This window comes from Megalobrama amblycephala, linkage group LG10, assembly GCF_018812025.1.
Source record: "Megalobrama amblycephala isolate DHTTF-2021 linkage group LG10, ASM1881202v1, whole genome shotgun sequence".
Lineage (NCBI taxonomy): Eukaryota > Metazoa > Chordata > Actinopteri > Cypriniformes > Xenocyprididae > Megalobrama > Megalobrama amblycephala.
The window spans coordinates 33,178,745-33,250,833 of record NC_063053.1 but is presented as its reverse complement, the minus strand read 5'-3'; the positions used below and the strand labels follow the sequence as shown (position 1 = coordinate 33,250,833).

Genomic DNA, 72,089 nt, shown 5'->3' with positions numbered 1-72,089 from the left:
AAATGTATCGGGTACAAAATGTGTACTCTCACATGTAAGCTATATCTGCTTCTCCAGAAGCTCTCATTGTAGCAGCTTTTGAAACATTGTTTCCTGACAGGCTGTTAAAAGCTTGTTCACCTCGACGCCCAGAAATTGCATAGATGCCAGTTCAATCAGATTGGATCAGATGATTTATGCTGGCTCTTGCCATTTTTATGCGCAGAATGCATCAGACGGTTCATGAGCTGTCTGTTTTGTGTGAATCTGACACTTCTCTTTGTTTGTTTTGGTAAAGCTAAATACTGTTGTTTTTGTCTAATGCCCCTGCCACCTTTCCACATTTATTTAGTCGCAATAATGAAAGCACACATCACCCTCTGTAGAGGGTCTGGCTTGTTATCTCTTTATTACTAATTAATGACAGTCCTCGTCTGAAATTTGCACTTAAGCAGCTGTCACAGAACTGCAGTGACCTCCAGTCTCTCTTTTCCCCCTCAGGCTCGACCCTTTCACTCATTAAACTCCTTCACACCTCTGTGCTGTCTCTCTGCAGTGTCATTTGACATGTCAGATCTTCTCTCATCATTGTGTGTCTGATTGGCACAGGCATTGTATTTGGACATCTTGTGGCGTTTTATCGACACGTGACAATCAAACACTGTGTTTGCGATGACAGTTAAGGCTTTAGATCAGGTGGAACAATGACTTCCCACTGCAGCAGTAAACACTCCAAATGGACCTTCATCAGTTGCATGGTACCTCAGTGCCACTTTAGCGTCCATGCATGTGAATCTTTAATTAAATCAATACAAATCAATATTTTTCCCACATTTCAAACAAACCAGTTTGAATTCTAATAAATTAGCCTTCATTTGGTGGTCCATTGGTATTGCCTCATTAAGAATTAATACAGCCAAACAGCTTTAAACTGTGGGAGTTTTGTTGTTGTTGTTGTTGTTGTTTTCGTTTTAAATCTTTTAGTCACACAGTTTAGATAGAGTTTTTAATACATTGACCTGTAAAAAAAATCAGACAGATTAAAAACTTTAGCTTTGAAACTTGTCTTAGTCATGTTTCCTGGTTCCTTGCCATCTGTTTCCCTTGCCCTCATGTCACATGCTTGCCTTGGTTCATGTGTTATATTGTCATTGGTTTGCCTTGTCATGTGATGGTCTGCTCTGTTTGCCATTGGCTCTCTGTTTGATTGCGTCCAAGCCCTCGCGTTTGCCTTGTTACTTTGGCCCCGTTTCCACCTGGTATTATGATGCGTTTTGGACGATCGGATCACTTTCAACCACTTCCAGAGGTAGTCGAAATTGCATTTGACCAGATTGCTTTCATAGTGTAAACGCTCATGTGGTCAAATGTGTTCAAACAGCGCAAAAGACTGCCTACTCTCCACCTACTGACCTAATGCGTAAACATTATGGGAATCATGCTAGCCAGATAGGATTTAAACTTTGTCGACTGAGACCCAAGTTTGGTTTGAAGATGAAAAATGTACCTTGCACAATGTTCTCTCACCATTCCTGATTTCTTACACGCACTCACCCCGTTTGGCATGGTCTTGCGGCTGTCAGAGCAGAAATGAAAACTGATGCGCTCCGTATGTTTTCCGTCATCTCTGGGCGCGTTCATATGTATCATATGTTCATATGTATTGCGCAAGCTTATTTTGTTCAGTAGATCAAAAGATCTGAAAAAACCCACACATTTACCTGCCCATAGACCCTCCCTTCGAAGAAATCAGGACAGAAGTAGTTTAAAGTGGACAAAAGAGACAGATTAAAATATCAGGTGTAAACAGGAATGTGTCTCCCTCGTCCACTTGTGATCGGATCGACCAAAATGCATCTTAACACCAGGTGGAAACAGGGCCTTTGTTGGGTTTTGAAGTATTTTGCTGTCTGAAGTTTCATGTGTCAGGTCATAGTCTATAGTTCATGTTTATGGTTTATAATGACTCTCTTCTGCAGAAGAAATTCTGGACACTATTTTTCATGCACTTCGGATTTCGAGTTTCAAGTCAGACAAGAAAACTCTAAAGTGTCATTTTAGTCTACATGACTTGTGGCTTCAGAAGACTTGGAATATAGCAAATAACAAAGAGATTGAAAACTGTAAGGGTTGTTACTCACTAGTCTTCTGGTTCTTGACTGTTAACAGCATCATTAGGTCATAAAATCTGTCCAGAAGCGCCATTAAGACAGATTTTGGATCAAACATCAGTTCATTTGAAAAGATCTCAAGAGTAATTTCTTCACTAAATCTCTACTTCTTTGATAAACACTCATGAATGTGCCCAGGAGAGCTGAGGTGGGAGCTGATGTGAAGATTTTCAGTGAGTAACGACTTTAAATTATGGTCTGTGAACAGACAAAGCTATCTTTTGGCTTTAGACTCAGGATATGGTGTTGTATATATGGTGTTGGACTACTTTTTGATCATGCATCATGCATTTGATAATGCATTTCCAATTCACTTCCTTTGTACTGAAAAGAGTGGCCTGGGTATTTATTTATTTATTTATTTATTTATTTTATAAATTCATCTTTTGTGTTCCACAGAAGAAAAAGAAATTCATGCAGGTTCAGAAAAATGTGAGGAAGAGTAAATAATGCCAATATCTTCATTGTGAAAGAACTTTCTTTTGAACTTGTGGTTTGGAACATGATTAACTAAAGAGTTGTTCACCATATCATCTGTTAGTCCAGCTGATCATCCTCTTAAACCAGCTTGGACTTTCATACTTGCCCTTGAAATTTCAGGGATGTTTGAATATTGTTTGTGTGTATGTAGATACACCAACTGACAGCTGGGATACAGTGCAGTCACTAGTCCACCTGGATGTTGGGTAGGGTTGCACCAGCTGTTCATAAGTTCTTACATAAATTGAAACGTAAAGTTCACACTATAGGCTTAGTAACTGCTTGCTAGTTTGTAACAAACTCGGTTGCACCATTAGTTCTTAAGGCAGAACATAACTAGTAGCTCATAAGCTCTCCATAAAGTAATATGCATAATATGACATTTACCCTGCGTTATCCAATATCTGCCTTCAAATACGTGAGTAGAAGTTGGGTTGAAATGCTGTGAATTTCAGTTTATCCTTGATTCTAACTTATTTTGCCTCACATAACTAACAGTACAAACGTTTCCATTCAAATACAATAATACTTAATAAGTATGAATAACACAATAGGTATTTTTATATGTAAATAGCATTCAGAATAAATAAATAAATAAATTCTGATACAAAAAAAACATAAGAAATGACATTTCTTTAAAACATAAGATATTACACACAATGTTCTCAGTCTAAAAATGTAAATGAGTGTAAATGTCAGCATTATCATGTTTGTCATTATGAATTGTTTGTCAAGTAAAACAAGAGCATATTGATGCATTTCAGTCAATCTGCTATTTTATTCCAACCATTACTCCTGGTCGGAGGCTTCTGTATATATTTAGTTTATATGTAGAGTTACATTTCAAATAAGTTTAATCGTGCAAAAATATTTAGTAGTTTTGCGCAAGTTGTAATTTTACGTCAATACCAGACTAAGGTGTAACTTACAAACAGCTGGTGGAAAAGGCACCTGGTCCCTTGTGTTTTGCATCTAAGCATGTAGGTCATGGTGTTACAGTAGAGTGAGTCATTTTGCTTACAGTAGGAGTAGGAGATGTTTGGAGCAAGTAAACGGTCACTTTTAACCAAAGCGAAACTACTACAAGGACAATCCACCTGGAGCAACCAAGTACTCAAGGGCACAGAGCTGATACTTCATGACTTGTTCCGCACTTGTTCCTTGTTCGAACCAGCAACCATCCTGTTACAAGCCCTGGGTTTTGACTGCTGCACCACAAGTGACTCACTGCGAGTAAATCTGCTGCTGTGAAGTATTTTAGAGTGCTGTCAGGTTAGTGGGGCAGTGTGTGTGGGAGGAGAGTCCGTGTGTAGATGCGTGATGCGTGGGCGGAAATGTTGAGAGCTCTATTTCAGGAAGACATGGAGCGGTTCGTGAAACACGCTGACAGAAAAGTCTGGATCAGAACTGTTCACCTCAGTACTAGCTGGACACCAGGTGCATGCTAAAACGACCACACTGCCCATCTCCAGACATTCTACACCCAAACATGCTGCTGCTGCTGCTGTTAACTCAGCAAACTGTGTGTGTGTGCTCGTAATGCTGCGTATGGCAAAGGTCCCTTGAATTCCCATGATCTCATTATAGAATCCCCATTCAATTTAGCCACAACCCTCTCTCTCTGCTCTCTTTCTCTCTATATTTGTCTCGCTGTTTGTGATGATTGTCCTCTCCAGAGGCACAGTGGAAAATGTGATGTATTTTCCCTTGATTCAAAGCATGTGGTTCCCTTCTGGTTGCCTTTCACTTCAGAAACACCCAATTGCCGGTTTAAGAGAGACAGAGGGTGTTCCGTCAGATGTTACTGTCCACGTGTTTTTCTGCCCAATCCTCATTTGCATACTTTTTTCTGGGGATCTGGTATTTATAATGTTGTTGCATCAAATGCAAGCAGCATTTTCAAAGTTCCTATGCAAAGTTAAAGGGTTAGTTTACCCAAAAATGAACATTCTGTCATTAATCACTCACCCTTATGTCTTTCCACACCCATAAGACATTTGTTTATCTTCAGAACACAAATGTAGATCTTTTTAATGAAATCTGTGAGCATTCTGTCCCTCCTTTGACAGCCTATGCAACTACCACTTTCAAGCCCCAAAAAGGTAGTAAAGACATCATTAAAGTAATCCATGTGACTCCAGTTGTTTAACCTCAGTTTTATGAAGCGACTTGTGCTTTGTTTGCACAAAATAACATAATTTTCCACTTTATTTACAAAATATTGTTGTTGGAGATTAACATTTTGTAAATAATGTGGTATATTATGTTTTTTTGTTTTTTTTTCCCCAAACAAAGCACTCGTGTCGCTTCATAAAATTGAGGTTAAACCACTGGAGTCACATGGAGTACTTTAAAGGATTAGTTCACTTTCAAATAAAAATTTCCTGATAATTTACTCACCCCCATGTCATCCAAGATGTCCATGTCCTTCTTTCTTCAGTCAAAAAGGTTTTTGATGAAAACATTCCAGGATTTTTCTCCATATAGTGGACTTCAATGGAGCCCAAGCAGTTGAAGGTCAAAATTACAGTTTCAGTACAGCTTCAAAGTGTTCTACACAATCCCAGATGAGGAATAGGTGTCTTATCTAGAGAAACCATCACTCATTTTCTAAAAAAATAAAAATAAAAAATTATATACATTTTAACCATAAATGCTCAACTAGCTCTCTTCTTCTTCTCTATTAGAATTCCGGCAGTGTAGACGCTGCTAAGTGTATTAATGCCCTCCACAGGTCAAAGTTTGAACTAATTGTTATATACTTGGACTAGCATATTGTATATGACAATTTAGTTCAAACTTTGACAAATAACAAAAACCAAACTTATTTAAAAAATGAACGCTTGATAAAAACTGCCTATAATGACAGAAACTATCTTTGGTAAACATTTATTTGAAGTGTAATTTGATCATTTAGTGGCTCACGTCCCATTTGTTTACATGGAGATTGCGGGGTTTATGACCTATACTGCATCCAGCCACTTGGGGGCGATTGAAATGCTTTGGCTTCACTTTTCAGGACGTGTGTTGCACTCCCGCTTGAAAATAGTAGTTGAGTAGACTGTCAATGGAGGGACAGAAAGCTCTGAGATTTCATTAAAAAGATCTTTATTTATGTTTCAAAGATGAACAAATGTCTTAGTTTGGAACAACATGAATTTTTGGGTGAACTAACCCTTTAATGTGCAGTCACATTAGTGAAATTTTTGGTTTGTTTCATGGGCAAAAAAAGGTCCATTGTCAATAGTGTATGGATTCATGAAGCACTGCTTATGCAAAAATTCACTTTCAAACAAAGCAACTTTATGTTTGCAGAATTCAAGTGACCAACTTGAACACAAGCGCAATCTGCATAGGGAACTTTTTTGGCCCTCGTGTGAAACTCCCAATCGCACGGATTCCTATTGGAATTACTCGATTTTGCTCTCGAAATTTCGCTGAGCAATGGGAAAATGTGACCACACCTTTAAACAATTATAATTATATATAAAATAATTTATCTACATTTGTGTTGTGCTTTCTTTAGTGGAACATAAATGGAAAAAGAAAATAATTTATGAAGAACATCCTGGCCATTCTTTTCAATAAAAAGTAACTAGGGAACAGGATTTCCCCAGACCAGTCCATTCGTTGAAAAGGTCTGACTCGGATGACAATTTTTTCCTCCTATGAATTCTCCTCAACTTGGCAATAAGAGTAAAGGCAGATTTAAGAGAAAATTAGCTGTGAATAATGACTGACTTCCTCACACAGTGCTATCATATGATGTCAGAAGACTTGAATATATAGTGCATAATGTTATATGGGCTGTTTTATGATACTTTTAAGGTGCTTTTTTGTCATTTTGAAGAATTACAATCCCAGTTCCCTTCTACTCCCATTATACTGGAAAGAGTGAACCTTTTGTGTTGTACAGTAAAAAAAGTAATACAGGTTTGGAATGACATGAAGGAGAGTAAACAATAACCAAATTTCCATTTTGGGCAAACTATTCCCTCAAGTTTTGACTACTGCTGCTGTTTCATTTATCCAGCAGTATGGACCTCAGTCACTTTTGTTCTTCATCGCACCTCTTCTTAGTCAGTTATAAAAATAAGAACACAAAATAGTTTCCATGATTCAGTGGTTCCTGCCACCTCAGTGTTTGTGTATACTTTGTGTACATGTTCAATACCAGTGTGTTGCTCAGTGCCAACCCCCTTCATATTTTCAAGACAAAACATTTCCATTTATCCCCTAAAGGATTGCTTCAGATCAGATACACATAGTAACACATACAGCAACTATTCAAAATGACAAAAGCCCATCTGTGATCTAAGCACCATCATATCTCACACTCTGCAGTCAGACAAGTCTAGACAAATGGGGAATATCTACGATCATTTAAGCAGGCTTGATTGTGCAAGCAGTTTAGTAAGAATATGTTTGTGTAGCTGTATTGCTGAATAAGTTTCAACAACAAATGACCACCTCCTCTCTCTCTCTCTCTCTCATTGTAGGGCTGGAAGGGCTCCCCCTCATGGCAGGGTCAAAGACTACTGTGTTCACCTGCTGCTACAGAAGGTGAGTGTTCATTTTCATGTTGTTTATTTGAAAACATGCAAATACGTGTGAGTTTTTGCATCACTGAGAGCTCTGCTGTGACCGCCTACTTATCGGTCTCAGAAGCGTGTTTTTCATTCGGTTTTCTCTGAAGACATTTCAGAAAATTCTTTAATAAAGAGTTCAAAGCCTTGAACCAAACCTCTGAGCTCTGAGAACATACCGTATACACAACAAATAATAATTGATTTGAACTAAATGTTTGAAAGTCTGGTAGAAAAGACAAAGAGTAACTTGAGTAACATACTTAATTGTATCAATTGTAAGTTTAATCAAATGAAACTGAGTCTAGGTTTTTATCTTTTATGCTCTAAATATCCCAATATCCCTTATTTACTAACATTAGTTGACACTACCTAAAAAGCTTTAGAGACTGAAGCAGTTCCCATTTCCACAGTGGATCTAATTTTAGGGTTGTAGGCATGTATAGTTGAATAAAGTGAATAAACTATGCAATGCTAGCATTGTTCTGTGAATGATTTTCAACAGAGAGGATCATTTACTGTGTTTTACACACCTGTCACTGCAAACGTTTGCCAAACAGGTTTTATCATTATGGAATTATGAATTATGACTTAAATGAGCTATGTTTCAATGCACCCAAATCATCCTGATTTCCACTGTCGGGCCAAAAAGTGATTGATTGAACTGGCTTGATGGCCCCTAGAACTTGATGGCTCAATCGGACTGAAAGCCTTCATGTAAACACCTCAGTCAATCCAGTTGAGGTCCATCTGAATGAAATTTCGATCGGATTGAAATGGTTGGTGTAGACCTGAAAAAATAATCAACAGGAAAAAATCAAGCATGTAAATGCTTGAATCAATCGAATTCAAAAATACAAACATGCATATATTTATTTAAGTCTTATGTCTTACAAACTGGCAATTGTAGGAGACTGAATATTTACTAATGTTTGAAAAAAGCTCTTCTGACATAAATGTGAGCTTTCTTTTTAGATATGTCATCAAGGCTATCACAGTGACTTTCTCTGGTTCTGTACCCCAGGGTTGCCAGATCTGTACAATAAAATCTGCCAAATTGCCAATCAAATCTAGCGCAATTACATTCTAGGGGGTAAAAATTGTGTTCCGGGGCAGGGGGTTGTCAACCCGTGGACTACACAAACTACCCCCGGCAAGTGACAGCAGTGTAAAAGTAGCCCAATTCTTTGTGAAAACCGCGGACTTGGCAACGCTGCTGTACGCCACAACTGGATTACATGTAATGCACAAGTAAATGAATATGTGAATCAGATTGCAAAAGTTTAGGGTTCATATAAACAAAACTTTCAGAAACTGAACTTGTATTAGATTCTTTCATATTGATTAAAATTAAGTGAATGTTTATCATTCTGGATGACATACTCACATCTCAGCAGTAGGTTGTAGATTTTCACAAACTTCTAATTCAGAAATGTGCCTTCATTTGGCATTCTGTTGCATTTTCCAAGAATTCAGACTTTCGGAGTTGGAATGGAATGCATCCCAGGCATGAAGGTTTGGCTAGTTCAGTTAACCCCATGCTGGTAGATACCATAATTTAGCCATTATTAGGATAAAAATGCTGTTCACCATTTATAAGCATTCAAAATAATTAAAGGGTTAGTTAACCCCAATATGAAAATTCTGTCATTAATTACTCACCCTCATGTTGTTCCATACCTGTAAGACCTTATTTCATCTTTGGAACACAAATTAAGATATTTTTGATGAAATCTGAGAGGCTTCAAGGTCCAAAAAGGTAGTAAAGACATTGTAGTAAAGATGTTGTAGACACAGTGCAGCGGGTTCTATGTTGTCTCATGCTGTCGCAGGAGCCAGCCAATAATGAGTCGGCGTTCTGACATAGAACCTGGAAGCACTGCACTGTGTCTACAATGTAAACAGCGAAGGAGAATGACAGAAGAAATTGTTGAATAAAGTTATTTTTGTGTTGTTTTTGCACACAAAAAGTATTCTCGTCACTTCATAACATTAAGGTTGAACCTCTGCAGTCACGTTGACTATTTTAACCATGTCTTTACTACTTCTCTGGACCTTGAATGTGGTACTTGCATTCCTTTCTATGGAGGATCAGAAACCTCACGTATTTCATCAAAAATATCATAATTTGTTTTCCGAAGATGAACGAAGATCTTACGTTGTGGAACGACATGATGGTGAGTAGTTAATGACAGAAATGTCATTTTTGGGTGAACTAACCCTTTAATTTAAATGAGAAAGTTAATAAATAGCACTCTCTCTACCTCCTTGAACTCAGCACAGCTCAAGGCAGTGTTCGTAGTGCTTTGTGGGTATATGTAGTTCTGGTGCTACAGCTACATTAGAGTAGAGTAGATCTGACTGGATGGGTGAGGGGGTCAGTCTGCATGAAGAGAGCAGTGAATCTCTGTGGCACTACGACAATTTATACCCAGAAGGTCAGGAGAGGTGAAGACATAGAGAGGGGTATGATTGCGGACTGTTAACTCGGTGCGCTGTAGAGAAAGTGATTTATCTCGCAGTGGATTTTAATAACAGCTCCTCTATAACAGTTGGATCATGACACGCTGCATCAGAGCAGCTGATTCAAACCCTTAATGCTGTCTGTGATTTTCTGTACTTTAGCTGGCTCACTAAAGACTCAGTGCACATTCATCCTGACCAGTGTTGAAAAAGATAACTGTAACCTGCCAGGCTGCAAGATACTCGCAATGTCAGGCTGTGATTTTTGTTTCCTACTCTGCAATTTACAAACAAAATTACCTAATGTAAGCTATATAAGGGGGCAATGTCTTTTTAATTGAATAGCGTCTAAAATCAGAGCAGCACGATCTCAATTAGGGTAATTGCATCTTACTAGAACACTGTCAATACAACAGAAAAGATCCTCAGTGATCATTGAAATAAACCATTTGAATGAACCAATTTGCTAAAATTGCCTCTCCATCATCCCTCCCCCCACCCAAAAAAAAAAAAAAAAAAAAACTACGGGAATAACAAGAATTCAGCTCAGTATTTCGTTTTTCGTTGGAAAATAATGGAAAAAAGGAAAAAAAGAAAGAAAAAAAACAGCTTCAATATTCAATCTCTACACGAGGGCGGGAATGAAACGCCCCTTTCCTCTGATTGGTCAGCCGAAGATCAAGTCGTGCCATCATCAGTTCTTCCTCATTTCCACGCAGCAGAATAATAGTCCTCCTCAGCTGCATTTGTACGGATTCTTAACACGTTCATTTAATCTTTTTCTCACCAAACAACCTGACTAACCAATGGCTCGACACAAACCATACCAGTGCAGAGACTAGACAGGACTTTCTTCTTTAATATTAAAGGTCCTGTTTTTCGTGGTTTTTTGAAGCTTTGATTGTGGTTATAGTGTGCAATATAACATGTGTTCATGTTTCACGTGTAAAAAAACACAGTAATTTTCACATAATTTACTTATCTGTATACCGCTGTTTCCACTGTCATAAAAACGGGCTGATGACTTCCTTGTTCTATGAAGTCCCTCCTTCAGAAATACGTAACGAATTCTGATTGTGCCAGCGGTTCCTGTGTTGTGATTCGACAGCAGTTTAGCGAACCTTGCCCGGAAAAGTCACGCCTCTTACCATAACGTGGAGATGCACGCGCTCAGTGTTATTGTAAACATGTCTTTAATTTTACCCTATCAATTTGAGCCGGAATCAGACCCGGTGATTGGACTGCGGGATGAAAATAACAGCGTTTCGACGACATGGCGACAAACACACTCTACAAACGCAACTCTTGTGTATTCCTGTGGGCGGAGGTTAGTCAAAAAACTGTTTTAGTGACGTCATTAAAGAAGGAAGTAGAGGGATGTAGTCCAAACTGGCCGTTCGATGTAGGCGACTTCTGTTAAATAAAATATCTCGCTTGGCATTGAACTTTGAGCTTTAAAATTTTACAGATTTTATTTATACTCTAACAACATTACACACTAACTAAAGTTTGAAACATGGGATCACGAAGAACGGGACCTTTCAATGAAAAAAACGACTGAACGACCGATACATGGATTTTTTAGATGTTTACACTACAAGTTAAATAAAAAACATGGATGAAAAATTGATCGATGTTGTGTGAGGCTCATTAAAAATATTAAAAATGTTTTAATAAACTATATTATAATTATTAGTGTTATTATTATTACTTTAAGAAGTACATTCTACTATACTATAGTAATATATTTCTGTCATGATTTCCTCAAGTTAAACCAAAATTTTATTTTGGCAGAGTGTACTGAGATTCTGTGTGTATCTGACAATAGATTTATTAAATGAAATTGTGAAATGCTGGTGAAGCAGTTCTGGAGATGTGTTCACGTCCTCATACAGTGAGACAACAGATGCTAAAAACACCACGAGCACCAAGCGTTCTTGAGTATGTATAGTAGACTGAATTGTGCAGCTCATTCACACAGAAACACACAGGACATGCAGAATTCATATTTAAATAGCAGTCTTTCTGCAGTTTGGTATTCACAGAGTCAGACGCTAGTCTCAATTTGATTACATTTACAGACCTACTTTCGATGTATTTATTCCATTTATTATGACTGGATTCTGCATTTCTGTCTGCATTTGCTGTATAGTGGAAATCATAGGGTCCTAATGAAACTTCAGCCCTGCATATGCCCCTGACAAACACTCTTTGAATCATTGTATCAAAGCCACTGACCAATCTTTCATCCAGCTCATTTCTATGTGAAAAGGCCATTCTGAGACCGAAAAAAAAAAGGCTCTGCACTAGCCCCTTTAACCTGCTGGTCTCAAACCACAAATTCATTCTGGCGAAGCTGATGCAAAACAAAGCTAGATTGCATAAAACTAGTTTGCTCACATTATAATCACAGAAGCTGTCTGCACTGGAAACGCCTGATGTGGCAATGAGATGTGTTCAGTTGACAGACATCCAAAATGAAATTATTACTTTAAAGAAAGTGAATCAAATTACTTTTGATGTTAAAATAGGTTTTTAAAACTCATAAAACTGTAGTCAGGCCATTTATGTCACCATTCAGCTCTGAAGTCAATGGAAACATGGGCCTAAAGAAAGTGAATCAAATTACTTTGGATGTTAAAATAGATTCTTAAAAATTCTTAAAACTCGCAAGACCATAGTTACATCAGTTATGTCCTCATTCAGCTCTGAAGTCAGTGGAAACGTAGGCATAAAGAAAGTGAATCAGATTACTTTGGATGTTAAAACAGGTACTTAAAACTTGTTAGACTTTAGTTATGTCATCGTTCAACTCTGAAGTCAATGGAAATTCTGGAAAGAAAGAAGAAAACGAGTAGGGTCCGTTGATTGTCTTTATCGTCCATACATTAGATCTCACTGCAGAGCATCTCGGACCCCCTCATACTCATTAAACACAACGACTGCAGTAATGAGGCAGAGCTCTGGATCAGAACAGTACAGTCTACAGGACAGCTCGAAGGGACAGGAGATGCACTGACAGTAAACTGTGATGTACAGTAATGTCTGGCTTGCTGTTCGCTCTGGAGAGAGCATTCATAACTTAACTTGAAGGACAGTTCTAATGCTGCAGCAGTGTGGTGAATACTCCCATCATTCAACAAGGTCCTGTGGTTCCCCCTTAATGTCATTACATTACTGCCCCCTGCTGGCCATCTACTCACCTACGGTCCACACAAGTCCCATACACACTCTCGGCACTCACAATCTTCCGTTTGCCATTTAAAAGTCCTTGAGGAGTTTAAGAAAACTCCTTGGCTTTTTTTTTTTCTTTTCAATTCAAAATCATCCAAAGGGCACAAAGTTGCCAGTGGGGTCTAAGCAAAGAATGCATAAAAGGCCTTTGTGATTTCTTTGGCTATGTGTCCGCAGACGTTACAGTGGTGTATCAGAACGGCTTGCCGGTGATCTCCGTACGTCTGCCGTCCCGACGAGAACTCTGCCAGTTCACCCTCAAACCCTTGAGCGACACAGTGGGTGTTTTCCTTCAGCAGCTGCAGGCAGAGGACAGGGGCATCGATAGAGTCGCCATCTACTCTGAAGGTAAAGTACATCTCTGACACTACTATGGTTGTTTTCTTTGCATTATAAGCTGATTTGTCAGTGGATACTGTGTATATAAGTACTACAAAACTCTAATAACTGCCTAAAATCAGCTTGTAATATTTTAAAGCACCCCTGCTCAATAAAAGTGTAGAACTGTACAGACAATACAATGATAACAGAGTTTTCACTTTTGGGTGAAATATCCCTTTAAGAAAAAAAGTTAATGTACTATTATGCACGTGAACACTTTTCATTGTTCACAGTTCTAGGGGCAAAATTAAATTAAAATTTAAGTTATTAACAGTTTCGTTTTTTGTAGTTTAATTCACAAATCGCAGATGAACTTGTGGCTTTATCTGAAGTGTTTAATTGAAAGTACATCTTATAATCTAATTGAGGAACAAGAATCATTTGTTCTCTGTGCAAACTGCATGTCTGCCCTGTTTCAAGCTCAATTATTCCCGTGTGAGAGGTGCTTGAGCTTCCTCTCGCCTGTGAGAGAGGTTATCCGCTGTCTTTACCTCACTCTGTTTCACCTCAGATGGGGAAATGCTTCTTTTCCTGATGAGCATACTAACGCAGAGCAGGACACCTTTGTGATCAGCATTTAGATTGGCTTTTGTATTTCACAGCCATTTCAGAGAGAGGATTGCAGTTTAAGAGACGCACCTCTTTTTTCTTTCTCCTTCTCTCTCTGTAGATGGAGCAAGGATAGCGTCCTCTACAGGGATTGACATTTTACTAATGGACAGCTTTAAGCTAGTCATTAATGACACAACATACCTGGTGCAGCCGCCCAGGAGAGGTGAGTGTGCCCTGCTGCATTGTGGGTCATTATGTGCAAGACTTTGCAGAGGCACAGATGAGTTTTTGATATTCTGTTGGCATCCATTGCAGATATGCTACCGCACGAGGAAGGAGAACGACTGAACGATGTCAAGCTCTTGGTGCAGCAGCTCTACAGCACCCTGCGCATAGAGGAGCATCAGCTCACCAAAGAGAGAGAGCTGATTGGACGACTGGAGGACCTCAACTCGCAGCTCCAGCCCTTGGAGAAGGTGTGTTGTTTGGGTTAATGTTACGTTGTATGTCAAAATATGTCATGTTAAAGGGTTAGTTCACCCAAAAATGAAAATTCTGTCATTAATTACTCACCTCATGTTGTTCCAAACCCGTAAGACCTTCGTTCATCTTCAGAACACAAATTAAGATATTTTTGATGAAATCTGAGAGCTGTCTGACTCCTCCATAGATATTCTCTTATGCTGTTTACGTTCAGTGCTTCGAGGTTCTAAGTCAGAACGGCAACTCATTATTGGCAGAGGCTGTTGACGCATGCGTGTGATGCTGACTCGGCCAATAATGAGTTGGCATTCTGACGTAGAACCTCGAAGCACTGGACGTAAACAGTGTAAGAGAATGACACAGAAGAGAAGATATTGTTGAATAAAGTCGTTATTTTTGTTTTGTTTTTGCGCACAAAACGTATTCTCGTCATTTCATAAAATTAAAAGATTAGTTCACTTTCAAATCAAATTTTCCTGATAATTTACTCACCCCCACGTCATCCAAGATGTCCATGTCCTTCTTTTTTCAGTTGAAAAGAAATTAAGGTTTTTGATGAAAACATTCCAGGATTATTCTCCTTATAGTGGACTTCAATGGTCTCCAGACGGTTGAAGGTCAAAATTGAGTAAATTGTCAGGAAACTTTAATTTGAAAGTGAACTAATCCTTTAAGATTAAACAACTGCAGTCATGTCGACGGTTTTAACGATGTCTTTAGTACCTTTCTGGACCTTGAAAGTGGTGATTAAATTGCTGTCTATGGAGGAGTCTTACAGCTATCGGATTTCATCAAATATATCTTAATTTGTGTTCCGAAGATGAACGAAGGTCTTACGGGTGTGGAACGACATGAGGGTGAGTAATTAATGACAGAAAATTCGTTTTGGGGTGAGCTAACCATTTAACATAAAAAATCGCTAATTTATTGGCCTCATACTGAAAGTAGGTTTTTTTTACAGTCTTAGTCTATTTTACACCAAAACATCCTGTATCCTGTGGAAGTCGTTTCCACCTCAGAGTAAACAAATGAACGAGGTAACAGCAAGAAAGTTTAAAATGAGAAAAAAAACAAGTTTAAGAAATTAAGTTGCATTACGAAAAAAGCCACATTGCAAGAGATAAAGTAGAATCCTGCGTGGGACTAATTTTTTTTAATCCTGCTCCTGCTTAATTTCTGACTATTACCACCCTCTCCCGCAACGTGTGTGTTCCACTCCCATCCGCACCTGCAATATTTATATCCACGCCTGCCCACACCTGCAAACATTCTGTTACAGCTTGTAGAAATTGTGAAAAAATTACACAAACATTAGGGCTATGCTAAACGTTCAGAATAACAGAGATAAAACATTGCATTTAATTAAACTGACCATAAGATACCACCACAAATGACAAACACATTCAGACAGTTTTAATTAGCCTTAAAAACTCAAACTCAAACAACTGTTAAAACAAAACATCACAACTAGCGGAGCCTAAAAACATATTTAAACGTATGCATAACAACACACGCACGCGCACGCACACACACCCCTAACGTAACAGTTAAACTCTGGTAACCTAACAAGGCACATTATTTAAGTTAATTACTTATAAAATAAATACATATTTAACAAATTAAATATAAAACAAATAAAATAAAAAATAATAAAAAAAATAGGAAATAAAAATCACACAGATATCTCAGGTGTTTATGTAGCCTACTTAAATTATAGTACATTAAGTAAATAATACTAAAAAATATGAAATTTAATGAATGAATTAAATAATGAATCACTTGGCCTAGCCTGCTATGGAGGAAACTGTTACTGATCGACTGCAGTGAACTTCATTTGTTGACTCGTTTCTTGTTATGAACCAAATCTGCGGGACCCGCACTGTATTTTTTGACCACCCATTCCAACCCGCAGCGAAGATAAAACCACTCGCTCCTGCAAGATTTGCAATTCCGATGCAACAATTACAAGAAACAAAAACATCCTATTTGGATTTTGGATCATTGGGACGTTAGGTATTTGCAACATTTACAGGGGTTAGTCAGTTTTGACACACACCAAGGTCATGTGGTCATTTAATTGCACATCTCTGAGTTTACAAGAAAGGATCAATTAAAAAAAATCACTGTTTAAATCCATTTTGACCACTGCTGAGCACTGTACGGTAACTGTTGCGCTTCATGGTAGTTTGCATTTTAAAAATGTATACTATTATTAGGCTATGGAAATGCTGGAAAGTATTTACGAGAACAGTATTTCATCACCACTCCACCTCAGCGAAGGGGAGCTGTTAAAAACAAAAAGAAGAAAGAGAAGAAAAGCATGTAAACATTTGAAATGGGTCATTATTATGGCAGTAACAGTTTTAAAATGTGTATTATGTACAATTATATACATTAAAAATTTAAACCAAGCAGCTTTGTTTACTTTGTGTAAATAAGAGACTGCATTAATTTTTAAAATGAGGGATAAAATGCAAGACAGAAAACCATTTCAACTATAGCATGACTATTTTCCAATTTTTAAACAGGAGATTTACAGTGGGTACGGAAAGTATTCAGACCCCCTTAAATTTTTCACTCTTTGTTATATTGCAGCCATTTGCTAAAATCATTTAAGTTCATTTTTTTTCCTCATTAATGTACACACAGCACCCCATATTGACAGAAAAACACAGAATTGTTGACATTTTTGCAGATTTATTAAAAAAGAAAAACTGAAATATCACATGGTCCTAAGTATTCAGACCCTTTGCTGTGACACTCATATATTTAACTCAGGTGCTGTCCATTTCTTCTGATCATCCTTGAGATGGTTCTACACCTTCATTTGAGTCCAGCTGTGTTTGATTATACTGATTGGACTTAATAAGGAAAGCCACACACCTGTCTATATAAGACCTTACAGCTCACAGTGCATGTCAGAGCAAATGAGAATCATGAGGTCAAAGGAACTGCCTGAAGAGCTCAGAGACAGAATTGTGGCAAGGCACAGATCTGGCCAAGGTTACAAAAAAATTTCTGCTGCACTTAAGGTTCCTAAGAGCACAGTGGCCTCCATAATCCTTAAATGGAGGACGTTTGGGACGACCAGAACCCTTCCTAGAGCTGGCCGTCCGGCCAAACTGAGCTATCGGGGGAGAAGAGCCTTGCTGAGAGAGGTAAAGAAGAACCCAAAGATCACTGTGGCTGAGCTCCAGAGATGCAGTCGGGAGATGGGAGAAAGTTGTAGAAAGTCAACCATCACTGCAGCCCTCCACCAGTCGGGGCTTTATGGCAGAGTGGCCCGACGGAAGCCTCTCCTCAGTGCAAGACACATGAAAGCCTGCATGGAGTTTGCTAAAAAACACCTGAAGGACTCCAAGATGGTGAGAAATAAGATTCTCTGGTCTGATGAGACCAAGATAGAACTTTTTGGCCTTAATTCTAAGCGGTATGTGTGGAGAAAACCAGGCACTGCTCATCACCTGTCCAATACAGTCCCAACAGTGAAGCATGGTGGTGGCAGCATCATGCTGTGGGGGTGTTTTTCAGCTGCAGGGACAGGACGACTGGTTGCAATCGAGGGAAAGATGAATGCGGCCAAGTACAGGAATATCCTGGACGAAAACCTTTTTTCAGAGTGCTCAGGACCTCAGACTGGGCCGAAGGTTTGCCTTCCAACAAGACAATGACCCTAAGCACACAGCTAAAATAATGAAGGAGTGGCTTCACAACAACTCTGTGACTGTTCTTGAATGGCCCAGCCAGAGCCCTGACTTAAACCCAATTGAGCATCTCTGGAGAGACCTAAAAATGGCTGTCCACCAACGTTAACCATCCAACCTGACAGAACTGGAGAGGATCTGCAAGGTGGAATTGCAGAGGATCCCCAAATCCAGGTGTGAAATAATACTTGTTGCATCTTTCCCAAAAAGACTCATGGCTGTGTGTACATTAATGAGGAAAAAAAATAATAAATGATTTTAGCAAATGGCTGCAATATAACAAAGAGTGAAAAATTTAAGGGGGTCCGAATACTTTCCGTACCCACTGTAAATAATCAAGTAAGAAATGGGATATTATTTTCCTATTATTAAAATAAATATTAATTTTTCCGTATTATTCCAAGCATATGACATTGTATTTACAGCTGACATCTGTTAGTAGGAAATCGCTCCTCCATCTGAATGCATAAGTTTTATCACTGAGGTGCCATGCAGATTTTTACAGACGTCCATGGGAAACAATTACCATCCAAACAGGGCTATAGTCACAATTTCAAAAGTCACATTTTGTGATATGAAGTCACAGGGAGATAGAAAGTCGCAATAACAAGATATAGGGCCCTATTTTAACGATCTAAACGCAAAGTGTAAAGCGCACGGCGCAGGTGCACTCAGGGCATGTCCAAATCCACTTTTGCTATTTTAACGACGGAAAAACGGTCCGTGCGCCGGGGCGCATTTTTGAAATGGGTTGTCCCTATTCTCTTAATGAGTAATGGGCGTAACGTTCAATAAACCAATCAGATTGTCATCTCCCATTCCCTTTAAGAGTGAGATGCGCTCGCGCCATGGCGGATTGCTATTTACATAGCGGAATTTGTTGGCGGAAAAGCTGAACGCTTTTAAATTCTAATACACGCAATGACTATTCATCATTACATTTTTATATTTATGTAGCCTACACAATAATATTCTTTTACACTGTAATCCTTTTGTTTTTAATATTTGGCATGTTTGTGTGATGAGCATCCCTGTGTGTAATAAGCAAAGTCAACGCGCACTGTGGACGCGCCCAGAGGCGCAGTTTCTACCAACGCGCTCTAACAAAAAAATATTGCGCCATTGACTTAAGACTTTAGACCAGGTTTGAGTCGGTCTATGGCACAGTCTATTTTCAGCTCCTTGCGCCGGGTGTATTATAGGGCCCATAAAGTCATTCTAAAATATAAAGTTGCTATTACAAGAAACAATCACAGCTGCAAGATAAATGCGTTGTTAATAGCAATGTGTGATATAAAGTCACAGATGGAGATATAGTCAATTACAGTTTTATTTTTTTTTTATACTTTGTGGCAGCAACAAGCTTCCATTTGTGTCCAGCAATGCTACAAAGTTAAGAAAAGTTTAACTTTTATGCAAATGAGCAAAAATGTTATGCGACAGCTGAAGTGAAGACAGTGGAGCTCTCATGATTCATCTTCTGTCAAAGAAAATGGAGAAGTTAATGTTACTGTAAGCAGTTTCCCTGTTCTAAATGATTCGTCTCAGCCCACATGCAGAGATACAATAAAAAGTGATGTGTGGAAAAAAGAAATTGTTGGCATTTTAAGTGAGTTTGTTTCAAGCATTGATAATCATTCATCTTGTTCAAGATATAGTGCATTATGAACTGCTGGAGTCTTTGCCCTGCATTATGTAAATTTTCAGCATGTTAGCAAGATCAACCAACATCTTTATTTATGGTCAGATTTTCAAAAGCTATGGCAGTTTACATACATACTAGCATCCAGCTGTAAGAACATCCAGTATGATCAAGAACACAGTTGCATTCATTTGAAGAGGCACCCACAGAACCAGTGTACATGCATTGCTGTTTGTTTCAGTGGATGGAACACTGGTTCTATGGTTGCTTCTTTTATATGAATGCAACTTTTTTTGAAGTTTGGAGGTCTGAATAACTTTTAATCAATTTTTTGGTTACTGAACGGTCTAAAAATGTGTGTAAAAATGTACCTTTCAGACTTTTCCATAAATTGAATCCAAAAACTGGAACAAATGTGACATTTATGAATTTATGTATTCCGTTTCTTATTAGTTCCACCAACCGCTGAACCACACACACAGGATTGTGGGATATCACAGGCAGCAAACATCTAAAGTGATACTAACACACATTATCTGATCATATTGACAGCTGATAATTAAGCTGTGAGTCTAATTGCACAGTAGATTAAGTGTGGAATAGAGGGCTTTTACACACTGAGAGCTGCATGAATACTGCTAATTTTGTAATTGCAAAGTTTTGTTAAAGGCAACTGTGTGTGTGTGTGTGTGTGTGTGTGTGTGTGTGTGTGTGTGTGTGTGTGTGTGTGTGTGTGTGTGTGTGTGTGTGTGTGTGTGTGTGTGAGAGAGAGAGAGAGAGAGAGTGTGCTTATGAGGACATTTCCTCATGTCCTCATCTTTCAAAAGGCTTATAATTCATACAGAATGAGGTTTTTTTTTTTTTTGAGAAAGTAAAAATGTGCACAGTTTCCTGTGATGGCTAGGTTTAGGGGTAGGGTTGGTGTAGGGCGATAGAAAATACGGTTTGTACAGTATAAAAACCATTACGCCTAGGACGATTCTAAGGGCCCGCGCACTTTTGGGGCCCCCAGAGATCGGTTTTATTAGTAGTAACAGTCAGTGCTCGAACTGGGCCAGTACGCGCCAGTACACAGTATCAGCACTTCTCGCGCACCAGCACTTATCACATGTTGCCGGTACTCTGAACGCCCACACCGAAACGTAGAATCATTAGACTATTAATTTATTGTGTACATCGTGTGTTTGGAGCTTTAATAAGCTGTCGAACTGAACGGCTCAATTGTCTGCGCAATATGACTGTGACTGAAACCCAGTTGTTTAATTTTGCATGAGTGGCGCGCGAATCACCGTAAGCATGAAGACCACATTTACTAGAATTTATCACGTTCTATTGTATTTATTATGGCAAATTTTGACTAGTTGTAGAATTCATAATAGATAATCTGTTAAGGGAATAGATTTTTCACTAAAGATTTATATTACAGCTGTGGCATGTTGTAGCTATAGTTTCTAACTGTGTTGCTATTTTTCATAACAAATGCTATAAAAAGAAAGAAAGAAAGAAAAAATTGTTTATATTGTCTAAGGATATAATTACCTGTAATTATATCCTTATTGTAACAAATGCTATAGTTAACAATTACAAGAACTGTGTAATTTTAAATCCAAGTACAAGTTAGAAAGAGCTAGGGGCTCCAACCTCAAACTCTTTCATAGGGCCCAAAATTGCTAGCGGCGCCCCAGCCTACAGTTTCTTTTGCTTGTATGTTTGTTCTGCATGGATAGCAAATTAAAAAGACTTATTTAGCCTTAAAATGGAGGGTGCAAAATAGACTAAAATAACAAAATAATAATTATAATAATGAATAAATAAAAAATAAAAAAATAAAAAAATAGACATGCTTCCAGTATGAGGAAAGTAATTGTTTTTGGTATTAACGTGACAGTATGTTTGTTTCTGGTTTTATTGTGACATACTTTGGATATACATTTGGTTATATTTTAATGAAGCTTGCCTAATATATTATGTATACTGGTGGTCAAAAGTTAGGAAGATTTTTTTATATATATTTTTGAAAGAAGTCTCATCTGCTCACAAAGGCTGCATTTACTTGATCAAAAATGGAGTAAAAGCAGTAATATTGTGAAATATTATTGCAATTTAAAAGTGTTTTCTATGTTAATATATGTAAAAATGTAATTTATTCCTGTGATGACAAAGCTGAATTTTCAGCGTCATTACTCCAGTCTTCAGTGTCACATGATCCTTCAGAAATCATTCTAATATGCTGATTTGCTGCTCAAGAAACATTTCTTATCATTATCAATGTAACAAACTGTTGTGCTGCTTCATAGAGTGAAAACCATTATACACTTTTATTTAAAAGCTTGGGGTAAGTAAGATAAAAAAAAACAAAAAAACATAAAAATTGAAGGTGCCATAGAATTGAAAATTGAATTTACCTCGGCATAGTTGAATAACAAGAGTTCAGTACATGGAAATGACATACAGCGAGTCTCAAACACCATTGTTTCCTCCTTGTGTAAATCTTATTTGTTTAAAAGACCTCAGAAGAACAGGCGAATCTCAACATAACACCGACTGTTACGTAACAGTTGGGATCATTAATATGTACGCCCCCAATATTTGCATATGCCAGCCCATGATCAAGGCATTAGACAAGGCAGAATTAACGTTGCATGTTGCTAATGTACTGTTAAATGTGGTTAAAGTTACCATCGTTTCTTACTGTATTCACAGAGACCAAAGCCATGTCGTTATTTTCATTTTTAAACGCTTGCAGTCTGTACAATTCATAAACACAACTTCATTCTTTTTAAATCTCTCCAACAGTGTGTAATGTTAGCTTTAGCCACGGAGCACAGCCTCAAACTCATTCAGAATCAAATGTAAACATCCAAATAAATACTATACTTACGTGAGTAGACATGCTGCATGACGAATACTTTGGAAAGATCCATTTTGAGGGTTATATTAGCTGTGTGAACGTTTTTTATAAAATGTTTAAGGCAGTCGCAAGCTTGGGGGCGGGGAGCGCGAGAATTTAAAGGGGAAGTGCGCTGCATCCACAGAAACATTAAGCATGCAGCAAAATCTGTTTTTAAAATTGATAATAATAAGAAACATTATTATTAAACGAGCCCTAATTATAATTAATAAAAATTAAGCACTAAATCAGCATATTAGAATTATTTCTGAAAGATCATGTGATGCTGAAGACTGGAGTAATGATGCTGAAAATTCAGCCTTGCCATTACGGAAATATATTTTATATATTAATACAGTGGTTCTCAACTCCAGTCCTCGGGACCCACTGCTCTGCACATTTTGTATGTCTCTCTTTTATGACACACTCAATTCAGTTCATGCAGACTCTCCTAATGAGCTGATGATCTAAATCAGGTGTGTTAAATAAGGGATACATACAAAATGTGCAGAGCAGTGGGTCCCGAGGACTGGAGTTGAGAAACACTGTATTAACATATATATAATCTATTTTATATATAAATATACATAATCCTATGTTGTTAATAAGGCACAAAGAAGCACTTGAATTAATGTGTAAACAGTTTTAAACATGTTAAAGAAAGAATTAAACATTACATTATTTTGAAAATGCAGCCATAAGAAATTTTGGTTAATGATTTGTCATTTTACTTTTCAACAAAACATCGCAAAAATACTATAATGTCAAAATCTCCTTTTCTCAGGTTAAAGAAGAACTGAGTAGGAAAGCAGAGCGCAGGACTACTTGGGTGCTATGGGGCGGGATGGCTTACATGGCCACACAATTTGGCATTCTGGCACGGCTGACCTGGTGGGAGTACTCATGGGATATCATGGAGCCCGTCACGTATTTTATCACCTACGGCACAGCCATGGCTATGTATGCTTACTTCGTGCTGACACGTCAGGTGAGCAGCTTGAGCTCTTTCTCTGTAGAACTTGCCTTAGAAGATCAGTGGGATTTCATAAGGTCCCTGTGAATACATAGTAATCCCTGTGAATACATAGCAAATAGCAGTAGGAGATCCACCTGACCTCTCTGCTATTGTTTTCTCACACAGGAATATATTTACCCAGACGCCAGGGACAGACAGTACCTGCTGTTCTTTCATAAGGGAGCGAAGAGAACACGCTTTGACATTGAGAAGTACAACAAACTGAAGGATGCGATTGCTGAGGTAAGCTAGCAAACAAACGTCATCGCTCCTTTCATTCTCTTAAAGGAACAGTTCACCAGAAATGAAAACTGTCGTTATGTACTCACTAGACATGGTAATTTTGGTAATATGGTTTATCACTGTAATTAATATGTAACATATGGTACCGTGGACAATTAAAAATACTGTAAATAATTCTAGATAAAATATTAGCATTTTTGGTTTTACACTTCTGTGAACTCATAGTAGCTTAGGGTGGTTTCACACTTGAGTCCTCATTAAAAGAACCAAACTCAGACCCCTTTAAAGGGTTAGTTCACCCAAAAATGAAAATTCTGTCATTTATTACTCACCCTCATGCCGTTCCACACCCGTAAGACCTTCGTTAATCTTCGGAACACAAATTAAGATATTTTAGTTGAAATCCGATGGCTCCGTGAGGCCTGCATAGGGAGCAATGACATTTCCCCTCTCAAGATCCATTAATGTACTAAAAACATATTTAAATCAGTTCATGTGAGTACAGTGGTTCAATATTAATATTATAAAGTGACAAGAATATTTTTGGTGCGCCAAAAAAAACAAAATAACGACTTATATAGTGATGGCCGAATTTCAAAACACTGCTTCAGGAAGCTTCGGAGAGTTATGAATCAGCGTATCATTATGAATCAGCGTAGAAATGTCATTGTTGGCTACGCAGGCCTCACTGAGTCATCGGATTTCAACAAAAATATCTTAATTTGTGTTCCGAAGACTAACAAAGGTCTTACGGGTGTGGAACGGCATGAGGGTGAGTAATAAATGGCGTTATTTTCATTTTTGGGTGAACTAACCCTTTAAGGGTGATTTCACACTTGATCCTTTCAGGGGTCTGAATGTTTGTGTGATTTTTGGCCCATATGTGAACAGTCCAAACCATCTCACCTTCGAGATCAAGACCATCTCGGGAGGTGGTCTGAGTACGGTTCAAATCCAGTAGCCCCTCACTGCAGAACACTCGAGATCCAAGGGGCGGAGTCGGGTAGGTTAAGGTATATGGGAAGTGGGAGGAGTTGGATCTAGAACCAGGGGGTGGAGATGGGTAGGTTTAGAGCCAGGGGGCGGAGTCAGGTAGGTTTAGGGCTATGGAAAGTGGGAGGAGTTGGATCTAGATCCAACCTTGGATCTTGTGTTCTGCAGTGAGGACCATCTCTACAAATCAGCAGTTCATCATGGCTGCTGCTTTCAGATCTCTACAAATTATTTGGTCACATCGTACACTTGTTTATTATGATTTTAACTGCTTCCAAACTGTGTAAGAGAGATGCCTGCATGTGTTTAATTTTTTTACGAGGACACACGCCTAGCACATGCACAGAAAACCAGCTGTCACAGTACATGTACTAAACTGAATTATCTGTAGAGTCTTATTGCGTTTAAAGTGTCAAAACACTCACATAAACCAGCTTTATTTTAAGTGAATGTATCTGGGAAAGAAATCATGCGCGTTTATCAGTATATTGGATCCATCCATTACTGAAGTGTACTGAAGAGACAGCCTAATAAAACAATCAGTAGAATCAGTATACATTCATACAGTGAAGAATATGCAGTTTTATTTTGTCACTTGTTTATTCAATTTCTTACTTAAATGCTGCTTTAAGGTATACCTACTGTACATGGAAAATTGAAAGCAGTTTATTTCATTTGCATCTTTCTTTTATTGTATTTGTCCTTTCTATGCTGATGTTATTATTGTCTTCTGCAATAAAAAAAAAACACGATTCAAGGAAAACTATTCAAAATAAATGTTAATTACAAAGATGGATGTGATATAGTGCAAGAATACGAATGTAATATTGCAACAATTTATATTTTTGTGCAAAAGATAAACAACTTAAGTTCATTCAAGAGCATTTGTAGCAATGTCGTTTTACAAAATAATAATTAATAATAATAATCTTTACAAACTAATTTCTTGGTTAGTGAGGCACAATGTAAATGAATGGGATCAAATTTTGAAGACCATAAGGTCAGACATCAAACACTGAACTGGACTAGATCCAAAAAAAGCAACAGTATGAACACAAAGAGGTTTGAGACCACATTTCTATTTAAGTGGACCAAAAAAAGATCTGAGTCCTCTTTTAGGGACAGGGACAGTGTGAACGTAAAGAGAACTGGGCCCTTTTTCACTTGGTTCACCTCTTGGTCTACTTAAAGGGGTTTGGGTGTTTTCACACCTAGTTCATTTAACCCTTTCAAATGTTCTCGGAGCAGTTCAGTGTGTATATGTAAACAAACCAAGTGATCTCAGACCCCCCTAAAAGGACCCAAAAGCGAACCGTACTCAGACCACCTCCGGAGGTTCGTTTGTGGTTGTGTCTCAGTCCGCTTTGTGTTTCGTTTCGACAAGTGTACCTTCAGGCTCGCCATTGTTCTGTCTTTTCCGCCACTGCTGACAACAAGGTCCATTCGCGATTGCGTTCCGGGGGGAATGCTTAATATATTTGTGTTATATAATATAAATATCACATTCCTTTGTTACACTTAATATAAACTACTAATGATCACTAGCGGCATGTAATCTTGGTTAATGTTAATATTTACTAACCCATTACGTTTATATTTTATATAGTAAGTTCCATAGGTTTTTTTGTATGCATAGAAAAAGTTGTTTTAGCAATATTCAGCTGCTATTTTGTTTCAACTTATATGTTCTCTAATCAGTAATAATAATAAACTTTATTTTCTTTTATTAAACATTTACGCCATATTGTGTATATATATAATATATAATAATATATATATAATATATAAGATTTACAGCAAACATGAAGATTATAGTACCAAATGAGGTTGATTAGGTTGAGCCAGTCGAGTGATGTGATCTGATCAGTTATTCACTGCTTATTTTTTTATTTTAACAATTGAAAAGATGCAGCAGTGTTACTGAAAACACAGAAAGTTGGGGTATGAGTTCTTATAAAGTTGTGGTGTGAACAAGAAAGGGTCTGAGATCACTTGATCACTTCAATGCTGAAGAGGACCAAAAAAAGAACTGGGTTCTCTTTTGAGTCCACTAGATTGTGAACACCAAAAGGACTAAGGTCACTTTCGGTTGGTTCCCTTTCTGGTTCACTTAAGTGAACTGGGTTTGGTTCTTTTAAAACGAACTATATGTGAAAACACCCTTAAAGAGGACTCAAGAGTGAAAACACCCTAAGTGGACCAAGAGGTGAACCAGTGCTTCAGTTCCCACACATAGACTTTACTTGTGCAGACCGCACAGGTATAATAATGGCTGCCCACGTATATTTTGAGACACATTTTTGCTTTTATTATTTTATCCTCTTAAACTTTTTTATCTGCCTGAGATAATGAAACTAATAACGAATAACTAGTGGAAAATCTCCCCTCTATTTTGCAGTAAAATTTCCAAAAACCACTAGGCCAGTGTTATATATTTTGTTCACTTGAGTACTTACAATATCCCAAATGATTCCAACTTTTTGTAAATCGTGAGAAAATTGCATTTTTAACCAAGGCTCCGGGACGTTTCGATATATTTATAGACAGAAAACGAATTATTGTTATATAGCTCAACACGTTTAGTCTTATTGTTTAAATCTAATTTTTGTTTGATTAGACAGCATAATTATTGCACAGGTGTGCCTTAGGCTGGCCTCAATAAAAGGCCACTCTAAAATGTGCAGTTTTACTGTACAATAATCATGCTGTCTAGTCAGCATCTTGATATGCCACACCTGTGAGGTGAATGGATTATCTCAGCAAAGGAGAAGTGCTCACTAACACAGATTTAGACAGATTTGTGAACAATATTTGAGAGAAATAGGCCTTTTATGTAGATAGAAAAAGTCTTAGATCTTTGAGTTTAGCTCATGAAAAATGGGAGCAAAAACAAAAGTGTTGCGTTTATAATTTTGTTCAGTGTATATAGGCGTGTGTCGTGGAAAAACGTAATTGCTTGAATGTTATGGTACTTTTTTGTCATTTTTGAAGTTTTTTTAAGCGCCTGATTACCGTCTGTTTTTGTTGTATGGAAAAGAGCAGTGTGACCATTTTCTCCAGCATCTCCATTTTTGGGGTGATCTGCTCCTTCAACTGAATTCGTTCATCCTAATTTTCCTTCTCACCCTCAGGCGGAGTTGGATCTAAAGCGTCTACGAGACCCGCTGCAGTTGCACCTCCCTGTCCAGCAAATCACTTCCAGCAAGGACTGATGAGAACGTGAAGCCCTTTCTGCCTCTCTCTCTTATTTCATTCTCTTCTGCCTCTTTGCGTTTAGTTTTCTGTCTGTCTTTTTGTGTTTTGTTTTATCTCTACAACCTCAATGAAAAACCATATCCACAGCAAGCTTCGGAGTTTTATTATTATCCTTTATATCGTTTCCTTTAATTTGGCAAGTCTATGCAGAGGAGAAGAGACACAATTAAACGAAATGACAAAACTACATCCCTGAACGGATGACAGATGCTTGCGGATCAGGCGCTCTCATAAAGCTACAGGAGTACAGGAAGTTGGGACATTGGGATTCAAACAGTACATCGCTATGAGACAATGACCCCAGGTCTTGCATGGGACACAGACACTGAGGTCTAAAAACCATCTGCCCTTGGGTTGAACCGTTTTTTTTCCACATTGGAGTACTGCTGATATGCCTAACTCTAACTCTTTGCAGATGTGGTGCTCTTTTCCAATTCGGAAAAGGTCTGTTTACCATCGAACCAGTCCTCTTGTGGATGAAACGCTGCACTGACACCTGTACCCAACAGCCTAAGCTAAACCTTCTTGATTCCTTTCCCGCTTCCTGTACGGACCTGCTAAGAGCTGGAGACAGATCTAACAGCTAAAATATCACTGTGTGTTCTATTATTCCAAAAAGAAAAAAGAATCAAAGAAATGTTGGCACTTTTTTTTTAAAAGCCATATTATGTTTATTATAATGATAAAAAAAGAAATGAGTAGAAACTTCTTTTTTTTTTTTACTCAATATTAGATGATTTTCTTTTTATTTTAACCATGCCACCAGACATTACACATCTGCAGATGCTCTGATATTTTATTTTCCCAGATTCCCATCACCAAACGACGCTCAAATAGTCCATCCCTAACGCTCTGAGCCTCTGATACGAAGTTTCTTTTTTTAGAAATATGATGTACCCGTACACACTCGATCGGTTTACATTGTGATGGGAAACGCACATACACATGCTTGCTTGGCAGATGGATTCTCTTCAAAGGTCGCCTCTTTTCTCATAAATCTTTCAAACATCATCAAATGGCATTTTCCCACAGTGCCTCACAGCATCTGCTGCAGCGTGCTTGTTACTAAACACCTGTTTATCAGACGCAATCCAAGAAAATAACCCATCGAACGGTCTTAAGGCAGGACACTGTGTAAAATGTGATTTCTTTTTCTTGAAAAAAGGTTCTGGACGCTATCAATTTCCCATCAGTCATGTGGCGTTTTTAGCTGCATAAATCTGCCTCGATATGCCAAGTCTTCTCGAACCTGCAGAGAATGTGTAATATTTTAGATCTAGAATTAGCGTGTGTTTTGCACACTTCGTGGCATGCTATAGAGAGAGATCGTCGCATCCTTTGTCTATATGTGCTATCTTTAGCCGACAGGCCTTAGCAATGATTCTGGCTGGTTTGAGCTGATCATCGACATCATTTTCATTGGTTTTGCCATGCATCTTCAGTCTAGTTGAGACTATGAGATTATACATTAATACGATTATGAAAACGAAATTCTCATAATCATTTCCCTTTGTTTCGACAGAGATTGTCACCCAGACTGTTCGAATCTGAGGGACGTGAAATCAACTTGTTGTTCTCTTTTTGTTTTTGTTTTTTCACAATCTTGTTGTCTCGTATGGGTATTCCCTACGCACTCAATAGCTCTGTGATTCTATAGCAGAAGTCTGTCCATTATGTCACACTGTCCATGTTTGTGCCTATGGTTGTCATTAAGCATTTTTTAAAGCCATATTTGTGTTGTGTTCGTATCTCTAGAGGTGGGTAGGGCGCATAATAGTTTCAAATCCCCTTAACAGCAGCATGTTTCCATTCTTACTGTGTGTTTAAATATTACAGGGTGAAACTCCAGCCTATAGCTCTGAAAGAAAGAATATTAAAGAGATAGTTCATCCAAAAATGTTCTGTGAAACTCAAAAATACTTTATTAAGCACCGTATACAGCGCTGCGGTGATGACGGATTTGTGTAGGATAACCCGGAAGTTGGCATCACCTCCGTTGTCTCGACAAAAACCCAATAGGATTTTTCCATTGGCTTTTGAAATATTGCAGAAAAGACCAACAAAAGTTTATTCTTACACGTTTTGTTCATCATCATAATCTTTACAAAATGAACACAACTTTCATGAAGTCTAAATACAATTGGTAGAAGTAAAAAGCTAAGCGTAGGCTATAAACGAATGACTTTAACCTCAGCATCACTAAACATCCAACCACTCTTTCAGTTGGTTTTAGTCATTTTCCCTGAACATTTGTACACTTTGATGCTTCAAAAAGTTCATAAAGAGATCATAAAATGAATCCATATGAACTAAGAGGTTTAGTCCAAATTTTGTGTAATGTAATTTTTATGATGGACAGATTTAATTTAGGCTTTTATTCACATATAAACATTGATCAGCGAACATAAACAGAAGCTCAACCGAACCTGCTTGACGTGCGAGAACAATCCTCCTCCATAAGCTCAAACGTGCTACGCACAAGAATGAACCTCATTGGTTCTCCAACGTCAAGCAAACATGTTTGAGCTTCCGTTTACCACTACTGATGTGTGAACTGATCAATGTTTGTATGTGAATAAAAGCCTAAATTAAATCTGTTCATCATATAAACTGTTCATGTCTCTTCAGAAAATTGGGACTAAACCGCCCGATTCATATGGATTCGTTTTCGAAGAAGAACTAAAGTCTTACAGGTTTAGAACGACAGAATTTTCATTTTTGGGTGAACTAACCCTTTAAAATATATCAGTAATAGCCCTATGTCATAAAATAAAATGTAAAAATATCTTGCGCTTGTGTTCACCACAGACTTTATTTTTTAGGCATTTAACCAAAACCCCGTTCAAAAAACACATTGACTTCAAGACAGTGAAACTGGAAGTGCTAAAATGTTAACTCATTTCTGGGTTTTGGCCCCAAAATCTACGTAATCCCTGCAGCACTCTATTCCAAGTCTTCTGAAGCCATACAGTACAACAATTTTGAGGAGCAGAATGAAATCTTTTCCCTTCCCTCAAAGCTCTGAAATGTCATACTGATGTTAGTTGACCCAAAAATGAAAATTATTACTCATTTACTCACTCTCATGTCATTGCAAACCCATTCATCTTTGAAACATGATTGTTTAATTCTCATCATTTTTGTCCATCCATTGAAAGTTCATGCAACCAAAACTTTGATGGATCAAATAGTACAAAAATACATTGTAAATCCATATAAATTGAGTGGTTTAATCCTTCTGAAGAACCAATTTGATGTAGGCTTTTATTAATATATAAACATTGTTCAGCGCACATACATGGGACTTGGATTAAACCACTTGATTCAAATTGATTACCATCTTTTTTGTACTTTTTGATGCAGCAAAGTTTTTGTTGTGTGCATTTTTAATGAATGGACAAAAATTATGAGAGAATGTTAAAAATAATGTTTCAAAGATAAACGAAAGTCTTATGGGTTTGGAACGACATGATTGTGAGTAAATGATGACAGAATTGTCATTTTTGGGTGAAATAACTTTTTCAATTTAAGTCTGTTCCTCACAAAAAAGCTACTGTATGACTTCAGGAGACCTGGAAAAGCGTTTGAGTCATATGAACTACTTTCTTAATGTTCTTTTTGGAGCATAACAGACATGGTCACTATGAACTGTGGTTTAATGGAAAAGAGCTACATGAACTGTGACAATTCTTCAGAATATCTCTATTTTGTATAAAAAATAACAGCCTATTGCTTTAGAGTGACATTGTTAAATAATGACAGACTTGCATTTTACTGTTTAAACAGACCTTTTTGGGAGGGAAAGCACAATCTAGTTATGATAAACCAAACTGTGGTTTGTGGATTCTGCACGTCTGGCTAAAATTGCAAGTGTTGTGATGGACAGAGATTGTTTGTCGTTGGTGAGGAGTTCAGGTCAATAGGAGTTACCCATCATGCTTGACTGAGTTACACTGTAATTTAACACAGCATGACCTGAACTGTAGGTGAATATTTTAAGGATGACACAGCCTTATAACTGCATTATATGCAACCCAGCTGGTTTTAATGGAGCTGCTTCTCTCTTTTAACCGAGTTTGTGTTTGAACCGGGTTTATCAGAACGCACATCCTATAATAAAATGTTTAAACTCTGTTTCCATCACTCTAGTTGTAGCTATTGGGTACAGTATACCATTGGTCCTGGAACCTAAGCATTAATCGCCCTAAAGGAACTGATTATAAATATAAATCCTAAACATTAAAAATCTGGTTGAATGGGATGTCCTTCAAGGAACAATGAGGATGTTGATGGAAGTCAGAATCAAGGTCACTGTGGACATTTCTGATAATATGATGTTAAAAGAATGAGAGTTGTGCATTTGGTGCAAGCATCTTGTCTCATGATGATGTTCATGAACTTTATATTCATGCATAATCTTCGTCCATAGCAGTCCAAATCATCATAAGCAAAAATACATCCATTCTGCCTCACTTATGTGATCAACAGTCATAAATCCAACCCAATACACACTCCAGAAAGATACTCAAAGATGCCCAGTACACTGACATCCCTTGACCTCCATCTAAGAGGTCTGAGCCCTGGTCATTATCTGATGATAAGTTTTTGTTATTTTATTTTATTTGTAGGGTTTCTGTTTGTTTCAGGGTTTTTTAAAAAAATATATCAAATATATGGAATCTACTCTAAAGCGGGTGTTGCATGAATGTATGTTTACATGGGGAAATTATATATAAATGAATCTAAAAAGCAAAGATTATTATGAATGCTGATTGCCGATTAATAGACTCCTGGTTCATCAAGAGTTTAATTTTTCCACCTAGTCACTCGCCCTCCATGACCCAGCAGCAAGGACGCTCTCGTCTGCTGCACAGGCTCTGATTGGTCAAGATTCTCTCCTAAGTTGTCTTGTTTTAGCCTGTCTTTGCTCTCTCAGTCTCGATGCTGCTGCTCAATCACTGCAGTGCTGCCTTTATTCTAAACACTGACCTGAGAACAGAGAGTATGGAAGACCTGAGCGCACTGTATAGTGTCCTTCTCTAACACCCCTTGCTCCGCCCATTTGCCCCTCTTTCTTTAGCTCCTCATTATACTCTCACACTGATTATGTTTTAAATATGTGTATTATTTTAAAGTTTTCTTCATGTGCACTTATAATGGAAATTATATTTCGGGGAAAAAAGGAAATGGGTGACGTTGAATGAAAAAAAAATTTTTTCATGTTCTTTTTTTGTTGGTTTTGTCATTGGCATCGGATGCTGTAATGTTAGAAGACTTTAAAAATGACAATGTAAAATCCTGTATCATTTATGAAAAGTGTATAAAAGAGAAATGTAATTCAATTATCAATAAATACTTATCCAGTTTTCGATCCGGTATTGTTTGATTGATTTAAATATGATGATATTTATAGGACAACATACAGGTGCTGGTCATATAATTAGAATATCATCAAAAAGTTGATTTATTTCACTAATTCCATTCAAAAAGTGAAACTTGTATATTATATTCATTCATTACACACAGACTGACATATTTCAAATGTTTATTTCTTTTAATTTTGATGATTATAACTGACAACTAAGGAAAATCCCAAATTCAGTATCTCAGAAAATTAGAATATTGTGAAAAGGTTCAATATTGAAGACACCTGGTGCCACACTCTAATCAGCTAATTAACTCAAAACACCTGCAAAGGCCTTTAAATGGTCTTCTCAGTCTAGTTCTGTAGGCTACACAATCATGGGGAAGACTGCTGACTTGACAGTTGTCCAAAAGACGACCATTGACACCTTGCACAAGGAGGGCAAGACACAAAAGGTTATTGCAAAAGAGGCTGGCTGTTCACAGAGCTCTGTGTCCAAGCACATTAATAGAGAGGCGAAGGGAAGGAAAAGATGCGGTAGAAAATAGTGTACAAGCAATAGGGATAACCGCACCCTGGAGAGGATTGTGAAACAAAACCCATTCAAAAATGTGGGGGAGATTCACAAAGAGTGGACTGCAGCTGGAGTCAGTGCTTCAAGAACCACTACGCACAGACTTATGCAAGACATGGGTTTCAGCTGTCGCATTCCTTGTGTCAAGCCACTCTAGAACAACAAACAGCGTCAGAAGCGTCTCGCCTGGGCTAAAGACAAAAAGGAATGGACTGCTGCTGAGTGGTCCAAAGTTATGTTCTCTGATGAAAGTAAATTTTGCATTTCCTTTGGAAATCAGGGTCCCAGTATCCCTGTTCTTAATTGGCCAGCAAACTTGCCTGACCTTATCCCCATAGAAAATCTATGGGGTATTGTGAAGAGGAAGATGCGATATGCCAGACCCAACAATGCAGAAGAGCTGAAGGCCACTATCAGAGCAACCTGGGCTCTCATAACACCTGAGCAGTGCCACAGACTGATCGACTCCATGCCATGCCGCATTGCTGCAGTAATTCAGGCAAAAGGAGCCCCAACTAAGTATTGAGTGCTGTACATGCTCATACTTTTCAGTTGACCAAGATTTCTAAAAATCCTTTCTTTGTATTGGTCTTAAGTAATATTCTAATTTTCTGAGATACTGAATTTGGGATTTTCCTTAGTTGTCAGTTATAATCATCAAAATTAAAAGAAATAAACATTTGAAATATATCAGTCTGTGTGTAATGAATGAATATAATATACAAGTTTCACTTTTTGAATGGAATTAGTGAAATAAATCAACTTTTTGATGATATTCTAATTATATGACCAGCACCTGTATATTATGAAGCCTGTTATTTTTATATACTGTACATGTAGGGTAAGACAGATGCCCTCAACCTTCATTTTTTACCTTAACCATAGACGGCACAAAATTTCATCTCAGCACTTTTGATGAATTGCTCCGCTCCGCTGAATATTCATCTTCTTGCCCCAATTAGGAGGTCATCTTGCTTTAGTAGTGGGGTAAGATGGCCTCTTTGAATCATTTTGTAAATTAAAAATAAATGTACATTGTTCTTAAGGGTGCCATCTTCCCCTATATATTATAATTCAAAATGTTGGATTTCCTCTTATTCATTCATGTCTGCAGTGTTGCATGCTATAAAACTACATACATTAAGTGGCTACATGTAATATTTTTACTTTTAATTCATTTTTGACACCACGGGCCCATTCAAGTATACTGCAAAAACTTTTCTCTGTAATTATAATGAATCAAACGTCCAAAACACACAAATGTGTTTATCTACCACACTAACATGTAGTGAAGTATATAATCAAGGTAGGTTATAAGGTTTAACTGTGTCCTATATTATTTTATTTTGTCAGGTCAGGTAAAGTGTCACGTTATATGTTATAATTTTATACAGTCTATTACAGCCACAATATGTAAATTTTCGCCGCTAGAAGTCGCTTATTCAAAACAGACGTCGAAACAATGTTGTTTCGTGAAAAGAATCGGGATAGGACTCGGGCAGAAATCATGTTCATGGATGAGATTATTAACGTTACTGTAGTATGAAGCAGAACAGGGCCGAGTGCTGTGGGAGCTGAACTACACCGCTGGAGCAATTGCTAATTAGAGACGAGTCCGACACACGGCTCGAGCAGCGGAGCTTTTATTATGGCGCAGTCGCCGCTTTCGTTTCTTCCAGTCATGAATGTATCCATCCAAACAGTTGCTCACCTGTCTAATAAACACATAATATATTAAAGTGTCTTTGGTGTTTCCATGGTTTCTACAAAAAAACGGGAAAACGCAGGTATGATGTCATTAATAGGTGATGTCCTGTCCTGGTTAAAATTGCTGATTTCTCTGGATTTAAACATTCTTGGAAACACTTGGGAGAATGTAAGTACACAAGTCAACAAAATATATAACATTGTTCTAGTGGTTTTTGGATAATTTAATCCAAAAATCCTATACATTGTGCCTTTAACTATTAACTGGCCAAAACAATGGTTTTTTTGTTGTTTTTTTGTACATTTGTTTATTTATTTTTCCCCATGATTTTTGTTTTGCCAATTTAATATAGTATAACAAAAGGTCAGCATGTGTTAAATGATTTTTTTTTTTCGTAGTCAAGACGTTAAGGTACATGGTCACCGTGATTTTGCTAAGTAAGACATGTTCCTGGATCAACATCTTTTGTTGATCCTGGAATAACAGTCCTATTCAAAATTTAGTCCTAATCGTTTTCCCAACCCCTAAACCTAACTCTACCCTACCCATAACTTATCCCTAAAATCAGAGGGAAATTATAGGAATAACAGCACCTAACTCAGGTTGTAAGCCTAAACTTGACATAAATGGTAAACTTTGTCCCTCAAATCTGATTGGTTGATTGGAATGTTGTTCCAGGATCATGTACTTGGTGAAATCACGTTCACCTAAGGTACATGGATGTGATTATAGAAAGTGATTTTCAAATCTAAACCTTCTCTGAGAAATAGTCACTTGAGTAGGGCCACTAATTTAAGATATTTATTTCATTGCAAATTGTAGTAGGCTTATTGCCATTTTAAAGGTGCAGTGTGTAAATTTTAGTGGCATCTATTGATGAGGTTGTGAATAGCTCAGTCCACTGCTCACCCCTCCCTTTCGAAGCACATAGAGAAGCTATGGTGACAACACAGGACAAAAATGCCGTCGTCTGAGACAGCAGAGAGTAGTCAGTCAAGCAATGAGGTTTCTTCTTACTTCTAACAAAGAATGGTCCCAGCTTCTAATAAACCAGATGACTACTACTACTACTTTGTACGTATTCAACGTAGTGACGATGCAAGCTGCCTCTAAAAACACCAACGAAGAAGAAGAACAACAACATAGTGACAAAACGTGATCTGTAGAGCAGTTTGCCCTTTTAGAGCTACTGTAGAAACATGCCGGCGCAAAATGGCGACTTAACATGTAAGGGGACCCGTGGTGTATGAGATGGAAATGGCTCATTGTAAGCTAATAAAACCATAATGGTTCATTATGTAAGGTCTTCATACACCACTGTGTTTTCAGTGGTGTATAAAGACCTTGTATAATGAACTGTTATGTTTTTAGAAGTTATGTATATTATATTGCATTTCATTTCTTTAAAGGGTTAGTTCATCCAAAAATAAAAATTCTGTCATTAATTACTCACCCTCATGTTGTTCCACACACGTAAGACCTTCGTTCATCTTTGGAACACAAATTAATTTATGAAATCTGAGAGGTACTTGAACGACTTTAGTCACATTGTTTATTTTAACCATGTTTTTACTACTTTTCTAGACCTCAAAAGGTGCAATGACGTTGCTGCCTATGTGTGGTTCAGATACCCTTGGATTCCATCCAAAATATCTTAATTTGTGTTCCGAAGATTAACAAAGGTCTTACAGGTTTGGAATGACATGATGGTGAGTAATTAATGACAGAAATTTCTTTTTTGGGTGAACTTACCCTTTAAGTGAAGCTATCAAATATTATTCCAATAGCAGTCGGTTTTGTATTTTTGCTAAACAAAAAAAAAATGGTTCCAAACAATGACAAAAAAAAAAAAAATCGACTGTTGCATTATACATTCTGCGCAACAAAAAAAAATAAAATAAAAAATGCTCAGCCAATCAAATTTGATGTCTGGAACTAACAGTTTCCATGTGGACACTATATGTTATTGTAACAGTGAATGATCTGTTTCTAAATGAACTGCAGCACTTGTTTTAGAGTCATATTTACCTCAACACCGATGACTGCCTTGACCTGCTTGACTCTGCATCCTCAGACCTGGTTCTTCCCACATTTAGCTCGACTTCCTACCAGATAAGAGGCTTCTGTTTGTACACAGTGCACCGGCAGCATACTCTAAACTGCATTAGTATCCAATCAAATACACTTAAGATGTTTCTTCCCTACCTAAGTGAAGAAAACCAGTTCTCCCATTAATCCATTCTTGCAGAGTCTGCATTTACTCTAATATTCTGTGACTGATCTTAAGCAACAAGGAAATAGGATTACTGGACAGCCCAGTAACTCTAAAAGACACTTGACACATTTCAGCCCATTTCCCTTCTTTACTTAAATGGGAGAGAAAAAAAAAAATCTCCTTCTGACCAAATTGACACAATCAAGCTCTAAGACTTGAAGACCAGCAGCACCTGTCCCATTTGTCAATCTCCTCTAGACTTTTCTGCCTCTGTGATAACCTTCAGACACTTTCCTCTTCTGTGCTAATGATACCAATGATTAGCACATTGTCCTGTCTTTCCTGGGCTGCCGTGAAGGACAAAGGAAAGACAACAAACTGCACAAAGTACAAAGCAAAGTCTGACTGATTATTGACTAATAAATGGCTTGGAGTACACTCCAAACGGAAACGGAAAAGGAAAAGCAACGTAAAGTATGATTAAAAAAATAGTTCATATGACTTGTATTCCATGCTTTAAAATGGATTATTTAAATCGTAATTTTAAAAAAATTACATGTAAAAGTAAAAACGTGTGTTTGCTAATCCAAGTTAATCATTTTAAAAGGCTAGGTGTTCATTAGAAACCCCTTTTGCAATTGTGTTAACACATCTGAAAACTGTTGCACTGATTAAGGAAGCAATAAAAGTGGCTTCTTTAGATTATTTGAGTCTGGTGCATCAGAAGGTTTCACAAGGTTTCATTACAGGCACAAAATGGCCAAAAACAAAGGACTTTATTTGGAAATGTGTCAGTCTGTTGTTGTGGTGAGAAATGAAGGCTATTCATTGTTCACAGATTCACAGAAACTGCAAAAAAAAAAAAAAAAAAACACCTTTCTCTTAATAGAGCAAGCTGCTTTTAACCAGAACAGAAAGAAGAGTGCGGCCCTGCCCCGGTGCACAACTGTATGCAAGAGGACAAATCCCTTAAGGTGTCTAGTAAGAAGCCGATGCCTCACAGGTCCTGTGCCGTCTTTCACTCAGAGTGTTGCATCATTGTTTGGTATTCCATGTTGACTTAGCCTTTGTCTTTGTGTACACTCTGAGTCAAGCTGGATTCAATTTTGAGCATCTTAATGATATGTTTGTCAAATAAAGGCTTAAATTTGTGGTGTCCTTCAAGATCACAACAACATCAGCAGTGAAGAGGCAGCTCCAGGATGCTGGGCTGGGCAGAGTAGCAAAAAAAAAAAAAGTCATATCTCAGGCCGGACAATAAAAAGTTTAAGATGGGGAAAGGAGCACAAACCAGGAAACTTCTAAATGATCCCAAACATTTGAACAGCAAATATATAAAATCATATATATAATCACCATAATAAATAATTGAATATACTGTACATATGATATTTATTTAGATTTTTATTTTTGAATTAATAGATTGATAATTCTTTCATTTTGTTTTTAAGTGGCAATGGTAGCCTATATGGTCTTTTGCAGCCATTTCTTCTGTTTATGGTCATCTCAGCCTGGTCTCATTGTTAATACGCAACGTTAGGTATAAATACGTAACTTTCAAAGACACAAAACGTACATTTTTGTACGTTTAGAAAGGTGCTGAAACATACAATATTGATGTATTTATAGCACTAAAACGTAAAAATACTTACTATTTTTCAGCAAAAAAATGTAAAATATTTACGAATCTTTCATGTCATAAAGATATATGTATAATTTCCTTTTTATTATTTTGTAGATAAATGTAAGATCCATAAACCCCATCCTGAACAGTGCCCAAGGAAGTCGATCGGAAGTTGAAGTCGGCCGGGTGCCGCCATCTTGTAGCAGAACTTCACTTGCGTTAGCATCCCCATTGACTCCCATTCATTTTGGCGTCACTTTGACAGTGAATAACTTTACATCTGAGGCGTTTAAAGACTCCATTTTTCCATTATTTATTTCTAAAGATACACGACAATGTATAAAGGGCTCCATTACCTTCTATGTTACATTATGGCCCCGTAGAAACAGTTTTTGTAAAAATAGGCTAACGATTGCGTCATAACCACTCGACTCTCTGTCGCACAGTAGAGAAATTACCGTACAGACAGGAGGAGAAGCTCGCAGGCAATAGTATGCATTAACTTAATATGGCGTACTGGCGTTACATTTTTAAATACTATACAAACTAATTAATCAGAATACTTACTCCTGCTCACTCATGCCAAAGAACTCCCCGCTCAAGCTCGCCATCTCTGCAAGATTAACGATGGCAGTTTGCACGCACAGCTACTAGAAGATTTACATCTGTCAGACAGGTTGCTGACGTCATCAAGCTTAGTTTGAGTCTGCGCGTCAGAAACGGAAGTGCTAAAAATCGCTAAAAATTCCAATAGGGTCTAGCTGCAGCCTGAGGGGGCGAGTGGAGCTCCACTCTCGAACAGGAAATACGTCACCTCCAATAGTTTAATTACTGTATTTGCATTATTTGTAAGGGTAGGTTTAGGGTTGGGGTAGGTGTAGACATTAGTAAAACAAGTATTTGCATTACTGTAAAGGGTAGGTTTAGGGTTGGGTTAGGTGTAGATGTAAGTAAAACACAAGTGGAGGTGACGTATTTCCTGTTCGAGAGTGGAGCTCCACTCGTCCATGGTCTGCAGCCAGACCCTTCTCCAAAAATGGGCTTCACTTGTCTCAATTGAGTTCCAATGGGGTCGCTGTGTCCATTTCTTTTACTGTCTATAGCTGTGTCCAAAACTGCTCACTCGTTCACTCATTCACTATTCCCTATATAGTGTATGGCATTTGAATGCACTATATCTGCATGGAGTGAACGAAATGAAGTGAGTGAATTCGGACACTACACTGTGCGTCGGAGAGCTGGAGCTGTCGCAGAAACGGCTCGACGCGATAAAACAATTTTATCCTACATGTTACTTACATTATAAAATAATGTTAATAACAATAACAATCATAATGACTTTATTTTGTAATCATACATGCCAGCTTTGTAGTTTAATCGATTGTATAATTGGTTTGGCATGCTTAATATGTGTTCATAATCATTAAATACTATAAAATACTGTAAACAAAAAATAAACACATTAACAAGTGTACATTATTTCATGTGTTTATTCTTTTTAATAAAGTTTTTTTTAGTTTGTTATAAACTCTCACGCTCACAGATGAGGTGGTGTTTGAGCGCCCTCAGGCGACCGTTATGATTTGAATACGCTACTGATGATTAACGACAGTCCTCTCCGCATTGGATTTTGGGAAATAGTGCTTCAGCGAGTGTACATCGAATGTACACTCGAAATCAGAGAGAATTGTGGGGAAAAAGTAGTGAACGAATGTAGGGAATTAAGTCACTCACTCAGAATTCGGACACCACTACAAAATGGCCGACAACCGATATAGTGGACTATATAGTGGATAGGGAGCGGTTTCGGACACAGCTTATGATCCTGAACCTAAACACATACTGAAACACGACAGGTCGCAATCTGTGACAAAAGCAGGTGAGTACCAATGAGCGTTCGATATCAGTGCCGTAAACCATGTCGTAAAGGTTCTCGGAGGCTCAACTTTCAAATTTGAATCATAACGAGCGCGGGCTTTGACCGTGGCGGTTGTTGCTGAGAACTAAGATGAAGATGGATAAAGGGCTGAATTTGGATATGTTCCTTACAAACATATGGATTCTAGAGATTTGGAGTACAGCGAACAAATAAAATTGATGTGATTTGTGAGTTAATGTTGTGTTTTGGTGTATCTTATGGTTGTAATGTCAGTCGCTGCATGGAATAAAACGCCTTCTGTGTCACACAGCAAACAAACAAACTAAATATTACAAAATGGTTAAACAATTACAGAAATTTTATTCATTTAAGGTTTCAAAGTGTAGTCTTGTTTAACATTATGTAATCCTCCGAAAGGAGTTTGCAGCACGTCACAAACAGAAATGTGGATGAGTGAACTGCAGTCAATAAATTTGACTAAAAGCATACTGTATATTGATATGACAATTGAATATGTTAAAACAGATTTAAAACATTAATGCCACGATTTTAATATTAATACATGGGAATTCATACACATTCACACTTTGATATGTAAATGTTTTACGTTTTATTTCTGTTAATATATAAGTATTTTTATGCTTTAGTCAACACGATCACATGAGAATGCGTATCAATAGTACGAGTTTGTAATCTTGTAGAATATATACGCCAAAATGAGTTTTGCCGTGCTTATGGTACGCAGTTTTTTCGCGTGCATATGATACACACTTTATGGCGTGTAAGTTATATGACACGCTCTTGGGTGGTGCGTATCATATGCACGCGAAAAACTGCGTACCATAAGCACGCCAAAACTCATTTTGGCGTATATATTCTACGAGATTACAAACTCGTACTATTGATACGCATTTTCGTGTGATCGCGCTCGTTTTAGTGCTTTAAATACGTCAATATTGTACGTTTTTGTGTGTATGAAAACTTAAGTAAATGTACGTGTGGTAGAACCACACTTTATGTAAAAATACACATGTATTTTCATGGGATAATGTTGAAAATCTTGTGCTACATAATCCTTATGGAAATCTTTTAATGTGCTGATTTGGTAGGCTACGTGAGAACCTTATTATTAGCACAGTTGAAAATAGTTGGGCTGTTCAATGAATTGTGGAAACTGCAATTCAGTTTCTTCAGTACACTTTCAGTACTTTTGCCACACTTTCAAATCAAAACTAATTTTGGTTAAAGATGGCTAAAAACAAACATATTCCTAACTCATAAGTCTATTATTCTTTTGAGAGATCAATTCTATGCACTGCTGTCTTGGTAGAAGAAATCAAACTGAACCTAACAGGACAGAGAGAGACTGATAAGTGGACGGGGTGATGCACAGTAAAGAAATGGACAACTACATCAGGCTCTCTAGTTCGTAAAACAAACACCTCACTGGTGCTCAGCTGGCAGCTTCAACTGAAACAAGGAAGAGAAGACAAACTGCTACTGGCCTTTTGGCAGAGTTACAAAGAAAACACCCCATCTGATATTGCAAATAAGAAGATAATGGTATAAGAGAACACTAAAGATTGGATCTTAAGTTTTGGAGTCCAAGTGTTGAGCTTCTGTGGGTGGGCAGATGACAAATAAGGTTGAAACAGCATTTTTTAAAACAAAGTTCTAAATTGCTTGAGAATTGTATGAATTTGGAAAGTTCAAATACTGTTGTTTTTAAAACTGTTAGAGGTTAGCAAATTTTTTTTCTCATTATGTAATTTATTAAGCTTTTCTCACAGCTCCAGGCAAAATATGTCCTGCGGTGTGACATGACATTACTATAAAATTCAAATACTGAAATATTATTTATTTCAAATACAAATCAGGTATGTTTTAAGTTTAACAAGTATTCTTAAAGAACGATCATTAAAATTCTGCATATATCTTTTTTCACAGCTGTTTTTCGATTATATTCTTTGCTTGTGCCATCTTTTACTACTTACTCCAGTGGAAATATTCTGTAAAATGAGAAAAAATATTTGAAAATGTTTATTATTTTTTAATATAGTTATATTATGCAATGTTTTCAAATTCATATAATTATTTAAGCTAGTTAACATAGTAAAAGTCGTTTAATTGTGTTTGAAGTGATGTCACACCACAGGACATCCTGTCACACCACAGGACGAAATGAGACACTGTATGAACATTTATGGTGAAATTTATTGAATACTTTTGTAACAAACAAATTCATTTGCATCTCTATTTGAACATTAATGAAAATGCAACATATCAGTACAATCTTATTACTTGGTGTATGAATTTGAACTAAAAACATAGTGAACAAGACATACTGAATAATTAACATTTTGGAGGCGTCAAATTAGACCCAGTCATAAAGACCATTCATTTCTATTTTTAACTTAAAAGACTAAACAAATATCTTGTTTCTCAGGAGAAAGTCATTAAAATCATGCTAAAATAATTAAAAGTATGTTAAAATCATCAAGACAGATATATATTTATGTTTAATATATGTATAATATAGGTATATTATGTATAATGAAGACAGATATATACATTTGTTTAATATATGTATAATATAGGTGTATTATATATAATATTTGCAATATTTGTTTAATATACAGGTGCTGGTCATATAATTAGAATATCATCAAAAAGTTGATTTATTTCAGTAATTCCATTCAAAAAGTGAAACTTGTATATTATATTCATTCATTACACACAGACTGATATATTTCAAATGTTTATTTCTTTTAATTTTGATGATTATAACTGACAACTAAGGAAAATCCCAAATTCAGTATCTCAGAAAATTAGAATATTACTTAAGACCAATACAAAGAAAGGATTTTTAGAAATCTTGGCCAACTGAAAAGTATGAACATGAAAAGTATGAGCATGTACAGCATTCAATACTTAGTTGGGGCTCCTTTTGCCTGAATTACTGCAGCAATGCGGCGTGGCATGGAGTCGATCAGTCTGTGGCACTGCTCAGGTGTTATGAGAGTCCAGGTTGCTCTGATAGTGGCCTTCAGCTCTTCTGCATTGTTGGGTCTGGCATATCGCATCTTCCTGTTCACAATACACCATAGATTTTCTATGGGGTTAAGGTCAGGCAAGTTTGCTGGCCAATTAAGAACAGGGATACCATGGTCCTTAAACCAGGTACTGGTAGCTTTGGCACTGTGTGCAGGTGCCAAGTCCTGTTGGAAAATGAAATCTGCATCTCCATAAAGTTGGTCAGCAGCAGGAAGCATGAAGTGCTCTAAAACTTCCTGGTATACGGCTGCGTTGACCTTGGACCTCAGAAAACACAGTGGACCAACACCAGCAGATGACATGGCACCCCAAACCATCACTGACTGTGGAAACTTTACATTGGACCTCAAGCAACGTGGATTGTGTGCCTCTCCTCTCTTCCTCCAGACTCTGGGACCCTGATGTCCAAAGGAAATGAAAAATGTACTTTCATCAGAGAACTTTGGACCACTCAGCAGCAGTCCAGTCCTTTTTGTCCTTAGCCCAGGCGAGACACTTCTGACGCTGTCTGTTGTTCAAGAGTGGCTTGACACAAGGAATGCGATAGCTGAAACCCATGTCTTGCATACGTCTGTGCGTAGTGGTTCTTGAAGCACTGACTCCAGCTGCAGTCCACTCTTCCCCACATTTTTGAATGGGTTTTGTTTCACAATCCTCTCCAGGGTGCGGTTATCCCTATTGCTTGTACACTTTTCTCTACCACATCTTTTTCTTCCCTTCGCCTCTCTATTAATGTGCTTGGACACAGAGCTCTGTGAACAGCCAGACTCTTTTGCAATGACCTTTTGTGTCTTGCCATCCTTGTGCAAGGTGTCAATCAGTCCCTCCAGAAAAACGCGATTATGCGATCGCCTGATTTTATGCATAATCAGCCAAAGTCCGCATATTTATGCGGGGGTCGCATTTTTTCAAATACGCCGCATTTTCGCCGCATAAATTGCCAATTTCAGCAAGCAAAATATGCGGGGCTAGCATGATTTCATAATCCCTGTATTTTTGTTGCAAAAAAGTCACATATATCTTAGCAGAAAGTTGACACACAAGTAAAGCGCCATTATTTCCCCCCTATTGCCATGGGCATAGACATCATATGATGTCTATGGCCATGGGAACCTTATTAAGTGACGTAATTACGCGACGTGAACATCATCTGCAAACCATGAAACCATGATGAAGCACGCAAATCATTCTCATTTGCCAACAAAAATAAGCGCAAAAGACCGCGCGAAGCAGTTTCCCGGTGTGTTACATGACAGTGAGGGCAAATTATTTTGCACTCCGTGCAACTGCGTGTTGACGCTGGAAAACCACTTTCACTTTGCCACCGCCAAGGATGGTTAAAGCAGCAGCGGAAGAAGCACACATTTTTTAAAAATATTTTATTTATTAATTTTTGCAGAAGTTGTTGAATATTAATAATAATAATAATAATAATTTTATTTTATATAGGCCTAGTGCCTTTCTACAAACTCATATTCCTCATATTGAGCCATGTGTTAATCTGAAATAAAACAGAATGAGAACTTAAATATTCTGTGATTTAGTATGCTTGCTTATCAAGTAATAAGAAATTACTCTTTACATTAAGGTAGTAGCCTAGTGAGAACAGGGTGTTGGGGGAATCACCTTTTTTTCTCTTTTTCATCAAACCGCAGTTTTTGCAAGTTCCCGCAATTTCATCGCATAAAACTGCAAAAATTCCCACATATTCCATCGCATTTTTTAAGAAAACGTGCCGCATAATCAAGAATTTTTGCCCGCAACAATCACAAAAAAATTCCGCGTTTTTCTGGAGGGACTGGTCAATGGTTGTCTTTTGGACAACTGTCAAGTCAGCAGTCTTCCCCATGATTGTGCAGCCTACAGAACTAGACTGAGAGACCATTTAAAGGCCTTTGCAGGTGTTTTGAGCTAATTAGCTGATTAGAGTGTGGCACCAGGTGTCTTCAATATTGAACCTTTTCATAATATTCTAATTTTCTGAGATACTGAATTAGGGATTTTCCTTAGTTGTCAGTTATAATCATCAAAATGAAAAGAAATAAACATTTGAAATATATCAGTCTGTGTGTAATAAATGAATATAATATACACGTTTCACTTTTTGAATGGAATTAGTGAAATAAATCAACTTTTTGATGATATTCTAATTATATGACCAGCACCTGTATATATAGAGACAGAGATATATTTATATTTATGTTTAATATTGCAAACATAACAGACGAGAATCTAGCTAGACATCTGACTTAATTATGTCACACTACAGGACGGGCTGTCACACCACAGGACTCTTTCACCTTTGCAGCCATTTTGAGTCATTGCTATACAAGACTGACCTTGGGCCTTACAGTAACTGAATAAGTTCATTGTTTTAAACCTGAATATGATTCTTTTTTAAAAATATTTTTCTTTTTTCTCGAACTAGATCAGTCACACCACAGGACTATCAAAAATGGACACGTTCATGGTCTGACAGAAATGATGAAATTTATCAAATTAATAAGAGATTAACACTCACATTTTAACCTCCTTAGCACATCCAAACATCTGGGGGATTTCCTGGTAGGTGGCTTGACTATCAGACCCCTATGCTGTCCATGTACTGCCAGTACAAAAATCTAATATCATATGTCACACTGCAGGACAGCATTTGTGTTTCAAAACTAAATGTACTGTAAATATTATTTTAGTACTTTTTAGCATTTTGAAAACTTAAGTTAATTAAGTAAATACATACAAAATAATGCCAAGACATTTATTAGCTGCTCCAAACATATCTGCTTTATTTTACTAATATTTACATTTGATGAGTCATCAATGTTACAGTCACACCGCAGGACATTTTGCTATTCACCTTGAAATATGAACAACACCAAATACATTTTAGGTCCCAAAATCATGATATTGAAATAAAATGATATTCTATGCCTCACTGGCATGTGTTGTTTTAGTTGAGAAATGCAGTTCATTAAACATTTACACTTAATTACAGAAAAAACATGCGTCACGTCATCTGTCCGGATACAGTCTGACTTATAAGCAAATTACACCTATAGGAAGTTTTACAGAAAGCATAAGATGAAAATCCATTTTATTATTTCTTAATACACCATCCGCTAGAATGCATCATATCTGCACATGTGGTGTCAGCAGCTGAAGGCGGTTGACTGGTGTTGGGATGATAAAGGATTCTGGGAGATGTATCAGGGTGGGATGGATAAGCCAGACTCCAGTAACAATGAGAGGATGGTCCCGTCTCTATCCGGACGGGTGGGTTTTCATAGACAGGGGACAAGGGGACAGGAGAAGGGGTCAAGGTGAGATAGATGTCCTGTCCATGAGAAGACAACAAACAAAATATTTACAGTCATTGTGTTAGTAGACCCATCCCTCAAAATGACAGAGATAAAGGACTCCACTATTAAACCACAAAGCTCTTCCACAAACTGAAGTGTCAAGACGGGAATGACTGGGTGTACATCTGTGACTTTCTCACTAAATAAGTTCCTCTCTACACTGGACATGTTTTTCACATTGGTTGTTCTTTTACAAGCTGTGAATGCTGCACAAGCCATAGGTAAGCACTTAATGTTTTACATGTACACTGCTTATTGTTATATTATTATTAATATAATGTGCTTATTACCTGAGCTTTATTCTAAAGGAAACCATGTTGTTATTGTGTTGATATAACAGCTTTTATTCAACAGCCATTATGTTATTGTGTTGATTTTTTATTTATTTATTTATTTTTTGAAAGACAATGAAACAAATGTTTTCTTACTGGCCCCAAGTGTTTATGATATTCTGGTCTCTAGATATGTTTTAGGTAACTCCTTCAATATCATACTGTAGTTGAGTTATGCTCTAAAGTTCAATATGAGCAATAGTAATAGATGTTTGCCTTGGTAAATGTGAAAGATATGGCTGACTTTTAGAAACACTGAATGGGTTCATTTCCTCACACATGACAATTCCTGTCAGATGTTATATAGACATTTATGAAATGTCTTTTAAAATGTTTATGATTTAGAATGAAAATCTGCTTTTTAAAAAGATGTGTATTAATAATAATAAAAATAAGAAAATTGTAGTAGGCTAGTTTTATTTCTTAGCTGAATGTGGCGAGGCGCGCAACACTCGCGCTTCAGTGGAAGAGGCTGACAATCATACGAGCCAAAACGGGCAGAACAATTTGCGTGCTATAAAGGTGCAAATTACGGGGTGTTGTAGCCTAAATTACTTGTAATTATTAATATATACATTTCTATAGCTCTGATTGATTTTAAAGTGCAATTTGGCCGCCGGCGCATACTAAAATGATGTCATATTATGAAGTTAAAAGTGACTCAAGAACGTGCATTTATTGCACGGACGGAGCAAAAATATGCGAGAATGCAAGTGTTTAAAACGCACTGTTCATTTGAAACCTTGCCCTCTTTGGTTTGCGGTTAATGCTGTCAAACTGAATGTAGGCCTACTGAATGTGCTGTTTATCTATGGACCTTTGCGGTTAAAATCGCAAAACGCAGGTCAGTTCAGGTCTAGAGACGCCTTTTTTAAAAAAAGTTGAACTTATTTTAACTTAAGCGCCGCGTTTTTAGAACACCGCGTCATGCAAGACACGCTGCAAAATTACGGATGCGAGTCCGTCTTGTGCGTTTACACACTTTTACACAAACAATGGAAAAGTAGCTCAATGGAATGGAAAACCGTGTTCTGTGTGAATGGCCCCATTCTGTGTAATTAAAAGTTGCATTCATTACTAAAATAGTAGGCTTCCGTCGCATTTACTTTCCAAATTGTCACTGGAGTTGTCACATTTGAAGTTTAGGATAAAAACTCCCATATCATGGAGAGGCATGTTATAAAATCTTAAGTATGAATATAGTTATTAATAGGCCTATTTATCTACCCATGCTGGTCAGAATTATTTGCCCCCTTTGTAAATGATCAAAGATGGCTGTAAAACATCTGCATTGTTAATCCTTTTGATATTTTATAAAAAAAAAAAAAAATAGCAAAGAATTGAAAGTGGGGGGGAAGAATCACATTATGAAATAAATGTTTTTCTCCAAAACATGTTGGCCACAATTCAATACTTATTGCAACCTCCTTTTGCCAAGATAACAGCTCTGAGTCTTCTTCTATAATGCCTGGTGAATTTGGAGAACACCTGACAAGAGATCAGAGACCATTCCTTCATGCAGAATCTCTCCAGATCCTTCAGATTCCCTGTCCCAGTCTCCTGACCTGAAGCTTGGTTTTGTGCTCAGTGACCAAGAACATTTAAAAAGTAATTGACACACTACTGGAACTTCAAACAGGATGGGTTCTATGGTCAGATGAAAAAAAAAAAACAACAAAAAAAAACCCATGTGTAAAATGAAATACATTGCTGTATCTTTAATTTTGTGGGCCTAATTTTCTGCTGGAGGTCCTGGACAGTCCCAGTCCCCCGACCTGAACCCTACAGAAAATGAGTGGAGTGAACTGAAGAGAAGAAGCACCAACATGGAGCTGGGAATCTGAAGGATCTGGAGAGATTCTGTGTGGATGAATGGTCTAATTATTATCTTGGCAAAAGGAGGTTGCAAAAAGTATTTAATAATTGGGGGCAAATAATTGTGCCCAGCGTGTTTTGGAGAAAAACATTTATTTCATAATGTGATTTCCTCCCACTTTCAATTCTTTTCCTTCAATGAAAGGTTAGATTTTTGCTATTTTTTAAATGAAGTATTAAAAAAAGGACAAACAATGCAGATTAATTTTTTACATTTTTTTATATCATATTTACAAAGGGGGCAGATAATTCTGACCAGCACTGTATCTATTTTGTGTATTTCTATTTCAAAAAAAAAAAAAAAAAATTGCCCACCCAGTATATCTGCCAGCCCACCCTTCTCTAGCTGCCAAGAACCTGTTTATCAGATGTTTGTACACAACAGATGTTTTCCAGATGAAGTGCTCTTTAAAAGACATCTTGGAGACGTATGTGTGCTATCTAGGATAGCGATAAGGTCAGGGTTACGGTTTTGTTTAGGGTTGGTTGCATGTAATTATGCCTAGTTTACTGCCTAAGTCCCGTAGTAAGTACAAACTATTCTGTTTAACAAAAAAAAATTAATCTTTAAGAAATATCCTTAATTTCAGCATTGTTTAACATACCAAAAGATGCCCCAAAAAAATCAGTAATGTTTGAAGTAACAAAGAGTTCTGTGTGTAAGTGGATATGCAGCAGATGTGAAAGAGGACATGATTTATTATAGCGGTGTCCAGGAATACTGTGTTTACAACAAACATTCTTGACCTGAACATCCGTTTATCCTTGACCTCCAGCTGTTCTTGTATCAACTGAACATCCCTATTAGATAGCCCTATCTACAGTCTGTCTGTGCTCATAGTACTACACTATTATTTACATTCAAAAAGATTTTGAGAAATGTCTCTGGGTGTGACATTAATATTTAGATGAGCCATATCTAGAAACCAGAATATCATAGACTGGGTGAGTTCTATTGCTTTGGGCCACTAAACAATCACCTAACAACCCTTCTGGACACTCTCAGAATACTTTAGTAAACAATCATACGAGGAAACATCCTGGCATCATGGTGGTTAGTTCCTTCAGAAAATGTAAAATTCATCCACTTGAAGGTTTGTGTGTTTGCACAAAAAGCCCTGACCAATTTTAAAATCTCTATTGTGATGATTTGAAGATATCGCCAGTAAAAGTTGATTCTAGACATGTACAAATTCCCCATGAGACAAGGCACAGTGTATTGTTGCCAGCTTTGATTTTTTTTTCTGATTTTAACTGAGTTGATAATTTACTATGGAAAGGATTCTCCCTCTATGCCTCATCAAGCTGCTGACGCTTCCAGACTAATGGCCATTCACGCCTTATGCTGCATCATTTTTCATTTCCACATGGTCCAGCAGAGCAGCCCAACTTCATATAAAGACCTAATTCATTTGTGGAGAGTGTTAAGGAAAAAGCAGTGGTGCAGTGTGGAGTATTGATTAGCCTTCCTTTGAAATTTGCCAACCAACTGAAGGAAGTTTTGCACTGACAGATTTTAACAAGCAGTTTTTATTCTCACTATAAGGGTGCAATATTTCCTCTCTGCTGCTTTAGTCATCATGCTTTGATTAAAAACACATTCTAAAACAGATGGCATTCAGAATATTAGACTTCGCTCTAACCACTTCTGAAATGTCTGCTTTAAACCAGCATAAATTTCCATGATGGACCTGACTGGTTAATTAAAGTTCTTACTGGTTGTTAGAGATGATTTGGTGGTGGTCTAGCAGGTGGACCATCTTGTTTATGAACAAAACTTAAAAACTGGTAAAGATTGTTGATCAAATCATCTTGCAAGTAATCATATAGGTTAAGTGTGTGATTTCTTGCCTCTAGTATCACCAAGTATTAAAAATATAGATTTTCCTATTAATTTCAATCTTCATTTGAATGATCCCAATATTAATTCTTAAAATCAGTTACTAGTGAATTACGCAAATGTTTCCTAAACACGACCCCATCTACCTTTGGTCAACAGATTGTCTCCTTCATATGGATTATTTATAGTTGAGAGAAATTAATGGTGGTGACACCAGTATGTAATACATAATATGCCAGATTTACTAAACAGGGCAAATTTGCGTGAGTGCAAAAAAAATAAAAATAAAAAAATAGCACTGATGGGAGTGCCAACTTCTGTGTGTGATCTACTGATGACTCATCTTACAAGAAAACTATGTTAGACAGTTGAATTTTGAATAAAAATATCTAATTTATTTATGAAAGATGCTGCAAAAAAATCCCCTTTGAGAAGAGATGTTTAGAAATGAGGTTAATAGAGCAATTTCTGGAGCACTTCAACAGGTGTCTTCCGTGTGATGGCGACAGTAGGAAAGAGAGTTTTGGAGGGACATTCAGATGTCATTTGACTAAAAAACAGCACATCATTGGCTACCTTAGGGCCTGCCCTTTTAATTCCCATAGTGCAATATATAGTGTTTTTTTCTTCTTCTGAATAACAAAGAAATGAGTAGATATTAATTGTTGCCATGGCAACACCGTACCATAGAGGGTTAAAGAACACAGATGCAACTGGATCATTTCCATAATCACCAATGAAATCTACTAAGAGCAGCACAAATTAGCATCTGGTTTAAGACATGATTTTTTTGGGCAGTAAATAACGGTGCAAATACCATTAAATTGACTAGCGCAAACTTTAGTAAATCACCTTGCATGATTAATTTAAATGTTCTCCTCTCATAAATTTTGCGTCCAAAAGGGAAACTCCTACAAATGTATGTGCAATAAGGTCATCCGCAATAATAACCCTGTCCACGCCTTTTCAGCGCTTCACTGCGTGTCTTTAGTAAATCCTGACAGTAGTTTTTTTTTTTAAATGCCAAACGAGAGTTTGTGCTGGCGCAAACTGTTAGTAAATCTGGCCCAATATGTGCTGATCAGTTCTGACCAATTGTTACTTGTCTTTGTCATTGGTCAGCCCTAGATCCCTGCTCAGCATATATCAGTCTGAACGAACCATGGCGGAATACTGACTACCATGTCAACAACTCTGCGGGAGTCCCTCTGTGCGACCGGCATGTGGCGGGGGAATGGTATCGCTTTACAGGGATGGCTGGGGATGCTATGCCAACCTTCTGCATCGATGAGAACCACTGTGGTACCCATGCCCCCATCTGGCTGAATGGCAGTCACCCTCGGCCTAGTGATGGCATTGTCACCCTACCTGCTTGTGCTAGCTTCAATAATAACTGCTGTCACTGGACAGCTAGTGTGGACGTAAAGGCCTGTGCTAAGGGTTACTACGTCTACCGCCTACCCCGACCCTCCGTCTGCTTCCACGTCTACTGTGGCCGTAAGTCTTCCTACTGCCTCATTAGGTCTTTCCGACATGTCGGTTAAGAATTGTCCTCCAATTCTGTGACTGTGTCACCATAGATTTCTATGACATATGCGATGAGGTTGAGTGTAATGGAGCAGACTGCCCTGTCGAGCCAGAATGCCGCTGTTCAGAGGGAACGATTCTAGGCCCTGATGCACAGACATGTCTGGGTGAGTAACAGTGCGGTCCAGGCCTGGGCAAGATAAATGCTTATAGAGCAGAAGAGCTATATTGCGATTAGAATGAGAGAGGGCTTTTGCAGTGATGAGAGAGACCACAATCCATTAATGTACAAAGGCAGCCAGTGAAATCAATGCCTTTAAAGGTAAGTGCAAATTATGCAGCAATTTTCAGTGTCTACATTTTTAAAGGAATTTCTATAGGTAATATTCAGGACGCAATCTGTTGAAGTTTGTCTTGCAGAACCCATATTGTTTTTTTGCTGCAGATTGGTACTGTTGCCATGGTTACATCTCAGCATGACCATAACGTATGTTCACAGGTCTATCTTTTAGGGGTGTGCAGTTGTTACAAGAACAGTCAGAGGTTAAGGATAAATGGATGTTTAGTTCAAGACTATATGGCATCTGTGTCCAATCTTTGCTTTTGCAGGGTCAGTGTCACAGTTTAGCTCTTTCCATAATTACACACATCTAAAACAGCAGATCAAAATCTTCAGAATTAGTAGAAAATTCCAGGCTGGTGGGTCGGAGCAAGTTAGAGCTAAACCCTGTAGGACATTGGCCCTCTAGGAGCAGGATTGGACACCCCTGGTATAGGGCCAAGTTGCCTGACACACTCTGGCCCATTTGAAACATTGTTAAAATGTATATTTAAAAAGAATTTTTGTACTTTAAAGATCCTCCAACCAGGGGTGGAGCTAGGGGGTGGGGCCGTGGTTACCATTGACCAAAGCTTGGCCACCCAGCTCATAATTGCCGTTTCTGTCTTTTTTTTTTTATCTTGATCATAATTGAGTCTATTTTAATGGAGAACTGTCTCTTTTTGACAACAGCACATGGGAAAATTTTCATGTGCGTATGCAAACTTTCCCTTTGGAATCCACGTGTACCAGATGTGGGCCGGATCTGGGCCGACACTATGTTTCTGTCTGGGAGGCGGCATTTTGCATTAGTTGGCAGAGTACAAATGTAAATGGATCGCATTTAATGGTGTATAAAATTACAAAATTTACATTCTGGCATTTGTTTTATGTGCCACCACCTTTATCATATTCACATTGTTGCACATGAGTTAAAAGAGAATATATTTTTTTCCTTTGTAATGAGTTTAATTTAAGTATGATAGAATTTATTTTGCCAACTTAACTGAATGTTTAACCCGATCTCACAGCAATTCTTACGTATTTTACAAGGTGGCTAATTAGTATGAATTCGTACGACCTCACTCATACGAATTCGTAAGTTTTTTGCTAAATCATACATATTTTACAAGTTGACGAATTCGTATGAATTCGTACTAACCCCGCCCCTAAATCTACTCATCACTGGGGTTTAGACAAATCGTATGAATTGTTAGGTGAGGTCATACGAATTAGCCATCTCATAAAATACGTACAAATTGGTCATGAGATAGCGTTGGAATGTAACATTCAGTGTTTAATTTTTCACTTGCAAGTTTTTGAAACAGATCTTACAGCCTAGGATTAAGGAAATAAAATAATAATAATAATAATAATACATATTGTCAAATTCACTGTCCAGTACTTTATAGTTGAACGCCACCGGGTTGGCGGTGCCACTGGGCTTGGGCCTGCCATCGCTGCTTGCAGCTATATTTTTTTAAAATATTTGAATAATGAACATATCTGTGCCACCCCAGACTGGTTTTGGCCCCTGCCCCTGCACTGTAAAAAGTAATACACTATATCTGCATAAAATTTTGGCAACAGATTACAAACAATATTAATAATTAAATTCAACAAATAGAATTGAATTAGAATTAATCAAAATTAATTCTTTAAATGTCTACCATTTAAAACAAGTAAATTTAAACAAAAGTATCTGAATAACAGACAGACATCAAAGATATTGCCAACATTGAAGACACCTGATGGTCACTATTATGGTGATCAGTGTTTCATTTAGTTGGGCAGTTTGACTCTTTGCTTTTTATGTGAGTTTGTGGTTTTTGTAATGGTGTTTGCTAATTTTATACATTTTAAATGGTTGGCTTTTAAAGAATTAATTAGATTAATTCTGACTCAATTCTTATATTTTGAATTTAATTAATAACATTACTTTTAATCTGTTGATGAAAATATCCTGCCTCCGCCACTGCCTCCAACCTTCAGTTTTTACTTAGCTTGGGGGATTCAAGCCTTAATCTGTAGGATCAGACCCTACCTTCCTTAATTTGCATAAAGAACATATTGCTTGAAGCAGTCCTTCATAATCTGGTAGGAGAAAGTGTCAACCTTAAATGCTAAAGATATAGTATGACAATAAGGAGTAAATGGAATATGTGAAAACAATTAGATGTAACTGAAGGTGTTCATTTGCTGGATTGGATGTAATTAAGGACATCAAGCCCTCTATCCCCTCATTGATCTTCTCTCTCTCTGTCTTTCATTCTTTCCCTTAAGCATTTCATAACCTTTTTAACCTCCAGGAACAGCTTAACTAATCACTGTCTATTCCAATTCCAGCAGAACATAAATTACTGGCGTTGTTGCAAAACAGTGATCTAACCTACAGAGGAAGCATTTTAAGGCAGCATTTTGCCTAAAGCACATCTCCTAAAGCAAAGATGGTTCCGATAAAGAATACAGACAAATTCTTAAGTAGCATTGCATGTATCTTTCATATAGAAGGCAATCCCATAATGCACTTAAGATTTGTCTTCTCAGCTGAAGCATTGCATTGCACCCACAGAGTTGCTGCTTGTGCGTTCTAGTCTTTTTCAGTTAGGATGCTACCTTCGAAAGTAGCTGTGTATGACAGTGGTGCAACTCACTAGGTTTTAGAACAGAGTCACAGCTCCATCTGTTCCTACCCCACATTCACTTATCTGCTTCTGTTTTTAACTGTGATCTGGTGTGTTATGTGCAAGATGTAAACGAATGTGAGAAAGGGAATGGAGGATGTGCAGAAGTATGCATCAACACCAAGGGCTCTCGTCGATGTGAGTGTGGACGAGGTAAAGTACTGGACGTAGATGGGAAGAGCTGTAAAGGTAAGAACACAGTAAGACAGAACATCCTGAAAATGGGCAGACTTTCAGATAACTCATGCATTGTGTTTTTTTGTGGTCCTGTGTAGAGACTGAAGGATGTGACAATGTGAATGGAGGCTGTAGCCATGGATGCTCCTCAGAGGACGACTCATATAACTGTCACTGTCCCCGGGGTCTGACGTTGGGAGATGACAAACGGACCTGTCAGGGTGGGCTAAACCTCTCTCTCCTGCCTTTTGCTCTTTTTCTGTCAAGGTTTGTAGACTTCAATTTGACATTTGTTTTGTGTGCAGTCCCTGTGCAGTGTGATCCTAGTTCCATAGAGGTTTCAGTTCCCAAAGACCTGGTGGGAGGACTTGAACTCTTCCTGTCTAACACGTCCTGCCGTGGCATTTCCAACGGCACTCACATTAACCTCCACTTTAGTCTGAAGACCTGTGGCACTGTGGTCCAGGTAAAATTTATTATGAATCTAGCAAGCTTTGATTTGAAAGTCAATGTGAAATCTAGACTGACCCTGTTTACTTTGTAATAAATATTCTTGATGTTATTGTACATAGTCAATAAGTTCATGTAAGTCCAAATAAAAAAGTTTGTCTTTGTAATCTATTACTAAAGTTGCTCCATCTGTAAAATGACTTTCCTTTTTAACTGACATTACCTGTACAAGTCATGTGACATTCTCCACTTATCCATCACATTAGCCACTTTTCCACTGTTGGGCCAGTGCGAGCCAGGGCTAACAGCGTTCCGGCGGGGCCAATAGCCTCGGACCTCAATCACAGAGGCCAAAATCTGTTTCCACTGTCGGGTCAGTAGCCCCGCAGTGTTACCCTAAAACCCGCCCTTAACATTCCTCCATAGAACTATGTCACAGTGGCTATTTATGACTTTGAGGGGGGCAAAGTAATGGTGGTGACAGAAAAAGAAAAAACAAAAACAAAAAACAGAGATGGCAAGACAAATGTTGGCCATTGGATTTCATCCATACCAGGCCCCAGAAAACTTTTTACTTATCTCATTTTAACATTTACAGACATTTTATAGGCCTGTTTAATACACAATTGCTCTTTGTATTCTGGCAATATACAGAGATGGATTGTGGATCAGTGTTTTTTCTTGGTGTCTCTGTTCATGTGTTTTTATATTCACTGACATTACTTTGCCCCGCTGATGGTAATAAATATGGTAGATGAGCAGAATGGTCACATGACTAAAACAGGTTAGTTTGTATTAACTAACACAGAAATAGTTTTTTGGCTAACAGTAATTTAATGCTGGCATTGTAAATGTAATAAACTTTATGGCAATAATACCAAATAATAATGCTAGAGTCAAAAAATAACCCTTATTATTGGGATATACCGTGATGTTCCCCTGACAGCAACATAATGTTGGCCCACATCTGGTCCGTGTGTAATCCACATGTATCAGATGTGGGCCGGATCTGGGCCACATTATGTTGCTGTCTGGGTCCAGAGGGTGACCTTCAGCCTCCACATCCTGGTCAAAAAGCTTTACAAAAAGTCATACTATTATGTCAATAATGCCTTAGTGATTTAACATAGAGCAAGCTTTAGGGAAAGACCTTAAAAAAAGTCTCCTCAAACATACAGTAGGCTTCCTTGCCATTGACGTTCCTTCAAAATCATAATAGATAATGGATAAAATGGACCAAATAAAATCCCAGCCTACATTTTTTTAAAGTAGTAAAATAGCTGGCAAACAGCATTACATGATGACTTATAAAATAATCAATAGTTCTCTGTGAATGTAGTGCAAAATCCTTTTCCTTTCTCTCTGCTTCAGGTCATTGATGACAAAATTGTTGGCACCAACTTGGTGACAGGTTTGCCACGGTCTAGTCCCAGCAGCAATGGTGATTTGATCGTGCGCACCAGTAAACTACTGCTGCCAATTACATGCGAGTTTCCACGGCAGTACGAAGTGTCAGATGGCTACCTGCCGAATCTGCGGAACACAGCGCTGGAGTTAGCGGGCCACAGCGAAGGAATATTCCCCTTCAGTTTGGAGCTGTTTAAGAGCGCAGAATTTTCTGAACCGTACAACCAACCTCCTCAACTGCGCTTGCGTGACTCATTGTACTTCGGCGTTGAGCCTCGAGAGCGGGTGGATGGCCTTGCTGCTTTTGTAGAAAGCTGTTTTGCAACACCTGGCCCCAAGGCTGACCAGGCCTTAAAATATTACCTCATCAAAGATGGGTAGGTATTTAAAATAATTCAGATATGAAGAGATACTGTTCTGTGTGCTCACAATACCATAACGTATACTCCATGACTGGTGCTTTTAGTCATTTTGCCAACTTCAGCTAGCCATCCTATCGCTTCTACCACAAAACCCAAATACTTTAGCAAACCTGACACATTGTAAGCTGTTTTCAGAGCCTATGGCTCTCACAGAGCAAGGACACCTGAGTGTGATGTCATATCTCTGAGATTGTATAGGTATAATTTATGTGTGATATTTTGAGTAGAGATTGCTTACAGCGCCTTTAAACAAAGGCAGAGTCTATATTTAGAGACTTGTGCTTTAATGGCCTTATATTTCCCAGCTGCATTTCAGACGAAACAGTGCGTCAGCTTTCGGCTAAAGACCAGCTCTCCAAACACTACCAGGTCCCCGTCTTCAAGTTCATTGGCAAGGACAACCAAGTGAGTAGGGAACATGCTAGGAAATTCAGCTGCCTTGTGTGTCCCACACATGTGCGTTTGCGTGCTAATGAGGTATCTATAATGAGTGTGTGTGAGAACGAGTGTGTCATTAAATCAGTTACTTTACTGTGTGTGTTAGGAGGTGTTCCTGCATTGCCGTGTGCTGGTGTGTGGGCAGGCACAAGGGGAATCTCGCTGTACGCAGGGCTGCAGAAAGCGTTTGAGGCGACATCTCTGGAGCGACCAGCACCAAGAGCAAGACGTTCTGTCTAGTGGACCCATTCGTATACTGCCAGACCCATGAGACCACACACATCTCTTACCTACATAAAGAAAACAACGCCATCTACAGGCTGCTTTACTTTATTTAAACACATCCAAACTGTATATCTACAGTAATCTTACATTTATGAGTAATATAAGGACCATTTGTTAAAGTCTGTCTCGTCTCACTTGCTTCCTTCCACTGCTTCTGATGCAATATTAATATAAACCTCATCTACATGACCAAAAATATGCATCTACTGTAGGTGATGTTATGCATTTCAATAAAGCTTAGAACATGAAACTGAGTAGCATTTTACAATCCTGAATGGATAATTTGCATTTACATTCAACACTGTTTTACTGATGGGGAAAATAAAGTGATTTTACAGCCAATGAAGTTATTCTTCACAGTTTGTAGTCACATTGTTTCTCACAGGGCAATAAACATTCCTGTATGTTACTGTTTAACACTGATTCTACGTGTAATTACATTTAAAATAAAAAGACAAACAAAACTATTTGGCTTAGGTTAACATTTCGTTTTCAGCATATGATATTCAGACAATTAAACATTGTTTAAATAAATATCACTACTCTACTGAGGTTCAACAAAATCATATTTTGATTATGCCAAAACAAAATAACAACTTAGTTTGGAACAATTTTTTTAATAATAAATTAAATATTAGTTAACATAGTGTCAGCTATTGTGGGACGTTTGTGTTGCAATTTTCCTGTTCTTTACATTTTAACTTCAGTAAATCTTACATCTTTAGCATTAACTTCAATTTTGATATTGTTTTTTAAAATTGTACATATGAAATTGAGACAATATTTATTTTTATGGATATTGTCTTCCTATATAACAAACCCATACACAAGCGCACACACTACAAATCTGTGGAACTGACACTTTTACACATGCAATATAAACTCTTTTGTATTTATTTAACTAAATTGGATCCACTAGCACCAGGGCTACTGGGTGAATCTCATGAACACGTCAAGAACATGTGATGGTCATATTTCACCCCAAAAATATAAAATGTGCCTATTTTTTAGGACCAAGAAAGTTTTTAAAAAATCTCTTGCAAAGAAATGCAAAGAAAAAAAAAGATACATAAATTATATATATATTTTTTAGTAGTAGTATTTATACAACATAACGTTATGATATTAATTACACCACTTAACTGTCACCACTGTGACGCATTTTAGGATGAATAGAATTTAGGATGAAAATATGCCAAATTGTTTCTTTGAATTTTTGTGGTGAAATGTGAACTTGATGTGTTTTAATGAGATTCATCATAATACTGACCCATTGTGTAGTAGTTTTAACCTTTGAAGTGTTTATATGTGTTGAATGTGGTGTGTTTTTGTGGTTTGTAGGTCTTCACAGCTCATCCTTCTCTTCTCCTTCACAATAGCAGGATGCCCTCTGGCCGTTCATGAAGGGCCTGCAGCCCAAAGTCCACACGGTGTTATACATAGTGTCCGCAAAGGTCTCACATGCTGAGGGAGAGAAAGGATATAAGGGTTCGTTTGTTATTACAAATGACAATCCATATTGTCTTATCTCTGCACTGTTTGTATTTGATTTTCCCTGTTTTTTTTTGTTTGTTTGTTTTTTCAGGTAGGTTTGTCATAATAGATAATGGATCTGTTCCCATATCTAGTCAGCAAGGCAGCATCATGCTGTCAATCGCTAAAAAACAATGAACTAATTATTTGTGCATTGTTCTGTAATTAATCGCGATTAATTGCACCTAACATTAAAGTTTTTAAAGGCACAATATGTAAGATTTTTGGATTAAAATATCCTAAAACCACTACAACAGTGTTAATTATTTTGTTGACGTGAACTTACATTCTAAATGTTTCCAAGAATGTTTAAATCCAGAGAAATAAGCAATTTTAACCAGGACATGGACCGTGTCTGTGCATTGCCTATCAATGACATCATATGCGGGTTACCCTCGATTTCCGGTTTTATTTTGTAGAAACCATGGAAACACCAAAGACGCTTTAATTCATAGTTTTCAGTCACGTGACTGTCGCGGAGCCCTGGAGGGCAAAACAGCCATTCAACTGCAGCACAAGCCTGTCAATTTTCCATCTTAAAAACAAAAATATGTGAACAAGATGAACGTTTTGGGCACTTGTGATCCATATACAGCACCTGCAGTGATTTCAATCACTAAAAACAGTGGGACGATTTTTAAAAAAGCGAATGTAAAAAACACTAGGGTGGGTTGAACCAATAAGGATTAAATTAAGCAAAGTTTAACACTAATCAAGGATCTGGGTTTTATTTTAAATAAAAGTTGTGTTGCACCACTTAATTTTAAACACAGATTAACTATGCAGAAAGACCGTTAGAATTAAAGGGCTGATCAAGCAGGATAGGCGGAGGGTGAACCGACGCCAGGCTAAAGAATTCTTAGTGCAACCCACCCTTAAAGTGCCTTAATGTATTAAAACAGTGATATTTAAAGATCAAATTCAGTTTAACCCTTTTTGATGATGCATACAATGTACAGGCGAGCAGACGAGCCCAGAATATGAATGCAACGGATTTTCTTTATAATGGTTTTCGATGGAAAAAATGCTTAACGAGAAACCTTGTGTTGCATTAATATTCTGTGTTCATTTGTTTGCCTGTACAAAGTATGCATAATCAATAAGAGGTATATTGAATTTGGTCTTTTAATAATGACTGGTGGGTAATGGAGGAAAGCCTTGTTTTGCCCTCCAGGTGGGCGTTCCTTTAAGGGTGTGACGTCACGTGAAATCTATGAATATATTACTGTATGTGTTTTATTGTATTTATGTATTTATAGGTGTGCAACTGTTTGGATACATTCATCGACAGAAAACTAATCATTGTTATATAGCTCAACACAGTAAGTCTTATTGTTTAAATCTTGAGTACCATGTTTTACCATGCCTAATATCGTTCTAGCTTACTGCAGTGTGCAACAAGTGTCTCACAGTAGCCGCCGAGTGAACGCACAGAGTAGCATTATAACAACTTTCAACACACAAATGTATCTAATATGAAAAAACAGCGCTGCGTCTGCATCATAATAAAAGCTTGTGTTGTGTTGTGTTGCGCTCGTCTTTCATTAGCATTTGCTCCAGGGGCCTCGTTCCGCTCGGCTTTCAGCCACACCCTGCGTCATACTACAGTAATTTTAATAAATCTTTAATACATTAGCTCATCTATTAATACAATTACTGCCTGAGCCCCTTCGGATTCTTTTGCACCGGCTGTAGATGTGAAGACAACACCTCCCATGATTCCATGAAATCAAGGTGTCATCAAGCTACGGCTTTGTTTTGAATTGTGACTTCTAAGTGACTTCTAGCAGCAGACAAATACATATTGTGCCTTTAATATATATTGTAATAATTTCACATTTAATCTCCAAATTAGTGTAGAAACAACACAAAGACAGTATATTTTAAATATTTGATCTAACAGGTAGGAAATATACAGAAATTAAATAAAGCTATCAAACACTTCACAGACTTCACTGCATGAATTATAAATTAAATATATATTAATTCCTATTAAAGCTACAAAAGTTATTCAGTCAAGAGCAGTGAGTGATTTTCTATTTGTCTGTTGTTCTTTGATTAACATTAATGACAGAAATCACAGCAGCAGGTTTATTAGGCTGCTGTCACTTTAAGATCTGACACACATCCGATGTCCTCACAACTCTTTACAGTCATTTAAGACTTTAACTCATTTAAGACTGTGATTACGAGGATACTCGACAAAGCAGGCATCTTGGCATACTTTTGTGATTTTTGTCTATTCAAGTGTGAAAGAGATAAAGGGAATAGAATGCAAGCTGCTGCAAGAAAAGTAGGGAGAACAGACTAGCAGATCTAGGCAGGTGGTGCTGGGGAAGGTGGAGGGCTAGGAAAAATTCCCATGGCGAGTTAAGCCAGTTTGGGACAGAAAGAAATAGGCAATGTATATATTCTACTTGTTTCTTCCATCTTTTTGGATGGATGTTTTATTGTCACCCTGCATTATGTGATTGGCTTCTGCTTTAGAACTATTAAAGTACCTTTTGGAACAGCTTTTGTGTCTCACTAGGTTTTGTAACAGGGCTGATATGTGAGTTGCATGTGAGTATTTCGCACCTTCAACCTTTGACATGAGTCCCAGGCTCTTCTTCAGGTCACCACAGATACCATGGAGGCACCAGCGAAATTTGGTGTCACAGCGGTACTTGTTAGAGCCACAGGTTTCATAGCAAATGTCTAGCTGGTTACAGCATTTGGTCATGGCTGGAACACCCATATCAAACTGTGAAGTAACAGCACATTACACAACATGAGCATTAGCACTTTCACACTGTGGTCAAAATAAAGCAATAATGTAAAAACAACCATTGGTATTACTGTTGTACTAAAACCAGAGTAATACACTACAGTGCTAAGAGAGGAATATGCAGTATAAGGAAAACAGGTTAAGATTTCTGTTGTACTGTTAACAAACACATACACACACACAAACAAGTGCAGACACACAAAGAACTTGTTAATCACAAAAATGGACACCTGTACACCCTTTCAAGGCCCAACTCAAATTAAAATGTAATGTATTGTGAGTCTGTACATCACTAATGATTATATAATGGTTTTATATAATAATTATATATAATTATGCAATTTTAATTGCTTTGCAATGCAAGCAAAGACTGCAAATATATTATAGTGCTATGTACGTTATTATATTCCAGGCTTAAAATGCATCACAAAATTGTTGTGAAAAAGTTAAAAACTTTGATTTAGTTATAGCCATGGTTATTTAAGAGATGCAATAATGGTATGATGTTGACACCAAGCGGCAACCTCCCCCAGTTTCTCGTGAAGCCAATACGGAAGTAACTTAAACTGCAATTCATCGACTGGCCGCTAGGGACAGGCTGCAAAAGGGAGCAGAATCTCATTGACCATCATGTTAAAACAGCCAAGTTTACAGCAGAAAAAAACATGTTTACACTCTGGTTCACATTGTGTTTTGGTCTATACTGCTAATATTGCCCTTCATGACAACTCTGAGGGGGGTGAATTTTTTTATAACTCATCCGTTTAAATTATATTAAGCCTTAAAGTTCTGCATAATTAAGGGCGTGGTCACTTGAGTGACAGGTGGATTGGCACTGCTGTCTGTGAGCCGTCATGTTACCTCAGCTAATTCCAGCCGCTGAATTTGGCATCTCAGCCGTATTTGTGCCTTTTTTCTGGATTATTTTATACAATATATGGCTTGCTGCATACTCGAGACAGATGTCAGTCTGTGTACATGTGCTCGCATGCGGAACACACGTTGTTGGATCGTCGTGGCATTGGCTAAAAGGTTTGTTCCTTAGATTTACTACAATGACAATACCAGGAGGATATACAACTCCGACAGCACTGCTTGGATATTATAACTAAAACTGCTGCACTGTTTTGAAAAATTATACTTTGGACACGTGCTCATTAGTTTGAGAGAACATTTGAGAGTTATACAGATATCTGGTAATGTACGTATAGAGTTTTACATTATAAACGATGTTTTATGTTTTGAAATGGACATTTTACCCAAGTGCAACGGATTGGATTCATCGATCTCTATTTCATTAAAGGTATGAAGTCCCAGTTGATTTTTTTGTGTTGTTTGCACACCCCACACAAATTAATTAGCCTACTGGTGTTAGAGCATCTATAACGTTATCTTAAAAATCACCGTAGATTGACAAACCTTTAGTACTTTCTAATGATATTGTCATCTTTATTAATATTTTAGATAGTATCTAAGATAGATATGCTAGGCGGGCGTGGTTTCAGCAACAAGTGGCATGGGCTCCAACTACGTCCCGCCTCTTTGCCCATTTTCAGTTATCCGTGAGTGACCAGTGCCCAAGGAAGTCGACCGGAAGTTGAAGTCGGCCGGGTGCCGCCATCTTGTAGCAGAACTTCACTTGCGTTAGCATCCCCATTGACTCCCATTCATTTTGGTGTCACTTTGACAGTGAATAACTTTACATCTGAGGCGTTTAAAGACTCCATTTGTCCATTATTTATTTCTAAAGATACACGACAATGTATAAAGGGCCCCATTACCTTCTATGTTACATTATGGCCCCGTAGAAACAGTTTTTGTAAAAAATAGGCTAACGATTGCGTCATAACCACTCGACTCTCTGTCGCACAGTAGAGAAATTACCGTACAGACAGGAGGAGAAGCTCGCAGGCTAATGCAATAGTATGCATTAACTTAATATGGCGTACTGGCGTTACATTTTAAAATACTATACAAAATAATTAATCAGAATACTTACTCCTGCTCATTCACGCCAAAGAACTCCCCGCTCAAGCTCGCCGTCTCTGCAAGATTAACGATGGCAGTTTGCACGCACAGCTACTAGAAGATTTACATCTGTCAGACAGGTTGCTGACGTCATCAAGCTTAGTTTGAGTCTGCGCGTCAGAAACGGAAGTGCTAAAAATCGCTAAAAATGGGCTTCACTTGTCTCAATTGAGTTCCAATGGGGTCGCTGTGTCCATTTCTTTTACTGTCTATGTGAGTGACGTGCGGTCACGTGCAGCTAAGATGGCCGCGGCCTCATTTTTGCGTCAAAACTGCTGTTCAGAACTCTATGGGTGACGTCACGGACACTACGTCCATATTTTTTACAGTCTATGGTTGACACATAAGACAATTACATTTGTTGCCCATACTAGAGGAGGATACAGATATATTGCCTTTATAACTGCTTTCTAAATTGACACCTTAAACTTCAAAATTAGAATTTATTCGAGAGGCAGAAATTACACAGAGGGCTGTCCATGAGTCTTAGTGTGGAATGTAATTGGTACATTTGCCTTCCTCTTTCCTGACAGCAGTCCCATTAGCGCTTTAGCTGGATGTCAAACTTGACTGTCCAGAACCTGTTGGATGTTCACTCTCCCTCTTCAGAGTCCTTCCTAGTCTCTCAGGTTTAGGATACTAATCTTGCACAGGCCTTTAACTTACTGCTATATAGTCTAGTCCACATTTCAACTTACTATGGCCAAGAACCACCCAGTTAGAAAGGAAGAGACAGTCTGACTGAGTGTGATGTAAAGTAACCAAACTCAGGTTTTCGCAGTTAGGGGTTTACTTGAAATATATTACCATAATAACAGTTGAGAAAACACAGAAAAATAAATGTGTAAGAAAAGAAAAGTTTCAGATTGTGAATCTAGTTTACTTTCTTCTAAGTGCCTCAAATTAACTTTTTTTTTTCTTTTCAGATTTGATGCCATTAACCTGGAAGTGAGACATCTATCAGCCTCTCTAAAGGCCAACGTTTTATATATGTCACTGAATCCCAAAGTCGTTTGTTGGCCGCCTTTGTGTTATCAAGTATCAGATACACAAGGCACAAAATGATCTAATTTTCTCTTCTATCTAACATGTAAACGTAAACAGGTTGATTTTGATGAATCCTTTAGTTATAACTTTGATTGATTCATTACCCAGTGCACACTTCATAGGCCGGATTCCCACAGGTCATCATTGAGATGATTCTTACCAAAGCTTCATGGTGGCAGCCTGAAAACTGGTTAATGTTAGTAGAGATAAAGGGACACATACACTATTCGGTACCTGGAAGCCAAGAAGTGAGGTGCTACAACCATCAGGTTCTGGCATCTGATAGCCAACACGAGGCTGAGGAGCTTTACCTGAAAAACAAAAATGATACATTAGAGTATAGAATATGTCATATCTTTACTAAAAATGTAATATTTTAATGACCTTCATTAGCATACATTTCATATAACAGTAGCTTTAAGAACTTTACATATAAATCTGGGGAACATCTAAAGCAGATAAAAAATCAGCATGAAAAAAAGGTTGCAAAAATGTATTTTATTTTATTTCATTTTTGCGGTAATGCCATAAAAGAACCAATTATGGATCCCCCAAAAACCTTTCAGTGAACAATTCCTAAAATAACCTCTTTTTTTAGTGTGAAGAATATTTTCATAAACTTTTTCTATTATAAAGAATCTTTTGTGGATTTAAAAAGTTCCATGGATGAAAGGTTCTTCGTGGAACAATAAATGCCAATAAAGAACCTTTTTAACAGTGTATAATAAACCAAAATCATTGTTTGTTTTTTCCTGGACTAACTTGGCTTCACAATGTTTCTTAAGTTGTATGCAACTTTGTCAACTTGAACTACAGATTTAACATTTGAGACAAGAAATGCATTTTGTTTCCTGCAAATTCCTCTCAGAATTTCCAAACCCACTACCGTTAATTCAGTTTTATTCAGTATTATTACATTTTAAGAAACATCTAACATGTTGTGATATTCATATAAAAACACAATTCCTGAAGGCATTACCTTAAGGTAACAAATGGAGTTAAAACAGCAGAGGTCCTACAACTGAGCCCTGGGGAACTCCAATGTCAATACAATACCCCCCCCCCCCCAAAAAGCAACAAACCACTGTCTAAAATAATAATAATAATAAACACGTAACAATATTAATTGCCTGATTAATAATAGAGAAATCTGACATAACATGTATGCATTAATTTATCCATGGAGTATTATATGTAAGTGAGATTTTCTTCTAGTTGATTACATGGTGCAACAATATAAAACATTTCCATGTTTAGTATTCAGAGCATGGTTTTTATCATTGCAAGAGAAGGTGACACTGTCCATGGAACAATCATATTAATACATTAATAAATCATCTTAAAATATGGCTGCATTATAAGGTTAGACACTACAACTACTCTATTATCTGACCTTTGGCTTTAATCAAGGCCCAATTACCAAATGTTCAGTAGGACTTTTGAACCCACATGAAGTTTATTATGCAATTATTTTGCTAAACCTGTACATACTGTAGGCCGATACTGACAAATTTGACAGTGTATGAATACTGAGTGAATAAAATACACTCACTGCCCTTCTACGGCAACATTATACATTAAGAACATTGAAAATTTGCACTTAATCATCTTGCTAATTAATTTAATTTCTGGATTTGTTCTGGTTGCATTAAGTTCTATTAATTGGTATTCCATTTACACACATTTTTAATAGCAAAGAGCACAAGTCTGTCGTTCTGGAACCAGAACAGTAATATAAAAGGAGTCAAGATATAAATAAACTACTTTTTCTCAGGCATAGGCATATGAAATGTTCTGATTCATCAGTGTTATCTGTAGAGTGGTGTGATCGACTTGCCCAATGCCTCACTGTGTCTGTCAACATGAGGATTGAGGACGGATCAGGAGTGAGGGCATGTTTCAGATGTTTCAGCTGATCAACAAAATGAATTCTGTTTTTTATTAGTAGAGTGTTAGTATTCAACTTTCACACAATGAAAGGTTTCCTTCAAGTAGCAGTTCATCCAAACATTAATATCACATCATTATTTATTCACCTTCTTTACTTTTTTTTTTTTTAATGGAACACGATAGGAGAAGTTTTGAAGAATGTACACTCTCCTCATTTCCATACAATGACAGTTCATTCATGGTGAGCACATCTGTCAAGCTCCAAAAAGAACATAGATTTGTCATAAAACAAAAATTACACAACGACAACAATACTATTTGACTTACCATGTCTACAGCGGTACTGACATACACCATCCCGGCCTCCCATCAGCTCCAGTATAGAGTCAAAATAGCCATTCACTGCCTGGAAACTCCCTCTGATAGAACCGAAGCCCCAGTCCGACTCATCCTCAGATTCTTGCGTGGTACTCTGGGTCTCTGCAGGGTTTCCCTCAACAGGGGCATCTGCCATCAAGATGTGTTCTGCCTGGTACTCCTCATTAAGCGGAACATCTGGGAGATCACCAGCCTGAGCTTCATGTGAAACGGACCCGTCAGCAGGCGAATCCACTGCCTCCCCATCAACAGAGGCCTGGATAAGTGTGGCAGCCAAGCCTGCAGAGATGCATAGCAGGAGCAGCGGCAATGCACGTGGAAACATGATGTAGCACCGGGTCCTAGGAGGTCTGCGGCTCCAAGGAGAAGGGGAGACAGATAAAGTTGAAGGGCTTAGAGGGAAAGAGTGAGCAGCACAAACAGACACTGTTGAAAGTGCTTCGTGGAAGGGACTTTGACCTGTGATTAGATCAAGCAGACAGCAAGGCATTGATTGGTGCTAAGGTTAAAGGTAAAGTCCAACCTCTTGCTGAGGCATGCTCTCTCAGTGAATCACAGCCACACTCATTATCTTTCATTATCTGCGGTTTACACTTCACCTGCAAGATGATCTCCTCTCACACACACAGTGGTTTTATCTGTCAGACTATAGAGCTGTAGTGTTTCAACCATTTTTGCCATTGCCACACTCTTGGTAATCTCGAGGGCCTATGTCATACTCGGCTATCTGGTCATGTGTAATTAGTATTAGCCATGGTGACTGCATGTACTGTATGAAGTAAGATTTTTTTCTTATTACAGTGCAATGACTTGAATACACCTCTTTTATAATAAACGTTTTTATTTTCTAGATTTAATTTTTTTTTCTTTGAAAGTGATTTAGAACCTTAACGCACGTTCATACATTATGTATGATTGACAAAGTCAGAAAGGTGTGTCTGTCGCTGAATGCACAGTTGTTCACACAGTTTCTTATCATAATATGGACTGCGGTATCACTGATTTCAGACATGCACTGTATAGGAACATGTTCTGGTTGATAACCAACAAGTGGAGACGTCCTCTTGTACAGTTATGAGCTTTCACTTCTACCATTAGTGCAAATAGAATTTTTAAAAAGAATATTGTGTACATGAACACACAACATAGGGTTAGTTCACCCAAAAATGAAAATTCTGTCATTAATTACTCACCCTCATGTCGTTCATCTTCGGAACACAAATTAAGATATTTTTGATAAAATCTGATGGCTCAATGAGGCCTCCATTTCCAGCAAGATAATTAAGACTTTCAATGCCCAGAAAAAGACGTATTTAAAACAGTTCATGTGACTACAGTGGGTCAACCTTAATGTTATGAAGCGACGAGAATACTCTTTGTGCGCCAAAAAACAAAACGACTTTATTCAACAATATCTGATGGGTGATTTCAAAACACTGCTTCATGAAGCTTCGAAGCTTTATGAATCTTTTGTTTCGAATCAGTGGTTCAGTGGGCATTGAAAGTGTTAATTGTCATGCTGGCAATGCGGGCCTCACTGAGCTACTGGATTTTATGAAAAATATCTTAATTTGTGTTCTGAAGATTAACGAAGGTCTTACAAGTGTGGAACGACATGAGGGTGAGTAATTAATGACAGAATTTTCATTTTTGGGTGAACTAACCCTTTAATATATTCTTACAGTGGGTACGGAAAGTATTCAGACCCCCTTAAATTTTCACTATTTGTTATATTGCAGCCATTTGATAAAATCATTTAAGTTCATTTTTTTCCTCATTAATGTACACACAGCACCCTATATTGACAGAAAAACACAGAATTGTTGACATTTTTGCAGATTTATTAAAAAAGAAAAACTGAAATATCACATGGTCCTAATTATTCAGACCCTTTGCTGTGACACTCATATATTTAACTCAGGTGCTGTCCATTTCTTCTGATCATCCTTGAGATGGTTCTACACCTTCATTTGAGTCCAGCTGTGTTTGATTATACTGATTAGACTTGATTAGGAAAGCCATACACCTGTCTATATAAGCCCTTACAGCTCACAGTGCATGTCAGAGCAAATGAGAATAATGAGGTCAAAGGAACTGCCTGAAGAGTTCAGAGACAGAATTGTGGCAAGGCACAGATCTGGCCAAGGTTACAAAAAAAAAAAAAATTCTGCTGCACTTAAGGTTCCTAAGAGCACAGTACAGATACTCATACACAAAGAATAAGTATTCCCCAAAAAATTGAAGAAAAATCAATGCATGAAAAATTGAGGGTGTTCCTATTGTGCAACAGGCACCTACCCTTACACAGTAAAAACTAATATTTATGAGTACTGTGAACTTATTCCATTTGAGTCCACATAATTTTAAATTAAAATATAATTCCACTTAAATACTTTGTATAACTAGTCAGCAGTGGCACAAACACACTTGCATGTATCTAAGTACTTAACAAAGACACTAGCACTGTACTGAAGCATGCACAACCATTGCTTTTTAAATAAAGCAGCATATAATATCAATGTTATTTGGCCAATCCTCGTCCTAACCACAGGCTCTACTTTTCACCACAATGGTAACCCCCCAAAACTCAGACATACCAGACATATCAGAACATTAAACACTAACAGATCACCCTCTATATAAAGGGTTAGTTCACCCAAAAATGAAAATTCGGTCATTAATTGCTCACCCTCATGTCGTTCCAAACCTGTAAGACCTTCGTTCATCTTCAGAACACAAATTAAGATATTTTTCATGAAATCCGAGGCTCAATGAGTCCTGCATTGCAAGAAAGATAATTTCCTTTTTTCAATGCCCAGAAAGCTACTAAAGACAGTTAAA

General features: G+C 37.6%; 3 protein-coding genes across 4 annotated transcripts in view; 2 read left to right on the top strand and 1 right to left on the bottom strand.

Moving 5' to 3' along the window:
* Positions 1-28,720, top strand: part of mcu (mitochondrial calcium uniporter) — a 104,359-nt gene extending 75,639 nt beyond the window's left edge. The window contains exons 3-9 of the mRNA XM_048205815.1: positions 7,130-7,193; positions 13,091-13,261; positions 13,965-14,069; positions 14,162-14,322; positions 23,350-23,553; positions 23,707-23,823; positions 27,948-28,720. Coding sequence (XP_048061772.1) covers positions 7,130-7,193; positions 13,091-13,261; positions 13,965-14,069; positions 14,162-14,322; positions 23,350-23,553; positions 23,707-23,823; positions 27,948-28,028 — 903 coding nt within the window. The 3' untranslated portion in view covers positions 28,029-28,720. The remainder of the gene's footprint in view (positions 1-7,129; positions 7,194-13,090; positions 13,262-13,964; positions 14,070-14,161; positions 14,323-23,349; positions 23,554-23,706; positions 23,824-27,947) is intronic.
* Positions 28,721-47,912: 19,192 nt separating this feature from the next.
* oit3 (oncoprotein induced transcript 3) lies at positions 47,913-59,947 on the top strand. Its single transcript, XM_048205812.1, has 9 exons — positions 47,913-48,070; positions 53,019-53,393; positions 53,477-53,590; positions 56,493-56,615; positions 56,702-56,824; positions 56,909-57,069; positions 58,425-58,837; positions 59,188-59,287; positions 59,427-59,947. Exons 1-9 carry the CDS (start codon positions 47,959-47,961, stop codon positions 59,589-59,591), a joined length of 1,686 nt encoding a protein of 561 aa, XP_048061769.1. The 5' UTR covers positions 47,913-47,958; the 3' UTR covers positions 59,592-59,947.
* On the bottom strand, positions 59,635-69,753 carry pla2g12b (phospholipase A2, group XIIB). Of its 2 annotated transcripts, none has more exons than XM_048205813.1 (4): positions 69,198-69,753; positions 67,203-67,291; positions 63,716-63,881; positions 59,635-61,069 (listed from the first exon to the last, which is right to left on the bottom strand). In XM_048205813.1, the coding sequence occupies exons 1-4, from the start codon at positions 69,736-69,738 to the stop codon at positions 60,951-60,953; spliced, it is 915 nt and encodes a 304-aa protein (XP_048061770.1). In that variant the 5' UTR covers positions 69,739-69,753; the 3' UTR covers positions 59,635-60,950. The 2 variants fall into 2 exon arrangements, with proteins under 2 accessions (XP_048061770.1, XP_048061771.1); XM_048205814.1 differs by having other exon boundaries at positions 67,215-67,291.
* Positions 69,754-72,089: the final 2,336 nt, after the last annotated feature.

Excerpts from the sequence above, each read along its gene's own strand:
- pla2g12b (XM_048205813.1), bottom strand. The coding sequence starts at position 69,738 with ATGCCTTGCTGTCTGCTTGATCTAATCACAGGTCAAAGTCCCTTCCAC. Across the intron at positions 67,292-69,197 it reads TCAGTACCGCTGTAGACATG|GTAAAGCTCCTCAGCCTCGT; the intron begins GTAAGTCAAATA and ends TTTGTTTTTCAG. Across the intron at positions 63,882-67,202 it reads GCTTCCAGGTACCGAATAGT|TTTGATATGGGTGTTCCAGC; the intron begins GTATGTGTCCCT and ends GTTACTTCACAG.
- oit3 (XM_048205812.1), top strand. The coding sequence starts at position 47,959 with ATGACTGGGTGTACATCTGTGACTTTCTCACTAAATAAGTTCCTCTCT. Across the intron at positions 48,071-53,018 it reads GAATGCTGCACAAGCCATAG|CCCTAGATCCCTGCTCAGCA; the intron begins GTAAGCACTTAA and ends GTCATTGGTCAG. Across the intron at positions 53,591-56,492 it reads TGATGCACAGACATGTCTGG|ATGTAAACGAATGTGAGAAA; the intron begins GTGAGTAACAGT and ends GTTATGTGCAAG.